Genomic DNA, 57840 nt, shown 5'->3' on the forward strand with positions numbered 1-57840 from the left:
GAAAATGCATGAGTTTGTTAGTTGCAGCTTTTACCGTACTTACCTTATTTTATTGTCCTGGTCCCCACTTTTTAATTCTTCCTGCCTAGTCATATTTAGTTAATCATTTACACGGTCTAGCGAGTTATTGTTTCTTTCGGTGTTGATGTCTGATTTTAGAAGTATTCTGTTTCTTAGGTCTAGCATTTAAATTCCGTGCCTAGGTCTAGTGGTAGTTGTTATAAACCTCAACCCTTTGCGTGGCAGCAGCCGCTTGTTTCCAGAGTCTCTAAACACTAATCACGAATCCATCTTCGTGGGATCGACCCCACTTCCCTATACTAATTTAATAGTAATTTGGGTTGAGGGATTAATTTTTGAAGGAGAGTCGAGCGTGTCCAACGACAACAACACTCTGTGTTCCTTGGGTTCCTGGACCTAGTGATCCAGTGGATTTAAGAAGCGCGGTGTCTTGACCGAGCACTTGTATTAGTGTTCCCTGTAAGCACACGAAACACACACGATCCAACTCAGCTCCTCTCTTCAGCGGCAGCCCAACACTTATCCTTGAAGCAGTCGCCGACTACCGCCTATGGATTTGACATGCATATTTTGGTATTGCCGGATCCAACAACGACTTGAACGTGCTCTATTCTTCACCACTCTTCAATGATGTTTTGAATAGTGTAGCACCGGCGATCGACTTCACCGTCAACGGAAATGCATACCACATGGGTTACTATCTCGCCGATGGTATCTACCCAAGGTGGTCGACTTTTGTGAAGACGCTCAGCAACCCGCAAGACCTGAGACGAGTTCTTTTTGCGCAGCGTCAAGAGTCCCTCGGAAAGACGTCGAAAGAGCTTTTGGGGTCCTTCAAGCCCGATTCAACATTGTGAAGGCCCCCGTCTCGGCTGTGGTACGCGAAAAATATCGCTGACATCATGTACACATATATTATCTTGCACAACATGATTATAGCTGATGAAGGACCGATGGCGGCTAGCTTTTACGACGAGGATGAAGCCGGAAGCTCTACCGCGAGGTCTCCCCCACGCCGAGGTGTGCATACGACGATGGGCGAGAGGATCGAAACAAGGAACACAATGCGCGATACCCGAGCCCACATTGAGCTACAAGAAGACCTAATCAAACACATTTGGGTGAAATTCGGCCACGAGTAGTGGGTTTTTTTTATTTTATGAATTTAATTATGTAATTTTTAATTTTTAGGATTTTAATTATGTACTTTTTAATTTTTAGGATTTTAATTATGTATTTTTTAATTTTTTTGTAATTTGTAATAGTATTCCGGATATTTTTAATGCATTTTAATTTTGTGAAAATGTTTTTATTTAAATTGAATAATAGAATGGTGGGACCTTTGAGCTTGTCCTTGCGGAAGAGCACGGATGTGGGTGTTGTGATCTTGCCTAAGGACATAGAGTAAAAGTGGGTCCGGGCCCACATCCGTGCTCGTTGGCAAGAGCACGTATGGGGATGCTCTAAACCCTGAAATTAATCATGGATAGAAACCTCATCTTTTCCTATACGCACAGTGAATTTTGGAGGGTCGCGTGGGCTGAATCCCAGGTCCTTCGGACTTTGTGTCATAACTGCAAAACATATGGAAATAATAGGATAAACTAACCAATCAATCCATAGCCCCCCTACAAAACGGACCATAAATGGTATATAGTTCTGATATTCCACTAACTCATTTTTACTTGCACGAGAAATGATATGCTCAGAGACAATTTGTGAGGAGAGTGAGAGCCACTTTTCAAATTAGCTTTTTTAAATTTTTTTTAATACAAAATTCGGTCTCCTCTCGTAAAAGCTCTTTAATTCTAAGATTTAACCGACATTCTCTCTGCTCTCCGCTCTCCCATCTCTCTCTGGAAAAATAAAAAAAATAACCTTTTATGATTGATGAAGAGGGTAATAGGCTAATAGCAAAGAAAAGAAAATTACCTTGAATTCCGCAAATTCTCCATAAACATTCTTTTTTTTTGTGGCAATCAAATTCCATACGTACAATTGTAATTTCACACAAAACTCATTTGCGTAGCTTTGGGAATTCGTTGATTAAAATATATTGTGATGTAGTTGGGTTGGATTTGGAGATGCCCAAAACCTCATTAGGATTCAAAGGACTTCAAAAATTGGATGGGTTGGATTTGGAGATTCCCAAACCTCATTAGGATTCAAAGGACTTCAAAGATTATAAAATTTAGCAGCAAACTCAATTCAAAATAGACAAAATAAATGAAAAAACTTAAATTAAGAATGCCCAAACATCATTAAGATTCAAGGACTTCAACATTTAAAAAAATGGGGCAGCGAACTTTGCTGATACCTAATAAAATCCACTATTCTGAATATCAAAAACTTGACTCTACTTTATTTTTCCTAAATAATACCCGTAAGTGTATGGGGTTATTATAGCAAATAGCAAATAAGAGTAGATCGTATCCTACAGAGATAATTAAGTGTAAACCTAAGTAACACGAACAAATTTCAACTATTATCCAGACGATCAAGAATTTTGGTTTTAAACTAACAACTACTAAAAGCATATAAAACCATAGATTAAAATAAAGCACTGAAACAAGAAAGCACTTGAGCAAGTTGTAGAAGATGATAGAGAAAAATGCAGAATTCAAGGATCTGATGCACAACTCATAGCCTAACCTAATTGAAACCGATTTACCATTTGAAGTCTCCAGAATTGTTGAATCAATCACAATCGTAGATTAAACCCTCTCCCGATGTGAGAAATCCGTAGATTATGTGTAATAATAGAAGCCCCCTTCTAATTCTTAGACTTAACTCCCACTAGTTTGATTAGATTAAAGATCTCACTCAGAATCTCAACTCTCCCGAGTTCTATTGAATTAAGGTGTGAATTATTCCTCTTTCAAGATTAAATATTTCATCTCCCGATTACTCTAAGAAACTCTAACACTCTCAATTGGTGATCAAGCAATTGATAGGAAAAAGCACAGGAATAATTCAAACAATTGCAAGAGGAAGATAAAACGAAGTCAATTGGATTAAAAATATGAATCAATGCATCTTCACCAAGGATTCTACATGAAAAGTTTAGCTACTCATGTTCATGGTAGAAAACAAATCAAAATTAGGAAAAACAGTGGAAATCATGATACGAATTACAATTGGCGGAGGAATTGAAGATTGGATCTTCAATCTTCTTCCAAGAGTTCTTGAGAAAGAGTGTGTGTGTTTGGCGGCTAGTATCGAATACCCAGAACTGACCTAATTCTTCCTTCTTATTTCCCTCTTCTAAAAATCGTGTTTGCACTTTAGAAAAACGCCAGAGCGACGGACCCGGCCGAATGGAATTAATCCACAGGAAAATCACCCGGTCGGGTGATAGTTTCTAGAATTTCGTATACTTTAGCGGACCACCCGACCGGGTACAATTATTGTACTGGAAATTCACCCGCCCGGGTACGACTTGTTCGCCACTTTCTAGAATTCTTCATGGCTTGTGATGCCACCCGGCCGGGTGGAATTATTCACAGAATATTCACCCGACCGGGTGGAGCTTCTTTTTACTCCGTTTTTCGCCTATTTCGCCTAAAACACTCAACAAACACTTGAACTCCAAAACATATAGTAATTGACTGGAAATAACCATTTTGAGCACAAAAAACTCAATAATTATGCACATCAACATACCAATCACAACACTAAAATATGAGTTGTCACGCCTACTATTGGAAGATTTAAGGATTTAAAAAAAAATGGCATATAGAACAGAAAATAAATGATGAGGTAAATATGAAGATAAACATGGTAGCTATATAATACTCCATCCGCCCCACACGAATATGCACTATTTCCTTTTTAGTCCGTCCCACAAGAATATGCACTTTCTAATTTTGGAAACTCTCTTCTCACTAATGAGGTGTGACTCATTCCCCACTAACAATACTTTAACTACTTTTCTTCCTACCCCTCTCTTACTTTACCAATCTTGCATTAAAACCCGTGTCGAACCTAAAGTGCATATTCTTTGGGGACGGATGGAGTAATAAAGATACGGTTAATCTTAAATTAACACGTGAGAAGAGAGAGAATTTTGTATAAATATAATAATTAAAGAATCATGCGCTCACTCTCCCTCACGAATTGTCCTTGTATTTCATTTAAAACTAATATATATAAGTATGACTCATATTTCACTAACTTTTTCATTCATTTTTCTTAACATTTCTTAAAATTCTTTATCCACTTTTCTTAACATTTCTTAAAATTTTGAGCCAAAACAAAATAAAATAGAACTCCTATTCAAGTAGAAAAGGTGTATATAGCAATATAGCACAATGGCACAAGTGCGTCTCATTATCAATTCTTTTAGACTAAAGATTAAAAGTGGTCCTAAATATATGACGATTTTACAATATTGGTCCAAAATACTATCTTTTGAATTATTCCGTCTCTCACAATTGAAAACGGGCCTGATTTAGTCCTTTCTGGACGGCACCGTTTAAAAAAGATGGTCAACGACAGTTTAAACTATTTTGACTGGATTATGTTACTAATTACATTGACAACTAAGTTATAACTTAATTTTTTGGGTTACAAATTACGTTTCTTCTCTTCTTCTCCCTTAGATTTCCTTAAAGCAAAAAACAAACACATAAAGCAATCCAATCAATAACTTTGGTGATTCCGACGCTATTCATCGATGTCGCCGCATTCCTAAATCCCTCATTCACCCCCCCCTCCAGTAAGAGCTGCCGCCTCCACTAGTGCAACCAGCTCTCCCCTCAAGTCAATCATCGCGCCTTCACCCCGACAAGGATGACACCATCATTTGCGCCCACCCTCGCTTCGTCAACAAATGGGCCACCATCGCCCGCTTCCTCGCATATTTTATCCATTTTGATATTTTGACGTGTTTTGTGCGAAATGTGCAAAATAGAGCTGAAAAAAAAACATAAAAACGTCAAATCTGGAAACTGGAACTGAAGTGCAACCCAGCGGCCCGCTGGACCCATGCCAGCTGTCGCTGCAACGAGTCCAGAGGGTTTTGGAGCTGTCCAGCGGCCCGCTGGGCCCGATCGCGCACGATAATCTGTGTTCAAACTCAATTTTCCGGTGATCTTGAAGTCCGATCAGGGAGTTCTATATGTCATTCTCTTCGTATTCGAAAGAGATTCGCGTTGATATCTTGATCATATCAATCGGACTTCTTTGGAGAAAGTTATGGCTGTTCTACCAAAGTCGCGCAAAGTTGTCAAGTGCAGAATTTTAGCCGAAAATTCAAAGAAGAAAAGAAGACATTACCTCGTGAAGCCAAATCTTTTCCTTAACCTATGAGGAACGAAAATTCCATATTTAGTATTGCTTGGAGGAAACTTTTTAGCAAAATTTAAATCCTTTTCAAGTCTATATATACCCCATAACTTAATTCATAATATTCACCCTTCCATAGCCCCCAAAAGGAGAGCCTTCATAACCCCTCCTCCAACCTTAATCCTTCATCTAGATCTTCTCTTTTCTAATTAATTCCATAGCATAAATTTGAGAGTTCTTCATAGTGCAAGGGTTGAAGAAGGAAGCAAGAGATCATCAAAGAGCTACAAGGATTCAACCTTTGGGTTTTATTTGCTTTAGCACTTATGTTCATTTTGTTTTCCCTACAATCTATGTTTTTAGCTTATTCATTTATGTGTAACTAAACTCATAGGATTCTAAGGATGTGTTAGTAACGACTTTGGTTATACAATTTCATTTTCTATTTAATATCTGTTTTGTTTTTACTTCGTTTCTTCCCTAAGTTGTTCTATAATACTTCACGTTTGAGTGACACATTCGGTGATGATTTAATATAACTTGCTATATAATCATGAGATGGGATTGGCGAGTTAGATCCACTTAGTGGATACTACAATTAGCTTCCCTTAAAACGGCACTGTTAATTGAGAGTGAGGACTTTTCAAGGATCTTAGGAACTTTTTGGAGTTACGAATTTAGGATTGACAACTCTAGTGTTAGTAATCTACGCTTGTGCCGCATGGGCAAAACTTATGTGACTCGTTCTATCGAAGTAATAACTGTGCTAGGATATTGCAGTATGAATTTGTATAATTATAACCGTGAACGCACATCCTTGGAATTCCCTTATCTCTCATACTTTATCTTTGTGATTTAATTGCAATTAGTTGTTTACTTGTTTTATTTATTTTAACCCTAAACTCTTGTTTCTCTAGATAGTATATGACGCTTAGTACATGATAGCCAGTTGCAATTATATTCCCCGAGTTCGATATCCCGATACTAACCTTTAGCTATACTAGATTTACTCTGTATACTTGCAGGTATTTATAGTGCTAATAAAAAGTGCATCAAGCAGCAGCGGCGAATTGAACACCAGGAGAAGCAGTAGCAAAAACTGATACGAACTTGGTGAGAAGATCGAACTCGACACCCTTCCGCTTCAGCTCCTCGACGCACTTGGCCAGCAGCGTCGAGTCCCCTTTCTCCCGGGCCAGCATCTTCTCGATTGGGATTCGGCGTCGGTCTTGTGCTGGATGGCCGAGATGAAGCTCAGGGAGAAGAGGAGGGAGCAGAGGGTGTGAGGATAGTGTCGCGATCAAGCCAGTGAGAATAACACTCACTGGGACAAATCAACAAACACCTTCAATGCAACAGTTAATCAAAACAAGAATGGAGACTCAAGGATTTTACGTGGTTCGTTCGAATGAACCTACATCCACGGGAGGAAGATGGTGCCTTTATTTGATCACGGATGCAGAATGAAAACAAGATACAACTCTATCTCATGAACTCTCGGCTAGCAGCATACACACACACAATCAAAACTACACTCTTGCCTTCTATTTTATGAAAACTCACTCAATCAAGAAAGGATGCACAACTAGCTATTGATTACAGGTGTTTCTCTCAACTCACACAGTGAAGAAACTCGGCTTCTCTAACTGAATCTTGAAAAACATATGAGAAGTTAATCCGTTGAGCTGCCCCTTTTATATCCCTCGGCTTACCAATCTGAATCAGCTTAACACAACTAATTCAAATAACTCCTCATGACACAATTCCCAACGGTTTGCCAACCAAAGAAAAATTTGAAGTGTTGCTGACTTTTGGTCATCAAAACCAGACTTAACCCAACAGAGGGAGGCAAGCCGGGAGTGGTGGCAAAGGTGGGGGCGGGCGGCGATGGAGGAGGGTGGTGGAGTGAGTGCAAGGCGAAGAAGAGGGTGTTGAGAGAAGGATAGTAGGGTAGTTGGGAGTGAGAGTGTGAATTTGTTTTTTAAAATTAGAATAAGATTAAATATTCAAATTTAAACCTCTAAATTAGTCAAAATTGTTTAAACTGTACTTGACCGTTAATTTTAAACGGTATCATCCAAAAAAGACTAAATTCGATCAATACAGCACAGTGGCCAAAGTGCTTCTCATTATCAATTCTTTTATATTATTAAGTACTACTAAGAATTTTTAATTGCTAGTATGATTATTAATTGCAAATAATTAACTTCAGTATGTGCTGTAAATTAGCTCAAACTCCCAATTCTAAAATGTTTTTTTTTTTTAACTTTTTACCAGAGACAAATTTGGATTTTTGACCATCCATCATCAAATGAACAACTATGGGGATTTTGAACCCATGCACCATCATATGAACGTACGCTTAAATCATGTTGTAATTTTGCCACATTCATTTTTATTTTCTAAGTTCATCACTAATCAATATGAAGATACCTCCATTTTAATACTGGAGAAGAATTGTATCTCCATTCTTATTTTCACAAGTCTATTTCCAATTTAAAATCTGTCGGCAAATTACAATTGAATTATTTGTAATCAATTTCATTAGATCATTCACAGTGGGAGTCCATTGCAGCGGCCGAGGCCTCTCAAGGAGAGAGAAAGCGCCGCACGGCGATGGGATGATGCTGCGGAAAGTGCTAACAGCCGAGCCCTCCCCATTTTTAAATATTTTAAAAAAAAATTAGTTATACTCTATTGTGGTGTTCGGTTTACAAGATAAAATAATACTCCCTCCGTCCCGGACTACTAGCACATTTCCTTTTCGGCACGGAGATTAAGGAATGAGTGTATAGCAAAGTCAACAATTGCGGCTGTAGATGATAATTTTTACTAAAAATGGAAAGAGTGCAAATAACTTGAGACGCCCAGAAAGGAAATAAGTGCAAGTAGTCCGGGACAAAGAGAGTATAAAAATATAATCTAAGATTGAATTGCAAAATTAGGACTTAGTTTGGAAGAGCTCTGTGAATGCTGTAGAGCTAACTCCAAATAATTTCATTCTTAATCATTATTAGAATAAATTTAACAAAATTTAAATACAAGTAATTATTACAAATTAAAAAAAAAATCAGAATTAATCAAGAATTTTAATTGAGAAGTTCAATTACCGAAGAAATTAATTTACTGAAAAAATAAACGTAAATTGAAGTTAGAGAATATGAAAAAGATCTGAGACATCCAAGGAAGGAGAAAAGCATCAGAAGCTCTCAAGCCCGGCGAAGGCGAAAGCTCTCAGCCGGCCACTGCGAATGTTTTGAGAAACATTATCATCACAGATCCAATTTCAATTTCACACTAAAATAAACGAAATCTCCATCCAATTATGGCCAGCATATTACGGATCGAAAATGCTGACAAAGTGAAGGATGTTTGAATTTGAGGGACGCATTCATCCCTCAATCCAAAATTAAATCTCAAACTAAAAATCGAATTTCTCAAAAGAAGCAGCAGAAATTCTGTAATTTCGGCGACGTTTCACGGAATTTCCCAAGTTGAGGAGAGCGATTGAATTGAACTGAATTGATTTGATTTGATTTGATTTGATTTGATTCTGTTCAGAGGAATAAGAGTAAAGGAAATGAGGAGATTGGGATTAGGGTTTATTGAGGCGAAGAAAAATCAAATCGGGCTTTTACTACATGGGCCGGTATTTTTGTTAAGAATAAAGTTTGTTTTTGTTTTCAAATATCAGAAACCAAAAAATTACATTTTCGCTATAAACTATAAGTAACCTAATAGTAAAATGCTCATTTATCACGGTATTGTCCCAATTTTAAATCCTCTCAATAGCAATTTTTGCTATTTTGCTATATTGTCTCAGGTGCAGGTTGATATAATCATTTAGTACTACTACGTATTAACGGTTCTAAATTGCTCATATTTAAGATTTAAATATTTTTTAAAACTTTTTATAAACTAAAATTAATTCTTTGTTGTATGAATATAGTCTCTTTTTTTAAATAGTGAAATTTTTCAAGTAATATCACTAAATACATTTATTTTTTTTATATATAATGAAGTGTCTAACTAGAAAAAAATAGTTGAGATAACTAAAGAAAAAAAAGAACAATTGAATTTTAAATCTTAAGTCTGTGCAATTATTTATCTCACCCCGATATGAAATTTCTAGATCTGCTACTATCGGACGGAGAAAGTATTTTACATTTTATAGCAGCTATCTATCTATCATCATGATACAGAAGCTGAGTTTTAAGCAATTATGCTATTTTCTTATATAAATTTGGATAAATTTTTAAATTTATACATATATAAAATGGGAGTTATGGAAAAAATAAAAAAAATGTTATTACAAATATGTTAATAAAGTTGGCGAAGTGAAAATGTTATGTATATTCATCTAAGTTAAATTGATGAGGACTTTTGAATCAATAATTTGTCTAAGCATTTGGTTGTACAATAAACACAAGAAACTTCTGAATCAGAGAATGTGTCGCGGTTTAAATATAACAGAACACGAGACACCAACAAGCAAACAATTAAAGGAGGATATATGAATTTTTTTATTATTTCAACTATGATTTCAGACAATTCTTTAATGTTAATTCAAATTAATAGTACTTATTAGTAACTAATAAACAATTATGTTAAATAGAGCATTAAAATGGACTAAATTCTTCATACAATTGGATAGTAAGGGCAGTAGCAATGGTGGCCTTAAATGCGGAGTCTGTCTCAAAGCACATTTCTATTTCTTCTTGCCATGCCAGCAGCCCATTCAAAGTCTATTTCCATGCAATGGGAGCCCATCACAGATCTCATTCTACAGTTCATCTCATTTCCACATCATCACTATTTTATATATTTCGTTTTTAATTGTCTGTGTGAAATAAAATGATACTCCATCTGTCCCACTTTAGAACATCCGCAATGGTTCGGCGATCGTCCAGATGATCGCGCGTTTTCATCCTCATCCGCGATCGTCTGCCCATTGTAGGACCACAGGCAAGTGGGACGGCCGAAAGTTCGGTCGCCCGAGCCCTCGTCCGTCCATTGCAAGACTACAGACGATGGACGGCGGACGATAAAAAAAATAATTATAAAAAATCAATTTTTAAATTTAAAAAAACTATAATTTCACAATGGTCCATACTAAAAGACGGATCCATGAATTAATGAAAGAATATATTTTGTAGAATATAATCTTTCACTTCAGTAAATCTTTTATAGATAGGTTTTCAACTCCAATTTTCATTGTGACTTTGACGTGGGATAAACGGTAGTTTTATATTTAGGTTTTCAACTCTAAGGTTCTTTGTGATTTCGATGTGGGACAATTAGTTTTACATTTAAAAGAGAGTTTTTGTTGCTTTATGTAAAACTTTGTTTGTTTTCAATACAAAATTTATGTAAATGTGTCTTGAAAAATTATAGAGGTTGTGGGTTCTGGCCCCAAACTCAACATTTTGTTTTTAATTTTGACTTTTATTATACTTTTCTCATTTTATTCGATTAATGTAAGTATATTATTTAAATTTATTTTGTTTTATAATATATTATATTTTGTTATTTTTTATTTGAAAACAAAAAAATTAAATTAAATATATAACTTGTAACTTCTTTTTACAAAACTAAGTAATGCATGCTTTTCATTTAATTTAGTATTTAATTTTGCTATTTATAATATGTTAAAACATAAAAAAATAATAATAATAACATTAAAATTAAAATGAAAATGAGTAATTGATAGGGCGGACACTAGGGTGGAACCACTGCAGAAGGAAAGGTCGGACTAAGAAATATCGATGTGGCAATCACTAGGGCGGATGATTGTCCGACCATTGTAGATGCTCTTTGGAGCACCAGTCACTTTTACACACTCGTTTATAAAAACCATAATAAATAGTTAAAGTGGAGAAATGATAAAGTAAGAGAGAGAAAAATATCGATGCGGAAGCGGTTAAAAATGGTGATCGACCCCCTCACCACAATGATGAGGTAGTGGAGAATGGTGAGCCGGAAGAAAATGGAGAGGAGGGAGAGGAAACTGACCTACAACTATCACTGCACGCAGTGTGGAGGTAAGATGTGCCTCAAGTAAAGAGAATCAAGTGAATATGTCAGAAGAGAGCTCTCAAAATACTGATACACACGGGCAGTACTCATAATTTCTTGAGTGCTAAAACAGCTGGGAAGATCAATTGTGACTTAACTCCAGTAATTCTAAGGCTGTAAAGGTAGCCAATGGGCAGATTTTGCAGTGTAAACAGAAGTGTGATAACTTAGAATGAGAGATGCGGGGCTCAATGTTCAAAGCCGAGGTTTACATTATTAATCTGGAGACATATGATTTGATATTGGGAGGAGAATGGTTGTCTACCTTGGGTGAAATCAAGTGGAACTTTAATAAGCTCAGTATGATCTTCGAAGTAGAAGGAGTGGAGGTGAAGTTACAAGGAGAGTTGTGGTCACCAAAAACTAAGCAACTTCATTGCTTACATATCCTGAACCAGCAAGAAGAGGATGAAAATGAGAGGAAACTCAGTCGGATAATGCCCTCGGTGGAAGGAAATTTTGGTAGTTGTTTGGAGATCAGTGTAGAAGAGTTATGGCCTGCTCTTAAGCAAGTCTTGGAGGCTTATGCAGAGCTGTTTGAGGAGCCCAAGAAGCTACCTCCACAAAGGCAGCAATATCACAAAATCGTTCTTAAGGAAGGGGCAGAAGCAGTCAACATAAGGCCTTATAAATATGCAGCTCGACAAAAGGATGTAATTGAATCCATGGTTGCTGAAATGCTTGAAGCTAGAGTGATAAGGCACAATGAGAGCCCATTTGCTAGCCCCATAGTATTAGTAAAGAAGGACTCTTCCTGGAGAATGTGTGTGGACTACAGGGCATTGAATGCTATCACAGTGAAGGACAAATACCTCATTCCAGTGATTGAAGAGTTGCTTGATGAGTTGTGAAATGCTGTTTGGTTTCCAAAGATAGACTTAAGGTCTGGATACTGGCATGTGAGAATGAAGCCCGAGGATGTATACAACATTGCCTTCAAAACACACTCTGGTCTCTATGAGTTCTTAGTGATGCCATTTGGCTTGACCAATGCCCCGGCTACATTTCAAAATCTGATGAATATTATTTTCAGAGAGCATCTGAAGAAATTTATACTGGTCTTTTTTGATGATGTTCTCATATATAGCAAGAGTAAATGAGAGCATCAACAACACTTAACTATAGTGATGAAGTTGATAAAGGAGCAATGCCTCCTGGGCAAGAGATCCAAATGCAATTTTGGGTGCAGGAAGGTTGAATATCTTGGGCATGTGATCTATGAAGATGTAGTAGCTACAGATGAAGGTAAAATAGAGGCTGTTAAAAATTGGCCTCAGCCTAGAACTCTCAAGCAGGTCAGAAGTTTTCTGGGATTAACTGGTTATTATAGGAGGTTTGTACACAATTATGGGGTGATAGCTAGACCTCTGGTAGAGGTAATTAAGGGTGCAGTGTTCAGCTGGCCACTTGCAGCTCAAGAAGCCTTTGATAAATCAAAGCTTGCCATGACAACAGCTTCGGTGCTTGCTTTGCCAGATTTTTCTAAAGACTTTGTGGTTGAAACAGATGCCTCTGGAGTAGGAATAGGAGCAATTCTGATGCAAGAGAAGCACCCAATAGCCTTTATCAGTAAGTCCTTATCTCCAAAATATCTCTCTGTCTGTATATGAGAAGGAGTTGTTGGCAATTCTTATGGAAGTTAAAAAATGGTATCATTATCTTCAGTGTAAGATGTTTATTATTTTAACTGGTCACCAAAGTCTAAAGTACTTGATAGAGCAGAAATTGACTACTCCTACTCAGCAAGATTGGATGTCTAAGCTTATGCATTTTAATTATGAGATCAGATACAAGAAGGGCAGAGAGAATGCAGTAGCAGATGCCTTATCTCGAGTACCTGAGGCTTTGACTTATGCTTTAACTTCCTTCATTATTCCCTTGGAGTTGATTGCAAAGATCAAAGCAACATGGGAGGCAGATTCACAAATTCAGATTCACACCCTCAGTATACTTGGTGCAATGGGAAACTGAGAAGAAAGGGTAAACTGGTAGTAGGGAATCACTTACAATTGAAGGCTCAAATTCTATCTATCTTCCATGAATCTGTCTTGGCTGGACATTCTGGAGTATTGGGCACATACATGCGAATTTCTGCCCTGTTGTACTGGGCTAAGATGAGGAATGAAGGAAGGGATTTTGTGAGGGTGCGTGTTACTTGTCAGAGATACAAACCAGGGAACTCCTCCCCAGCTGGTTTATTGCAGCCTCTGCCTATGCCTGCTGCAATATTTACAGACTTGACTATGGATTTCATTGAATCTCTTCCAAATTCACAAGGAAAAGATACAATTATGGTGGTGGTGGATAGATTGAGTAAGTATGCCCATTTCATGGCATTATCACATCCCTTTACAGCCAAAAAAGTAGTTGAAGTGTTTAGGGATTCGGTTTTTAAACTTCATGGAATGCCAACTAAGGTTGTGAGTGACCGAGGATCCATATTTACGGGAGTTTTTTAGCAAGAATTCTTAACACTCTTGGGAGTAGATTTGTTATACTCAACTGCTTATCACCCTGAAACTGATGGGCAATCAGAGGTGATAAATAGGTGTCTGCAATGCTATTTGAGATGTGCTATGGAAGAGAAACCGCATTCTTGGGTTCACTAGTTGGGATTGGCTGAGTATTGGTACAATACCGCGTATCATTCTAGCATTAAGATGACTCCTTTTGAAGCCTTGTATGGATTTGCTCCTCCCCTGCATGTTCCTTTCCTACCGGGAGATTCAAATGTGGAGGCTGTGGACATTGCACTCCGAGACAGAGAGGAGATGATAACAATACTCAAAAAGAGCGTGCAAAAGGCCGCTGATAGGATGAAGAAGCAGGCTGATCAGCATAGAAGTGATAAGGAGTACACGGTGGGAGATTGGGTTTGGTTGAAGCTGTAGAACTACAGGTAGAAGTCTATTCGAGGGCATCATCAAAAGTTTGAGCCGAAGTATTTTGGCCCTTATCAGGTGGTTGACAAGATTGGGAAGGTTGCTTGTAGACTCAACTAGCCCTCGACGGCCAACATTCATGATGTGTTCCATGTTTCTCTGTTGAAACCGGCTGCTCCACCTACTGGCCCAGTGGCTGATCTTCCTCCAATATCAAACATCAATGATGTTATACCACAGGCTATTCTGGAACGAAAAATGGGGAAGAGACACAATCAAGCGGTCACGAAATGGTTGATTTATTGGGCGAGTATGTCCCCGGCTGATGCATCATGGGAATTTGCAGAGGTTATTAAGGAAAGATTCCCTTGGTTCCTTGAGGACAAGGAACCTTAAGGAGGGGGTATTGTTGCATGCACAATTATCTCGAGCAATATTCGTATGTGCATGCAACATAGCTAGCTACGTGGTGCGTAGTTAATTACTAGATATGAATAAGCTTATGTGGATCAATAAGTAGCACATGGTTCAACCGAGCTGGCAGGCTGAGGTGGCGGAGTGAGGTGGCAAAGAAGGCGTGGGGTGTGTGATCGGATGCATATAAAAGGGACCACAACACCATCTTCATGTCATGTTATGCTGTGTGTTTGTTCATGAGCTTAGATCGTGGATCTGAAGCTATATCCTCTGTTTCCTTACGTTGCATTGTATTGTTGATCTTTTACGTTTGCATTAATATAATTCCTCTTCGATTGTTCCTTGCTGCGTTAATTTCATCGATTGTGGTTTGTTGATTTACGTTGCGATCTACAATTGGGAAATCACGGGGTAAGGTCGTAACAACTCATTTATCTACTCTTCTTTGAATCCCCCAATCATATGCACAACCTAAAATTATTGCCAACTTCCATTCTTGTTCTGGATTTTCTGAGTTAGGAGATAAAGATCAAATTTTGACCTTTTCTGGTAATAGTGATATTGTGTGTTTGGCTAATAACTGATTTTTGCACTGTTTTATTGCTGATTGAATTGAAATTTAAAAAAGAAAATACTGTGGCAAGCATCTATTTCATTCTTTCTTCTTTAAAAGCACTGTGTTATTATCTATTTATAGTCTAGACTTGAATCTTTGCTTCATGTATTAATGCTTGAATTCCTCAAAAAATTGTGATGGTTGAATGCTACATTGGCTCTCTCATGGTAGTGGGGAATTGAGGAATCCCTCCCCCCTCTCTCTTGGATTTGATGAGCAGGGTTACAATTTAGTGATTGTGTGAGTGTGTTTTCAAGAATTGATGTTTTACTATGGATTGAAACTGAAATTGTTTTGCTTGGACAGGTGCAGGGGTAAAGGAGCTGATGCTTTTTAGCTTCTTCTAGCAAATAGCTTATTTGTCTGAATTTGTAGAACATTATTGTGGCACGTATTAATCCCAAATTTCCTCCCTTAAATAAATGAAAAATGAAATTTTGTTTGATATATTGATGCTTGAATGCTATATCAATTAAGTGTCTGATGGTTATGAATTAGTAGCATCTGATAAAATCTCACAGAAATTGGCTTTGAAGACTTGAGTTGTAGAGATATTATGACTTCATATTGATATTGTAACTTCATTTATAACAAACCAATAACATTTGTTTGAGAGTTTCCTTTGTTTTCTGATTGAATCGTTTACACTGGTTTGCATTCATTAGAATGATTTGTTTAGTCGGCCTAGATTGAAATGAACTCGATTTAGAAACATTACAGCAAATCCCCTCCTTCAATCTGATTTTATTGGAATTTTGTTCTTAAAACAGAAGAGAATGTCTCCAAAAAGCAAGGAGGAAAACAAGGTAGCTCTTGATTTGGCTGCTTGGTTGTGCAACATTGTCACCTCAGTTGGAATCATCATTGTTAATAAAAGTTTGATGGCTTCCTACGGTTTCACTTTCGGTATGTTAACTCTGTCTATCCCCCTAAACATATTCTCGAAAGAGAAAATGGCCCGTCTCAACATTAACATACTTGTCTTTTGATGGTCGAGTTCATCCAACTTGCTAAGATATGTAATGGGAGAGAAAGATTGCTTAAAATCTGCCTATTATTTTGTAGCTACAACTTTAACTGGCCTGCATTTTGCTGCCACGACCGTGATGACTTTAATCCTCAAACGGCATGGCATGGATACATCCAGAGCTCGACTCTCCCAGTGTCGGATCTTGTGAAGTTCGTCTTGTTTGCGAATTTCTCTATCGTTGGGATGAATGTGAGCTTGATGTGGAACTCAGTTGGATTCTATCAGGTCACTCTCTGAGCCATTTGATGGCATTGATATATATTTGTGTGTTTCTTAATCTCGTGCTTTGGCTTCTGTCAGATCGCGAAGCTGAGCATGATTCCTGTCTCGTGCCTCCTCGAAGTCAAGCTGGACAGAGTGAGGTACTCGAGGGACACCAAGCTGAGCATCGTGGTCGTTCTGTTGGGCGTGGCGATCCGTACAGTCAACGATGTGAGTGTTAATGCTAAGGGGTTCGTTGCTGCGGTCATAGCGCCATTGGAGCACTTCTCTGCAGCAGTATGTAAGTCATGTTTCCCCTTTCAACTTTTTAACAAATCTTTGAAATGAATCATGAAACTGTGTTTTATTCAATTGAATTGCAGTTTGTTCATCATCTTCAACGGAAGCACTCCATCGGTTCGTTCAACTTGTTAGGCCACACGGCACCACCCCGGGCTGCATCGTTGCTGCTGGTCGGCCCCTTCATGGATTACTGGCTGACGAGCAAGAGGGTAGACGCGTATAACTACACCTTCTCATCAACGGTGAGCATGTTAAAAAAGAACACGAGTCCTATAGCATGATTTCGTATTATTCACTCTTTTTTCGTGTACAGATGTTTGTTGGAATATCTTGTGCCATCGCAATAGGAACCAATCTAATCCAGTTCATCTGCATAGGAAGATTCACGGCCGTTTCATTCCAAGTGCTTCTCACCTGAAAACCATCCTCGTGCTAACGTTAGGCTTCCTTTTCTTCGGGCGAGAGGGGCTCAACCTACATGTGGTTGTCGGGATGGTGATTGCAGTTGTCGGGATGGTATGGTACGGTCATGCCTCGTCTCAGCCAGGTGGGAAGGAGCGGGTCTCGTCTAGCAACAAACTAGACGAAGAAGCAGTCGCGCTGGTGAAATCAAACGAGCCGGAGGGGAACGTCTAGCCGTGGCAGAATGAGCTTCTGTGAGGTGAATTTTGGCACTAAATGGAAGAGATACATAGAATTACACCCAATATAGTATATTGTTTGAAAACATATAGTAGGATTTGTCATTTGTTGATCTAGCTCACTTGAAATTGATATAGTGTTTCAGGATATAAGTGACTCTAGATTGTCATTGCCAAGAATTTGCATATCTACAACGGTTTCCAATTAAAAGAAATAGATAAACTCCTTAAGAAGTTAAATGCAGTCATGAAGGCTGGCCAAGACAATAGGGTTGGGTTAGGTCGGGTCGGGTACTTGATTCGGGAAAAAAATCGGATATTTGATCCCAAATTTCCCTCGTTTTTTTCAGTATCTAGGTCGCGTAATAGGGTTCCCCTAATACCTTTTATTAAAAGAAATAAAATATATAATAATATCTTATGTTTAATTTTTTTAGTTTTCTAATATAAACTTTTAATATTCCATAAACTAAAGGTTTAAATATAATACTCTACTAGTAAGAGGTGTTTGGTATAATCGATACTCGAATTGTGTGTCATTTTAATGCTCTGGTACTGTCGTACCGCATGTTTACAACATAAGTCGAAACATTTAGCCGGATACTGATTGTGTTTGACTCTGATTGGATACGAACACACTTAGACACCCCTATTTGAAGATTACTCTTTTGCTAGAATGTACATATGATTTTGGTGAGAGTATAATCTGATGATTAATAATCAACTAAAATTTGGTCTCCTAAATTACCATTCAACCAAATAATTATAGCACGAGCAGAATCATTAAATACACAAGAAATGTAGTACTACTAGATCATTATTCTTCCAAGCAATTTCGTTAAACATATATGTATATGTATATCCACTATTGAATTCATGACAACGAATTTAAAAAATGGTACTACTGTGAAATCCGTAAATGGGGGTTGGATTTAATTCCATGTTATTGAATGCAGATATCTACTGTAGTGGATTTATTTTTGTAGCAGGCAATTATTGTAAGAAAGACTTGCAAATATTTTGAATTAAAATAATTTTCCATAAATGTGGGGTGAGGAGTTAGCATAGAACAATGATTTTGTTGAAGAAATGACAAGATGCTGCTGCAAAGACAGCTGCATTTTGGAGCCCACTATTTGTTTCCATGCTCCAACGAAATTCCTCCTTCGGAAATTGGACTTTTTACCTCGTTTAGTCATTCGCAATTTTGTCTCTTATCCGTCTCTTAACCATTTCATCTCTTAATTATTTATGGGTCTCACTGTACTTTTCACTCTATCTCTTAACTAAGAGACAGAACCTGCAACCCTCCATCTCTTATTCGTCTCTTAACCATCTCTTAACTTACTATTCATTTAATTTCATTTTTTATTTTTAGTTCCAACAAATTCAATTAATAAAAACACATTTCATTAAATAAAATAAAATTACAACTTAAAATCTTAAAAAATTAAAAAAAAACATAATTAAAAATCCTTAAAAATGAAAAATACATAATTTAATTTCTTCCGCCAAATTTTGCCCAAATGTGCTCCATTAGATCATCTTGGAGTTGGGCAGGGGTGGTAGAATCACGTGTCCTTGCCCGAATAGACAACCGATCTTGCAAAGACGGATGCACTCCACTGCGAGGCGGACTACTTGCGGTAGAGCTTCCGGGGTTTCAGGGTCGAACCAATTTCCCGCCTCAGGTCCTTCGTCGGCGACAATCATGTTGTGCAAGATTATGCACGTATACATGATGTCGACCATACTCTCCATGAACCACGTACGAGCCGGGGATTTGATAATGTTGAAGAGCGCTTGGAGAACCCCGAACGCCCTCTCCACATCCTTGCGAGCAGCCTCCTGCTTCTGCGTAAATAGAGCATGATTTTCGTTCACCGGCATGTTGAACGTCTTCACGAAGGTTGGCCACTTCGGGTAGATGTCGTCGGCAAGATAGTACCCCATTTTATACCGCCGGTTGTTAGTGATGAAGTTGATGGCCGACGCTTTACCATCCAAAACTTCAGCGGAGAGGTCGGATTGGTTGAGCACATTGACGTCGTTGTTCGATCCGAGGACCCCGAAGTACGCATGCCAAATCCATAGCCGGTAGTCGGCAACGGCCTCGAGTATAACGGTGGGGTGGGTGCCTTTGTGGCCACTCGTGTATGACCCCCTCCATGCCACAGGGCAATTCTTCCATTGCCAATGCATGCAATCGATGCTGTCAAGCATCCCGGGGAATCTGTGCACTTCTTCGTGAAGGTGGAGTAGAAACTGACAATCTGTCGTGCTTGGCTTCCGGAGAAATTCGTTGGTGAAGGCTGCATGAACGCCTTTGCAGAATTGCATCAAGCACATTCTCCCAGTGCTTTCTACAATGTGGAGGTATTCGTCGAACACATCCGCCGTTTGTCCAGTCGCAATATGACGGATTGCTGCAGTACACTTCTGCAGCGTCGTGTGGCTGGGATGGCCAACGGCGTCGAACCCTTCTTGGAAGAACTCTTCCCGGGCTGCCAATGTATTTGCGATGAGGAGATATAGCGGTCGCCGCATGCGGAAACGGCGACGGAAGTAGGTATCTCCCCATACCGGGTTATCACAAAAGTAGTCGTGTACTAACCTTGCGGCGGCTTCCTCCCGGTTACGATGGATGTAAGTCCGGGATCGTCTTTGGGGCGGCGCGGCTTCCTCCGCCTCCCTACGTCGATCTTCTTCAAGTGATTCTTCCATTATTCGACGCATTTGCTCAAATGGATCCATGAATGTATTAACTTTGGTAGAAGAATAAAAGAGGTGATTTGAGATGAAAATTGGAGAGGAAATGGAGGTAATTTGAGAAGAATAGATGTGTGTTTGTGTGTGAGGAGGATGAAATAGGAGTATTTATAGAGTAAAAAAATTAAAAATTAAAATTAAAAAAAAGGAAAATGACCGTTGAACGGTCATATGACCGTTTTTAATTTTTAAATTTATTTTATTAAATTCAATTTTTTTAAAAAAATGATTTATTGCGTCAGCGTGACGAAGCCCACTCGCGGGTCGGCGAGTGGGCGTCATGCATGGCACCGGAGCGCGCCAAGTCGCGCAGGCGCGTGGCGAGACAGCTCGCGCGCCGTCTCGGCAGGCTGGGGACGAGACGGGACGCTGCAACGCATCTCGTGCCCGTCTTGTCTCGGAGGGACGAGATAAGGGACACCCGCGAGACGCGTTGTGGGTGCCCTTACCCATTCCCAGATATAGTTAAATATTTAAAACTCCAAACTTCTCAGTAGTATCAACATAATATCAACATAATGTAAAATTTTAAAATTTTGATGTCAGTTTCAACACAACATCAACCGTTGACACTATACTCATATTTTTTTCGTTGTTATTGTTATGTCATATGTTGATATTTTCTAACGGTCCAGATTATAGTTTGAAGTTTGTACAATATTTAGAGTGTATATTTGATTTCATTTATTCTCTATATATATGGCTCTTCAAATTAGGTTATGGACTTTGATATTGTCAAGAAAAAACGTCTCACCAACTGAGTTAAGTTTTATTTAATTACTGAGATATTTGTATTGTTAATGAAATGTTTAAGAATTCACATTTAAATTAGGGATATTGGTCCCTAAAATCATAAATTTTGGCCAAAATTTGGTATTTCCTTAAAGTTTTAAAATTGGTCTAGAATATCACAAACTTTACACTTTGTTTGATACTTCTCACGGTACGTCTATCACTATATTTGACTAACTTACGAGGTTTTTTTTATCATAATTGACACAGTTAAATCATTGTGGTTTTCTACGTGACTTTTTATCATACTTGTTATGAACTTAAAAAGTGGTTTAGAATATCATAAAACGTACGGTTGCACACGTAAAATAAGATTTTGATGAAAATATCTTATTTGGGTCGGTTTGGGATACCAATCAAAGTTCAAAGTTTGTGATATTTCAGACCAATTCTAAAATTTGTGAGAAATACCAAATTTTGACCAAAGTTCATGATTTTAGGGACCAGTCCCTTTAAATTACTGGTATTACGTTATGTGATTTTACTAATATTATTTTGTATTGTGACTGAAATAATTTAGTGGGTCATTGATTTTTATTCTTTGAATAGTTTTTTGTACTTTGGGCTTTAGGTTCAAAAGAGAGGGCCAGCATGAAATTTGTCCCACAAATACATGTACAAAATAAACAAGCACTTGTTTAATCACATGGCCTCCCTAATTATGATTAATGATTCTATAATCATCACCCACTTAATTACACTATCATTTAAAACAAAATGTATATTATATTGCCTCTCCATCTTTAAATAATCATTACCACTCCTTCACCTCATTGCCTACCACCCCCCAAACACTTTCCTTAATCTTAGGATCAATTTCAATATACAATATTCATGACATTAAAAACTAATTAATTGACTGGATTAGTTTTTTCTCTTTTTTTTGGGTTGGGATATGGAGATTATAATGGTCAACCAAGACACATTTTATCATCTTTTTTTCTAATCAAACACGTTTAAATCTAACCAATATGTACATAATCCTTATTTGCATATTCATATTATCTTTTATCATAAAAGCTATACGGGAGAATCCTTTAATGTTGAAATTTGAAAATATTATACTGATATTCACAACAGTGTCGAATACAAAGAGTAATAGTATTATTTATCAAATAAAATAATAGAATATAGTTAAATTTTGATTTCACATGCACTTTTCAAAAATGAAATTATAGTAAGTGGCATATTCCTAACATAGGCACTTTTCACCCATTCACCGGAATTAACATTCCTAACATAGGCACAATATTTTCATATGTTTATAATCGACTACCATGTCATAGCATTTTACACCGAAAAGGTGGCGGATAAAAATTACAAAGTTTGTGATTTATAATTCAATTTTCTGAAGTGTGCCACGAACCGGAAGTGACTATATAAAAGTCAGTTTGAAATATAATAGTTCTCCTATATATAATAGAATTATATGGTATCCAATCTTATATTTCTCACAATTATGTTTTTAACAATAAACTTAAACTGGTCAATTTATTTAATTAATAACTAAAATAAATAATTATAATTTTTTATAGTAGTATAATATATAGCATAATAATTTATAATTTTAGAATGGTATATTTTAATATATTTAGAAAAATACTGTTTTGTAAACACTACTATTAAAATGGCTTCTATGCTTTGTTACAAAAAGTTGTAACGTACTGTTTGTAAATGTAAATAAAACACTTTGTAGGCCTATATTTATTGCAAACAAAGTGGCATAACACGGCTAATTAATTATTACTCGTATTACCTACTTATTAGACTATATTTAGTCACAACGAAAGAAATAGGGTACAAAAAAAATGAAAAGTGTATATATTTTTAGGAGAGAAAAAGAGTAATACTCTCTTTATCCTATAAAAATATGTGTATTTAAAATGATATGGAAATTTATAGGACGGATGAAGTATAAAATTATTGCTATATGATACTTCATTTAAAATAGTATCTTATTAAAATGGGATGAGAGAGTACATTTCTCTTTTTGTTAATATTTATAATATTTTGAAATTGTTTATAATTTAATGAATACTTATTTTAATCTTTTGTTTGTATATCATATTCTATTTATATTTTTTCCCTCGTGTCCTTTCGTTATAGTGGATTGATAGATTGATAGAAGTAGAAGTATATTTTTTAAATCTTTATAATCTTATGAATACTGATGATTTAGCGAATTTTTGATGGGAATAAATGCAAGTAATAAATGAAGATCACAACACTGAAAATTACGTTGTTCGATTTACTGAGGTAAATCTACGTCCACGGGAAGAATAGAGGGCAAATTTGTATTGCTTGATCTAGCTTACAGATTACAATACTGATTTGCTATAAGAGATTCAGGATCTAGAGAACTTAACCCTGGTCTATCTGATCTAAGTTCTATTTATACATTCGAACTAAGATCGTGGTTTGCAGCCCTGGTAGGGGGGTTGATAACTGCTTAATACCACTAAATAGATCGTGGGTGTAATGGAGGTCGTGGAGATCCTGCATGGGTCCACTATCTCCTTGTTCGGTCGAATACTGAGACCGAACTGCTGAACTTTGCCGATCAGCTTTTGCCGATCTGAGAGTTGAGCTCGATAGATCGGCTTTTACCGAGCTATAGGCTGTGACCGAACTCTTTGGTTGTGCCGAACTGATACTCTTTCTTGGGTTTTGGGCTGATGGGCCGTCACTGCTATTGGGCTCGCAATTATTGTTTAGTTGTTTAGTTCGTATCCCATCACCACCCCCCCCGAAAAGCGAAGTGAATCACTTCGGCATTTTGGATAAGTGTAAGGGGGAGGTTGACGTCAGGGGACGTGCTCTGCACGTGTCTGCATTAAATGTGACAGCAAATCCGGCCAGAGAATCCAGAAAAAGTGAGATTTGAAACGGTGCGACGAATTTGAAAAATATTTCCTTTCTTCATCATTGGAACACTTTTGCGATTATTTCTTCTGCATTCTCTCTCTTTTTCGTAAAATTTTCTTCCGCTTCTTCAAGAATTTCTTCAGAGGCTTTCGACCATCAAAGAGTAAGAATCATGTCTTCTTCTTCTGAAACTGTTTCTGAATCAGGTAGTGGTAGGAAGGGGGGTAAGGGATCTTCTGGCCGGAAAAAGTCCGGGGAGAAGACGGTAGAATATTTTCACAGCATTTTGAGTAAGGATACTGTGATATCCTTACACAGAAAATATTTTCTTCCTGGGGGGTTAGTGGTGATTCCCGACGACACTCATAGGGCTAACTCGCCGCCGGAGGGTTATGCCACCGTTTACGAAGCCTGCTTAGAATGCGGGCTTCGTTTCCCTCTTCCCCCCGCCTTTGTAGAGCTTCTTGATTTTTTCCAACTTCCTTTAGGTCAGGTGACTCCAAATTCTTGGAGGCACTTATCGGCCTTTGCTGCCGAGCTGCGTAGACTAGAAAAGGATCTGTCTCTGAGGGCAATCCTTAATTTCTTTCAGTTTAAGAGAAAGGGATCCTGGTTTTACTTGATCCCTTTACAGCCCTTTAGAGCCTTCTGTAAAACCAAATGGCCGATGTGGAAAAAATCGCTTCTTTTTTTACAATAGGACAGCGGCTCCGGACTTTTCCTGGAGAGGGCCGAAGTCCGTAATTCCTCATCCTCGGGTAGAACCGTTGGACGAGCTCGAGGGCGGGCTCAATAAGATTCCCATGATTAGGAAACAGTATTTGGAATCTGAGCTCGTCAAGGGTGACTTCGTGTTCGACTCCTCGTCTTCGGACGAAGAGACTGAGGGTGAGGATTTATTTTTTATGCTTTACTGCTTTAGCGGCGAAAACTAACTTTGTTTTCTTGCTTTTTGGCAGTGAACATGCTAAGCAAGCTTGGTCGCAAATCCTCCGAATCAAAGGAGCCGGAGAAACAGAAAACCACCAGCTCGGCGTCTGATGCCGAGAAGAATCCGAAGAGGCAGAAGACCTCTTCGAGTCAATCTTCGGATCCAAAAAAGCCGGGATTGACCTCGGCAAGGGGGAAGGCGAAGACTCAGAAACCCCCAAAAGCGCCAGAGAGAGACATTGTCCAGGGGGGTTATGGATCAGGAGTGGTTACGGCCACTTCGGAACATATCTCTGAGCCCTTTTTATGGCCAAAGGACTTTGTAGAGGTGAATTTCCTTCTTGATTTTCTGGCTTTGCTTATTTCCTATATTTTTTTGTGGCCCCTCTGTTGACTTTTTCCTTTTTCCATTTTCAGAGGAACAATATGCTCTGCAAACTCGTCACAGTTGAACTCTCTAAAGCGTCCAGCGATTATGATGAGATGCAGAGGAATTTGAATGCTGCTCGTCACCAGGCCGAACAGGCTCGGGCAGACTTTGAGAGGGCAAGGGCCGCTATGATCTCGGCTCAGGATGAAGCCCAGCGTGCCAAAGACCAGCTCATCATCCAGAGAGAGCGGTCGAAACAGAGGGAGGCGGCTGCCGTGGTTGCTCAGGGGGAGGCTCTCCGTGTTTACACGGAGAAACTCTTTTTGAGCAATCAATTTTCGGCCTTTATCGGTGATCTGCTGAAATTGATGACCGATAATGTTGAGCAGGAACCCGAAGTCGTCTTGCCGCTGTATGGCCGAGAGATTGCAGCGCGTCTCCAGAGTCTGCCGCTCCTTGAGGAGCTTGCGTCTTCATCGGTCCTGCTTTCTGCTGAACGAGTCCGTAATTGCCGTGCTGACCGTGATGAGAACATGGAGGCCATCTTTGCCTCCTTGGGGCCTGTTTCACCCGCTTCAATTTTCAAAGAAGAGGGTGAGCAGGAAAATGAGGCCGGCAAGGAGACCGAGCAGAAGGATCAGCAGACCGGCGACGGGCACGCCGAGCAAGAGGTGCAGCAGATCGGCGATGGGGGCGCCGAGCAGGAGGGAGGGAGGAGGGAGGCCGAGGCTGAGACCGAGGTCGACAAGGAGAAAGAAGCTGAAACCCACAGGTAAGCCGGAGACGAAACTGGCGGAGTATGATTTCGTCTCCCTTCTCTTAGTTTAGTTTCTTTCTTTCTATTTGTAAAATGGCCTTGAAGCCCTCCTTGTGTAAATTTTTTCTTGTGAATGAAAAAAATTCTTCTTTCTACACTCGTGTCTTCCTTATAGCTTTTCTTAATCTCTTTTACTCCTATTGTGGTTTACTGCCTGCTCGGTAAACTGAAATGCCGAACTGACATAGCTGCTTCGTATTCTTAACTCTAAGGAGCTGGAGGTACTTCACTGGAAGCGGCTATACTCTTTGGCTTTAAATGAAGCTGAGAAAAAAGCTATAGATGACCAGATGAAGTATGATGAACTCTTGGCTCGTTTAGTGGAGCTGGAGTCCAACAATAAGGACTTAGAGTCCATAAAGAAAGATCTGGAGGCCGAGCTGAATACTGTCATCGCTGAGAGGACTGCATATGAAGATTTCATCTGCGGGCGCGGGGGAATGACTATATCTGAAGTTCAGAATCAAGTTGATGAACTGTGGGAGGAGCTTCATGTACTCCGGAAGAACAATGTGCTGGAGAGCTCGGCTTGCCAACAAGTTGTGAAATCATTGCGGCGCTTGGCTTCTCTGTACGACATCATTCTTTCCCGGCGTCCCTCAATCGAGAGATTCCTTAGCCGTTTCCCCCTAACAGATGCTCACACTCCAACTCAAACCTCTAATCCACTTACTCAAAATTCTACTCCAAATCAGCAACGGACTCAGGAGCAACCGGAAACGTCAAGACAAGAACGCCCTGAAGTTCGTAGAGGAGTTGTGAATATGAGTGAGCAAGATCAGCGAATGCTTCGTGAAGAGACTCTTCGCCGCCGAGGTGCTAGAACTTCCCGGACTCAGGGAAGAGGCGGTAGGTCGATCAGAGCATCTCGTCCACCTACTTATTCTTCAACTGCTCGGAACGCCCGAACTCAGCATCATGAGGATTTTTCGGATATGTGGCTCAACTTTAGCAATCGTAGACAGTAGAATAGTCCTTTGTAATGGTGTAACGCATTCTCGTAGGGCAGCGGAATTGTATGCCCCACAAGACTTAGTAAATGAAATTTTTTCATTTCGCTTCTATCACTGCGTATTTACAGTTCAGCGATTTTTTATTTCATTTATTGTACTCGTCCTCGGTCTTATGAAGTAAACTCTTCTTTGACCGGACTTAGTTAGTGTCCTTATTTGGCGAGTTTTATCGCTTGGATTGGACTTTCCCTAGTTAACCGGAGTGGTTTTCGGCTTATTGCAGTTCGTTTCAGACGAATTGCTTGTTTCTTAAGCTGAATTGTGGAATCTTGTATCTTCCTTAGAAGCTTGGACTCACAATTGTCTTAAAAAAAGGGGATCAGCCTTTAAGGAACAATATACCTCAGTAACATTTATAAGAGACAAAACGCACATAGAGAGAAAAATAAAAAGGACGAAAAAGATTTTAATCTTTTTAAAAAACGACAAGTATAAAGAACAATAAAAATATGAAAGCACATAACCCTAGGACCGAACTAGACACAAGACTGACCGGACCTTGTCTCTTACAAATAGAACTTCTTGAGGTTGGAAATATGCCATGTTCGGGGTACTTGTTCTCCTGACATGTGAGTTAATTTATAAGACCCTTTTCCCAGGACTTCTGACACCCGATACGGACCTTCCCATGTGGGTTCAAGTTTGCCCAGCTTTTCTGCTCGGCTTACTTCATTGTTTCTCAATACGAGATCTCCCACTTGAAACTGCAGCTTTTTCACCCTTTGGTTATAATACCGGGTTACTTGCTCCTTGTACTTGGCTTCTTTTATGAAGGCCAATTCTCTTCTTTCTTCGGCAAGATCTAGTTCGGCTCTCAGTCCGTCGTCATTCAGTTCTGTTGAGAAATTAAGGGTTCGGGGGCTGGGTATGCCGATCTCAACCGGAATTACGGCTTCAGTGCCGTACACTAGACTGTACGGAGTTTCACCGTTGGAGGTTTTTGGCGTAGTTCGGTAAGACCATAGGACTTGAGGAAGATTTTCTACCCATTGTCCTTTGGCTTGTTCTAACCGAGTTTTTAATCCTTTCACCAAAGTACGGTTTGTTACTTCCGTTTGTCCGTTTGCTTGTGGGTGAGAGACTGAAGTGAACCGCTGTTGAATATTCAACTCTTGGCACCAATTCTTGAATGTTTTGTCAGTAAACTGAGTCCCATTATCTGAAATGAGGATATGGGGTATGCCAAATCGGCAAACTATGTTCTTCCAGACAAAATCTAATGCCTTTGAGCTTGTTATCGTAGCTAATGGTTCAACCTCCACCCACTTTGTGAAGTAATCCACGGCAACGATCAAGAATTTCATTTGCCGGGGAGCTTGTGGTAGTGGTCCTACTATGTCTATGCCCCATTGCATAAAAGGCCAAGGGCTTTGCATAGCACATAGATCAGTCTGCGGCGTCCTTGGGATATTTGCATGGATTTGGCATTTCGTACATTTCTTAACTAGCTGTACTGCTTCTTGTACCAAAGTTGGCCAATAATATCCCCATCTCAGAACTTTTTTAGCTAATGCTCTAGCTCCGATGTGGCTACCGCAAGATCCTTCATGAACTTCTCTAAGGATGTAATCCGTCTCTTCTGGTCCTACACATCGCAATAACGGTTGAAGGTAGGACTTTCTATATAGGACTCCTTCATGAAGTTCATACCGACGTGCTCGGCATGTGATTTTCCTTGCTTCTCTCTTATCCTCGGGCAGTTGTCCTTGATCTAGATACTTTAATATTGGCGTCATCCAGTTTGGTGAACTGGTTACTGAGTGTACTTCAGCTTCATCAATGCTTCTGTGCGGTAATTCCTCCACCTTTGAGCTCGGATATGAGGCCAACTTACTTAAAGTATCTGCTCGGCTATTTCCCGCTCTGGGAATGCGGATTATCCGAAAATAAGAGAAATTTCGGCTAATACTTTGCGCTTTGTCCAAGTATTTTTTCATCCTTTCACCACGGGCTTCACTTGTATCCAGCATGTGATTCACAATGACTTGTGAATCACAATGAATTTTGAGAGATTTGACAAGTAGACGTTGCGCTAACTGAAGTCCGGCAAGAAGGGCTTCGTATTCGGCTTCGTTATTAGTGGTTGGGAATAAGAACCGAAGTGAATAAGTTACTTCGTGTCCGTCGGGAGCGATAAGTAGAATGCCAGCTCCACTTCCTGTCTTATTCGAAGCTCCATCTACGAATCCAATCCAACAGTCCGGCGGCTCTACTTCGGGTTTCTGGGGCTGTGTTAGTTCATCATTGGTAGGATTTTTCTGTTCGGCAATAATAGGGATTGCCTGATCGAACTTTGCCTCTACAAGAAAATCTGCCAAGGCTTGTCCCTTGATGGCTTTCCGAGGTAGATATTCTATTGAATGTTCTCCCAACTCTATGGCCCACTTGGCAATTCTGCCTGATGCTTCTGGCTTAGTCAAAACTTGCCGAAGTGGAAGATCGGTTAAGACGCATACTTTGTGAGCATAGAAATATGGCCGCAGTTTCCTTGCTGCATTTACTAATGCCAGAGCAATTTTTTCCAGAGGTTGATACCTTGTTTCGGGACCTCTTAATGCTCGGCTTATAAAGTAGATAGGACGCTGTTTTAGGCCTTCTTCTCGTACAAGCACCGCGCTAATGGTTTGATCTGATGCTGCTAAATATAAGAATATCACTTCGGCATCTGTTGGAGCAGAGAGAATAGGAAGTTCGGTTAAATAACTTTTGAGTTCGTCAAAAGCCTTTTTCTGTTCGGCTCCCCACTCAAACTTTGGTGCCTTCTTCAAAACATTGAAGAACGGCATTTGCTTTTCGGCTGCTTGGGAAAGGAATCTATTCAGTGCGGCTAGACATCCAGTTAGCCTTTGCACATCATGTATGGACTTCGGCATTGCCATGTTCTGAACAACTTGAACCTTTAGGGGATTTGCCTTGAGTCCTTCCTTTGAAACCCAACAACCCAGAAATTTTCCCGAATCTACCAAAAAGGTACATTTTTGGGGATTGAGTTTGAGGTTGGCTTTTTTGAGCACGTCGAGAGTGGATTTGAGATTGTTTTCGTACTCCGAAGTGCTTCTGCTTTTAACAACTATGTCGTCAACATATACTTCAACCTCTTTTCCGATCAGGTGCCGAAATAGCTTATCTACCATCCTTTGATATGTGGCTCCGGCATTCTTTAAACCAAATGGCATCTTTTTATAAGCAAAAATACCGAAGTCAGTAATGAAAGCCGTTTTTGAAGCATCATTCTCATCCATTAAAACTTGGTGGTATCCTTTATACAAATCAAGAAAACAGAAAATTTCGAAGCCTATCAGAGCTTCTACTTTTTTATCTATGTTGGGAAGGGGGTAGCAATCTTTAGGACAGTGCTTATTTAGATCCGTAAAATCTATGCACATCCGCCATCCTCCTTTTTTTTTCTTGATCATCACAGGATTGACCACCCAAGAAGGATATTTTACTTCAAATAATACATCCGCTTTCAGTAATTGGCGGACTTCGTCATGGATGACTTGATTTCTTTCTGCCGCAAAGAGTCTTTGCTTCTGTTTTATAGGCCGGACTGAAGGATCAATATTTAACCGATGTGTAATTACCTCGGGAGACACTCCAGTCATGTCCAACGGAGACCACGCAAAGACATCTTTGTACTCTTTGAGGAGCTGGATGGTCTTTTCCCGGAGTAGAGGTGTTCCCGCGAAACCGATCTTGACCGTTCTGGATGGATCATCTTCGTATAACTGAACTTTCATCGAGTTCGACTCCGGTGTGACTTCGTTCATTTCGCCTGCCTCTGACTCCGGCTGCTGTGATTGCTATGCTTGATGGTGCCGATCTGATTGTTCGGCACTTTTAAGCGCAATCTGCAAACATTCTTTTGCTCTCTTTTGATCACCTCGGATGACTGTTATCCCTCCTTTAGTGGGGATCTTGATTGTGAGGTGATAAGTAGAGCAAATGGCCCGAACTGTGTTGAGCCAGTCTCTTCCCAGTATAATGTTATACGGGGATCGAGCTTTTACCACAAAAAACTCGATCACCGTACTGGAGCTAGTAGGCGCTCTTCCTACCGTAATCGGAAGGCTGATAATACCTTCAGGGCGGGTGTCCTCCTGGGCGAAACTTTTCAGAGGAAGTGGGGCCGGACTGAGCCGAGCTGGATCCACTTCCAGTTTATCAAAACATTCTTTAAAAATAATGCTAACCGACGCTCCTGTATCCACAAACACTCTGTGGATCAGTTTGTTTGCCACTCCAGCTTGAATGACAATAGCGTCTTGATGAGGAGAAATGGCCGGGACGGGATCTGCATCTGAAAATGTAATTACTTCCTCCTTCTTCAGCCTTTTATGTGTTGGCTCCTCTCGATTGAAGCCTCTGCGCTCTGATTTTAGAGACGATTTAGTCTTCCCGGCTGGGAGAGCGTCAATAGTCTGGATCACTCCATCATATTGCGGCTCGTCATCGTCTTCGGGATCCTGTTGCCTTTTAGGATCCTGAGGAGCGCAGTTCGCACTTCTCTGTTTCTTATTCTTTTTCGGCGGCTTGCTTTTTGTATTTTTTTAACGTCCCTGCTTTCACAAGAACATCAACATCTGCTGCCAAATTTCGGCACTCCTCGGTATCGTGACCGTGGTCTTGATGGAAGGAGCAATATTTATCCTGACTTCGGCGCGTGGCCGATTTCGTCATCGGCTTTGGTTTTTCGAACATATCAGAATGCAGTTCGAAAATTTCCGCTCTCGACTTGTTCAATGGTACGAACTGAGCGGGTGGTTTCTCAGGATTGAGACGTGGTCCCAATCTGTCTTGTACCGGTGCCCTTTGAATTCTTTCAAAAGGAGTTCGGCGAGGATGTCCCTGATCGCTATGATCGGGCTTCCTCTTGTCTCCTCTGGAAGAGCTGTCTAAAGACCGTTTTCGACGGTCTGCCTCATCAGCACGAGAAAACTGGTCCGCAATGTCCCACATCTCTTGAGCTGTTTGCGGACTGCATTCAACGAGCTTTCTGTAGAGAGCTCCTGGCAGAATTCCATTTTGGAATGCCGAAATTTGAGATCATCTACTTGTAGGCATTCCTTGTGGAATCTTGTCATGAAGTCGCTAATCTTTTCATCGCGACCTTGACGTATAGAAAGCAGCTGAGCCGAAGTGATTCGGGTTTCAGCTTTCTGGAAGAACCTCCTATGAAAAGCATCCATTAGATCTCTGTAAGATCTAATGCTGCCTTGAGGGAGGCTATCAAACCACCTTCTTGCGTTCCCGATGAGCAGCTCGGGAAACAGCTTACACATATGAACCTCATTGAGACCTTGGTTCGCCATATTATACTGATAGCGTCCCAGGAAATCATGAGGATCCACTAACCCGTCATAAGTCACTGACGGAGTTCGGTAATTCTGTGGCAACGGAGTTCTGGTGATATCATCCGAAAATGGAGTCTTCAGCGCTCCATACATAGCGAATCCGACATCTCTACGGTATGGTGGAGATGGAGTTCTCCTGTGATTTCGGTAACAAGGAGGAGAAGGAACATATCGGTGGTGAGGATTCTTTCTCCTGGAAGATACGACACTACTGCGGTAGTGACTTTCATGTCTGGAGGGGGAGGGAGAATCCGTCGTTTTCTTCTCCGGCTTCTGGCTCTTTTGCAGGAATGTTAAGAACTCATCCTGCTTCTCAGCCAAGAACAACTTGACAGCCTCATTCAAATCGAGCTGCTGGGGAGGCTCGGTGCGATGACTTTTTGAGTGGTTTGTTCTTTCACCGTGAGAACTGGAGGCAGATTTCTCCCGAGGCTGTTTTCCAGACCTACGGGCTGGACTAGCTTCCTCACGTTCATCACGGACGGAAGTATGGGTATTATGTGATCTGGTACGCATTTTTTAGTGGAAGAGGATCAAAAACTCGCTTTTATCACAGTTTTGGTTTTCTGTGTTCCCACAGACGGCGCCAGTGATGATTTAGCGAATTTTTGATGGGAATAAATGCAAGTAATAAATGAAGATCACAACACTGAAAATTACGTGGTTCGATTTACTGAGGTAAATCTACGTCCACGGGAAGAATAGAGGGCAAATTTGTATTGCTTGATCTAGCTTACAGATTACAATACTGATTTGCTATAAGAGATTCAGGATCTAGAGAACTTAACCCTGGTCTATCTGATCTAAGTTCTATTTATACATTCGAACTAAGATCGTGGTTTGCAGCCCTGGTAGGGGGGTTGATAACTGCTTAATACCACTAAATAGATCGTGGGTGTAATGGAGGTCGTGGAGATCCTGCATGGGTCCACTATCTCCTTGTTCGGTCGAATACTGAGACCGAACTGCTGAACTTTGCCGATCAGCTTTTGCCGATCTGAGAGTTGAGCTCGATAGATCGGCTTTTACCGAGCTATAGGCTGTGACCGAACTCTTTGGTTGTGCCGAACTGATACTCTTTCTTGGGTTTTGGGCTGATGGGCCGTCACTGCTATTGGGCTCGCAATTATTGTTTAGTTGTTTAGTTCGTATCCCATCAAATACAAACTTTAAATAGTTTCTATTCTTGATTTTCAATAATTTTTACATTTTTTCTATATATTTTTTAATTTGATTTAATTCCTTTTAGTTATATTTTTTTTATTTTTTGAAAATTATTTTGACCCGTGCAGAGCACCTATGGTAAAACTAGTTATTCAAAAATGAATATGAGGAGGTCATAAAAGTTTGGGGAACTTTGAACGTTGATGTCTACTATGTGGGTCCTAAATAAATAATAAGAATTTATTTTAATGTTTGGTGGGGGATAGCCATATATCATGAAAAGTGTCAATTCTTGAAAAGTAGTACTTGAGTAAACTTTTATTAACTTCATTATTGAATTTTCAAGGAATTAGAAGGGACATTTTCAATGTTGTAAATTACTGAAATTATGGAAATAGTATTGCTTGCATGTATCTAAGACCATGTTTGGTTGACGGGAAAGTAAAGTTGACAAGGAAAATGATTCCTGGGAAAATGAATCCCGGGAATATGATTCCTAATAACTTTACTTTCATGTGTTTGGAAAGCATCAAAATTTAAAATTTTATACATTTAAACACAAAACTAAATATATTCTCCTACTTATATACAGAAACAATAATATAATTTTTTAATAAATCATTAATTAAAAATTATAATAATTATATTATTATATTTATTATTTGTTTAAATATGAATTATCCATCATAATATATAATAATATGATTATAATTATACTTGCATGGATTATTATAATCATAAATGAGTATAATCATAAATATGATCATTATAATTATGATTATATTATTTACGAATATTATAATTGAATAAATTTTATAATTTGAAACTTCACTATGACTTTATTTATTGATTATTAATTTATAAAATAATAATTATTATTTATTATTATATACATTATATTATATAATTATTAATTATTATTATTATGATAATAAAAAAATATAAATATTATAGTAATATAGTTATATTATGATAATTTTAATTATAATTGTTTATTATACCAAAATTAAGTATGACTTATAATTTTAAATTACTTTTAATAGATTGTAATTAATAATAATAATAATAAACTATAATATATTGCATTAAATATGTAAGAATCCTAAAACTGGGAAAAAGAATACCTAATAAAAGTTAGGATTCAGAATCCTGAAAAATTGTACTAACTTTCCTTGTTCTCGGGATTCTGATTACTTTCCCAGTTTAATTAAAAATCGAAACAAACAGAGTAATTTAAAATTGAATGAATCAGATTACTTTCTCAGAATCCTGACAACCAAACATGGCCTAGGTTCTATGAGAATCGATACAATTATGTGTGGTTGATTAATTTGATTATCTACGTAGGTTTTAATACTTGCAAGAAACTATAACTGAAACGTGGGGATTGTTAAAGTGCAACAAATTTCTAAAAATGATGTGATGTTAGGAAATATAACGTTGAAATGTCAAATTAGAATTTAACGTCAGCCAATTTTTTTTTATATTCACGCCATACACTTAATTCAGAAACCTTATTTATTATTCAATGAACAAATTTCAATGGACCAATTTTCTAAACACCTCTAAAATATACTACTCCCTCCGTCCCACTTTAAAGAGTCCTACTTGAGTTCGGCACGAGTTTTAAGAAATATAAAGGAAAGTTGGTGGAAAAAGATAGTGTGATGTGAGTCCTACTTTTTTATATTAATTTTATAATAAAATATGAGTGGAAAAAGGTTAGTGGAATGTGGGGCCTAATACCATTTATGAAATATTCCAACCGTGACTCCTAAAGTTGGACACCCAAAAATGATAAACTGGGACTCCTAAATTGGGACGGAGGGAGTATTAGACTGGACCCTCTAAACACACTATTTATTGCAATAACAATACTAGCACTACTTAGACATTAAGAGCATCCGCAGCGGCGTCTCGCTGCGGGCTCGGTCTCGTCCCAGCTAGACGAGCCCGCAGCGAGACGCCGTTGCAGTTGCTCCATCTCGTCGCTTAGCTCGTGGGGGAGGGGCGGGATGCGGGAAGCCCACCACGCACCAGCGCCACGAGCTCTGGCGCGCGAGTGGGCGTTGATTTTTTGCTATTTTTAATTATTATTTTTTTACAAAAATCAGAATTAAAAAAATTACCATTTTTTTCTGCCGGTTTTTTAACCTTTTTTTGAATTTTTTTTCTTTTTTTCCCACATTTATCTATAAATAACCCCCCACCATTTTTTCCACACACACTACACTCTCACAAACACCATCTCTCTTTCCTCACCAATTTCTGCAAAAATGTCCGGTGACGGAAACTCCGGCGGGTACGACTTGAACGTGTTCGACTGGGGAGCATGTACAATATTTTGGGTGTTGCTTCCGGTTCCGGTTCGTCGCCGTCCACCCAAGGCTCGGCGACGCCGGCGTAACAAACACCATCTTTTCCAGTTGATGCATACTATCATCCCGCCGGTCCGAGGAGCACGCCCACGCAACCGCAGGATTATCCCAAATTAGGGAGGATATTCCGGAGGAACACAATTCGGAGGCGATGGAGGGCGGTGAGGACGACGGCCGTCATCCATACACACTAGCAGACACGATGGTTCTCTTCGACGCTTGGATTAGCACGTCGAACGATCCCATCATCGGGAATCAACAAACCCGCAAGAGTTTTTGGGAAAAGATTACCCAAGTATACAAGGTAAAAAGGCCGAAGGGGGCCTTTAGCCGCAACAACAAGATGCTTCGCGCTCATTTTGAGTGAGCCGACAGAGATGTCAAAAGTTTTTGTGAGATCTACAAGAGAGAAGCGGAGCAATACCAAAGCGGAGCCAGTGGAGCCGACATTCTGAGAGCGGCTTTGCGAGTCTTTAAATCCGACACCGGCAAAGATTTCAAATTTCCCGATGTTTGGGAGGCGGTCAAACATCTTGATAGGTGGGCTGGCGGTGTCGATTCCTGCACGGGCTCAAGCTCGAAACGCACGAAGCATACAGCGGGTGGCCAATACTCATCTAGTGAGGGCAGGGAAGGCAACGCCTTACAAGAGGTTGAGTTCCCGACATCCGATGCAGGGGGCTCCTCTGGTACACGACGTCGGCCGCAAGGGAACAAGGCGGCGAAGGCGGCTAGAGGGAGGGGGAGGGGGAGGGGCCGAGGCGAATCAAGCCAGGCGGGCTCCCAAGGGCCACCGTCCTCCCTAATGTCCATGTACTTCACCGCCATGATGGCTGACACTTCCCACTTGACGCCACCCCAATATCAAGCCCATCTTGCCGCATTGAGTATCTGACAAATCAACTTGGTATTCCGCCTCCACCTAGCTTGAGGACACCGCCTCCGCCTTCAGACGAAGATTTGCCTGCGGAGTAGTTTTTATAATTTAAGGATGCAATTTTTAATTTCTAGTATTTTAAATTATATCTTTTTTATTTTTTTAGGATTTTAATTATGTGTTTTATTATTTTTTTAGGATTTTAAATTGCAATTTTCTTTTATTTAATGAAGTGTATTTTTATTAATTGAATTTGTTGGAAATAAAAATAAAAAATGAAATTGAATGAATAGTTAAGGGATGAGATGGTTAAGAGATGGATAGCTGCAGGTGATGTCTCTTAGTTAAGAGATGGGGTAAAAAGTGCAGTGGGGCCCATGAATAGTGAAGGGATGAGACGGTTAAGAGACGGTATTGAGACACGGATGCGGACGGCCTAATGATCACTCAATCTCCCATGATTATTGGGTAACGAAATATCCTCGCCATTTGATAAGTCAAAGTAGATTTCGACTAACATCGTATGCTCTATGTTAAATGAACAATGATTAAGAATTATAATTAGCGAGACCTCGTGCTTCCTTAAATAGCCAATAAAGACTTATTTCACTGTTACATTCATTCAGTGTTATATCACACGGATGTCGTTCATTCTCTCAGTTAAGATAATTTTCGAATTAATGTCGCAACCTTTCACGACGGGTAGCCAAAGTCTATCTAGGTTATAAAATTTTTTTCTTTTCTGCAAAAATTCTGGCTAAGTTACTTACTGTGAACACCACTCACGACTATTCTACCGTGCAGAAAACTTAAACATGTGTGCTTGGTATTTAAATGTAAATCAAAATATCTTATAAATATATAAGGTATTGTATTCAAAAGATATTTTACAATATATCAAACTAAAAAATATAATTCACATGAAGTTACTTATATAGTAGTAATATTTATGTATGTATTTAATCTTTCACTAAATATGTCTCCTTGAATTGTAAATTTTTGTCATGTATATTTTTGTATGCAAACATCTACTACAAGCAACGTCGCCGCAGCCCTTGCATCTCTGCACAATCGCACCCACAAATATATGTAAGCAGCACCGCAGTAGACTAAAACTCTATATAACAACACACACCAAAATGTCACTTCTTATTTAAATCATGACTAGATAGATTCGCCATAAAATTTGTAGTACAAAATAAAATTGAGCATTCTACTTATGAAGATTAAATTTTGTAGAAATATTAGATTTTAGCTAATATTAATGATATTATCCATCAATGCGATATAAAAATTTGGCAAATACACTCATTTAACAAACATAAACTAGGAGTAGTACTATGTCAAAAGACTAAAATGGGCTCGATATTGTGGAAAATGACAGCACTTCACACGGTCACACACAAGCGAGGATTGCCGAGTGGTTTCAAAGAGAGTGTGTGAAATGACAAGAATATCCTTTCGAACATTTTTCAAATAGGCCAAAAAAATGTCCCACTCGGACATCCACTAGGACATCCCAAAAACACATCCTGCCACGTCACTAGGACTTCCCATCCCACTGCCACGTCACTAGCACATCCCCTGCACAATCCGCCCTTCTCATCGCCCTTCCCACTAGAACTTCCTGCAATAAAAAAAATCACAATAATGTAATTACGTAAAAATGGAATTATAATTTTGACACGGAATACGGGAAAGCAAAATACGGGCAAAAATACATAGTCATAAAACATAAAAAAACATAGTTAGAAAAAAAAACAAAATACATAGTCATTCAAAAAAAGAAAAATACATAGTCCAATATCCCCGGCTCACTCCGCGCTGTCCTCGTCGCCCGTGCCAGCCCCGTGGCCCATGCCGGCCCCGTCGTCCCCGCCGCTAATCTCGGCGCCATCATCTCCAATGGGTGGCATCCCCAAATCGCGCCGACATCCATCGATGACATCCTTCAACATCCTCTTGTACACTGGATCGGTCGTGCTATGCCACCTATGCATGGTCCGGACCAAGCTAGTCGTTAACTGCGCGCGGGCGAGTCGGTCGATATCTTCTGGGGGAGCAGGGGCCTCCGATTGGACCTCGAACGACCCGCTGCTGCTTCCCCTAGCCCTCCGCTGCGCAGCCTTTTGCCCAACCGGGCGACGACGGCGGCGAGAGTCTGATTGAGGTAGCGGGGACACTCCGCTGCGCACTGCTGCTGTATTCACCAGAAGCGTTGATCTTCGTCCGCTTCGCCCAGCCCGATTCGACTCCCCCACAAAACTTTGGGGAATCCTTCACCACGAGAAAGGCCTCCCACTGATCGAATTGTTTGAACTTCAAGGCTCTGTCGGGGTACTGAGCAAAGGCACGGTTCCGGACATCCTCCTCGGACATACCGCTGCTTGCCTGGCAGAGATTATTTTGGTAGAGGCCCGCAAATCGACTAAGCTTAGGCCTCAACCGCTCCCACTGTTTCCGGCACTGTTCGGGAACGCGACGCTTCGCCCCAGCCGGTTTGTGTGTGTGGTAGGCTTCAGCGATGCGATACCACAGTCTGTCAATATGTTGGTTGGCACCGACATAGGGATCCTCGACTACTGAAACCCAAGCCTTCCCACGGGCTCCATACCGTCCTCTTTCCCGTCTCATCCTCATCCTCCTCCTCTGCCACCGTTCGCGAGGAAGAGCCCGGGGCTTTCCCCTTGCCCTTGCCACGTCCCTTCTCCCTGCCTGGAGTCTCCCTGACTAGAGATAGCCCCAACTCCTCTAAAGAGAAAGTTTCCAAGCTGGTGAACTGAGTCTCCGGAACATAAGTGGAGGGGGTATCAGTAGACAGCATATCGATAACTAGCCGATAGACATCGTCCGCTTGTGGGCCCCTGCCACCCCCTCCCCCCGGCATCATCCCCGCCATCATCCCCGGCATCATCCCACCCATCCCCATCATATTTGGGGTCATGCCCCCCATCCCCATCCTCATCCCCGGCATCATCATATTTGGGGTCATGCCCCCCATCCCCGCAGCCCTGGGCATCATACCACCCATCCCACTCATCCAATTGTACATATAAGGGGACATCATCCCACCCATTCCACCCATCCCCGACATTGTCGGAACTGTTGTCGCATTTCCACTAACGTTTCCCTCCAGGTCGATGGGAAACGACAGAGTCTGCGACTCGCTCGTGGCAGGAGAGTTCCTATCGTTCTCCATTAAGTAGAAATGAAATTTGTAGTAAAAGAAGAGAGAAACTTGTTAACATAAGTGGTGCGAATGAAATGAAGTTCAACGAGCCGTATATATAGAGTTTAAAAAAAAATTACTGGACGTCCGACCCGGACGTCCGACCCACTCCACAATGGCGGACGTCCGCCCGCCCGTCGCCCGCACGTCCGAGGACACCCGACGTCCTCACGGGAAGTCCGTATCCGACCTTCGACGCCACAATGGCGGACGTCCGACCGGACGTCCGCCATTGGAGATGCTCTTACCCCATTTTTGTTAACGTAACTGCCATATTTCCCTCTAGTTATTAATTTCAATATTTATATGTAATTATTAACTTACTAGTACATAAATTACTACTTATATTTCATGATTATTCAGGGAGTTGGGAAGGTGGGTAATAAGGTAAAATGGTGCAGAGACTAATCTCTAACCATTTAGATTAAACTTAAAAGTTACTTTTGAGTATATGTATTTATATTAAACTGAGACTCAAACTTAAACTATTCATATTAAACTTAAATTTTACGTTATTTTTAAGTATATGTCTTACAAAATTTTTATTGTAACTATAGTACACATCCTATTTGATATTACTCCCTCCGTTTCTTTATAGTTGAGCCATTTTTCCATTTCGGGAAGTTTCTTCGTAGTTGAGTCATTTCAATATATAGTAATTATTTTTTCTTTCTTACTTTATTATCTTTTACTTTTTCTCTCTACTTTATTCACTTTCTACTTTATTCTCTCCACTTTTTTTCTTTCTCTTACTTATTTTATATATTTATTCAACACACTCAACATCCCTGTCTTAAACTCCGTGCCGAAAAGTTTCGCCTCAACTATGGTGAAACGGAGGGAGTATTTCATATAAAATGTGAAAATGGGTTTAGGTTTATAGTATAAAACAGAAGAAGTTTTCTATGTATAAAATGTGATTTGGTATATGATTAGATATAGATCTAAATTGCTTTAAAGTAGATTCAGATATATATTGATTTACGTATTTAGATTTAGATATATACTCACTCTGTCCGCGAATAGGAGTCTTGTTTTTTCACTTTAGTCCGTCCGCAAATAGAAGTCCCGATTCACTTTTATTATAAATGGTAATTGGGTCTCACATTCCACTAACCTAATCCATTCATATTTCATTTAAAAACGTACTCCCTTCGTCCCACTCAAGATGGCCACATTCTTGAGGTGACACGGAATTTTAGGAAGAGTTGTTAGGTGGAATAAAGTAGAGAGTAAAAAGTAGTTAAATATTTTAATGATGAGAGATGAGAGATGATATTATTTCTAAAATTGGAAAGTGGTCATCTTGATTGAGACAAACAAAAAAGAAAAGGTGATCATCTTGATTCTTGAATGGGACGGAGGGAGTATATTAAAGTGAAACCAATATTCCACTCATTTTTCTTAATCCGGAGTATTTCTTAAAACTCTGTGTCGAAAAGAAATGAGATTCCTAATAGCAGACGGAGGCATAACTATTGATGTCTGAATAGACTGCCACTGTGGTGTGCTGCTTATGATCCTAATATATACAGACATAAAGCAATGTTTACTCTTAGTGAATTTTCAAATAGCAATGGTGAATAATATCCTTGTCAATTGTCATAATAATAAAAGGGATTAAACGTAATTAATATGGACAGACAAATTTAGTACCATGAAAGTATTTAATCTTTTGGTGTCAGAACATGTTATAAATATGTTCTTAAAAAATTAATACGCTTTATAACAGAGAGATACTACCACCCCCACTATATGATAAATAATTAGAGCATCCGCGACGCGTCTCCGCCCGTCTCGGTCTCGTCTCACAGAGACGAGACGGCAGCGAGACACCGATGCAGCCCTCCGTCTCGTCCCGGTCTCGTCCCCTGTCTCGTCCCTGAGGGTGGGTTCACGAGACAGCTCGCCACGCGCCAACGCCACGTGGCGCGCGCTGGCCCTAGGCGTGACGCCCACTCGCCGGCCTGCGAGTGGGCATCGTCATGCTAACGCAATAAATCATTTTTTTAAAATTCGATTTTAATAATAAAAAATAAAAAACGGTAATATTACAGTTGAACGGTATTTTTTTTTTCTTTTCTTTTTTTATTCTATAAATACTCCTCTTTCATTCTCATTATACAGACAAACACACATCTATTCTTCTCAAATCATCTCTCTTTACTCTCCAATTTTTATCTCACCTCTCCAATTTTCATCTCAAAATGTTCGGCGACGGAAACTCTGGCGGCTCCGGCGGCTATGACATGAACACGTTTAGTGACTGGGGGCATGTACAATGTCTTGGGTGCTTCCGGTTTCGGTTCGTCGACGTCGGGCACCCAAGGCTCGTCAACGCCGGCGGCGTACCAACCACCCTATTTTGACGTGGATGCATACTCTCATCCCCCACCTCGAGGTATGGTCAATGGCAGGGATTATCCCAAATTAGGGAGGATTTTCGGCTGAACCCACTCCGGAAGGAGGACGAGGCGGTGGAAGCTCCGGGGGTCGCGCATTCAACGCCGTGGAGGAAGAGGAGGAGGAGGATGTAGGCCGTCATCTATACAACCGCAAAGACACGATGACTCTGTTCAATGCTTGGGTCAGCGTCTCGTACGATCCCATCGTCGGGAATCAACAAACCCGCAAGTATTTTTAGGAAAAGGTCATCGACGCCTACAACGAGAACAAGCCAAATGGCGAATTACCAACGCGGAGCCAGTGGAGCCGACATTCTGATAGTGGCTTTGCGAGTCTTTTTTGACGACAACAGCAAAGAATTCAAACATGTCGATGTTTGGGAGGCGGTCAAAGACTTTGAAAGGTGGGCTGGCGGTGTCCAGTCCAGCACGGGCTCGAGCTCGAAACGCACGAAGCACACGGCGAGTGGCCAATACTCGTCTAGTGAGGGCTGGTCAGGCAACGCCTCACAGGAGGTTGAGAGCACGGCCACCGATGCAGGGGGCTCCTCCAGTGGGCGCCGTCGGCCGCAAGGGACCAAGGCGGAGAAGGCGGCTAGAGGGAGGAGGGGCAGAGGCGAATCAAGCCAGGCGGGCTCGGTCTCGGGCTCGAACACCCTATTGTCCATGTACTTTACCGCCATGATGGCTGACACTTTTCGCATGACGCCTCCCCAATATTAAGCCCATCTTGCCGGAATTGAGTATATGATTGGTATTCCGCCTACAGGTGGCTTGAGTGCACCGCCAATGCCTTCGAGGGATGATTCGCCGGCGGAGTAGTTTTTATAATTTATATAAAATTATTTTTAAATTATGTATTTTAATTTTTTTTCCACTTTTTATTTTTTTAGGATTTTAAATTGTAATTTTATTTTATTTAATGAAGTGTGTTTTTATTAATTGAATTTGTTGGAAATAAAATTAAAAAATGAAATTGAATGAATAGTTAAGGGATGAGATGGTTAAGAGATGGTTAAGAGGAGGGTTGCAGGTGTTGTCTCTTAGTTAAGAGATGGGATGAAAAGTACAGTGGGGCCCATGAATAGTGAAGAGATGAGACAGTTAAGAGACGGATAAGAGACAGCGTTGCGGATGACCTTACTACCTTAAGTACTCCCTCCATCCGCAAATAAGAGTCTAATTTCTTCCCAACACGGATTTTAAGAAATGTTAAGAAAATTTGAAGAAAAAAAAAGGTCAGTGTAATATGGGTCATCTTTATAATTTATAAAATTAAACTAAACATATAAAATAAAATACGTAACAGCTAAAAAATAGACTATACGAAAGTGTGATTCACAAATATTAATAACGTGAAGTACGTAACACTATTCTAATATAACAGCAACGAGGAGAATTCCGATTGATGTTGCTTTCACTAAATAGTGAATACAGTATTCATAATACACAAAGCATGTAGTCAATATATGTTATCTTTAAATTATGTAATCAACTTTTCTATTTTTACACATATTAATTAAGAATATACATACGGTACGTTAGGGTGGCAACTAATTTTAAAATGACAATATACTTATATTCCAATAACTTTTTCAACTCAGTTTCCATTATATCTATTAAAATCTCTGCCCGATCAATGTGTGATAAAATTTATGGTCTTGAAGAATAATATTTTAATTTAATATTCTTATATGTGATTCACTATTAAGATAACTAGTAATGCATGGACTTGGTTATGGATGATGGAATGTTAATAAATACTATACGTAGTAATATTGAAAAATGAAATGTAATAACTACTACTCCATCCGTCCACGAAAAATTGAGCACATTTGCCATTTTTTGTTGTCCATGAAAAATAGAGCACATTTAAAAAATGAAAAATTTTCAATAACTTATCTCTTACTTTTTTCCCCTTCTTTCTTATTAATAATATGGACCTCACGTTCCACTAACATTACTTCTTTCTTAGTATACTTTTTTTCCTTCTCTCTTAGTACTAATAATATGGACCCTATATTCTACTAACACTACTTGTCTCTTACTTTTTTTCCCTTATCTCCTACTTTATCAATTTTACATTAAAATACATGTCATTCACAATATGTCATATTTTTCGTGGACGGGGTGGTAGGATATTTCATTTTCAAAATGTTAGAAGTGGTATTTTAGTAATTTGAGATTGGTGTTGCTAGATTTACTGCAATGTAGTGCTGGCCCGGGTACAATTCAAATGCATATTTTTTGCTATTTTTGTCCTTGAAAAGTAGATAGTGAAATAACTGTTCAATCTTTTTTGTCTTAACGTAATCGACGGTGAAGATTGTGTGCTCGTGGGCCCATGAATGAATGCTGCCATAGATTGCGACGTACTACTAAATAATTGACCACAGCGCGTGTATTATTATTCCATTCCTTAATTTTGGATTGTGATTCCAAATTTCAAATATACTACTAGTATAAATAATTATGTTTATTATCATTTTTTATTAATTCTAGAGATTGATGATTTGATTCGACCATAATAGTCATACAAATTTTGCTTACTAGGTTAATTGAATAATTTTTAGGTAATTAATTAACAAAGTATATTAATTTTTATTTATAGAAATTACTCTCTCCGTCCATGCCTAAGTATGACGTTTCAATTTTGACACAAAGATTTAGGTATCGATGTTTAGTAAATTAAATAGTAGTACTAGTAATTAATAAAGTAATGTATGAAAAAGAATGATAGATCAAAGAAGGGAAGATAATAAAAGAGGATAAAGTAGGAAAGTGAAGAGAGTTAATTATTGACAAAAAAAAAAGAATGTCTTCCTTAGTTTGAGATATTCCAAAAAGAAATACGTCTCACTTTGAGTTAGGTTGAGACAGAAAAATATGATAACCATATTATGGCTGAATACTGAATAGCATAATCCGGGTAATTTGTTTACACTGTCAATGGTTTATTAGGAGTAGTTTATAATAGTAGTAACAAGAACTCTGATTAAAAAATCAGATCATGCATAATCATTTAATTTGGTGTTTTAAGAAATGGAATTTCGGTGGCAGATATTTGCTATCATAAAAAGTGTTCGGATAAGCTTGTACAGATTTGTTTTTGGATCACTCCTAAAATGCATCAAACTGATTGGGGTTAGACAAAAATTATATACACCTTACAACTTTCTTCAGACTCCCAATGTGGGATTAGTTTGTACTCAACAAACCTCCCCCTCAAACTAGATCACATCTATTTATATATTTCAATTTTTGTATAACCATTTTCTAAAATAACTTAATATATTACTAACTTATATATTATCGTTGAGTTCGTCATTCAAACAATATGTTTGCACATATTCTAGCTCGTAACTCCTTTATGCATCTTCCTTTTATGTTTAGGTATTTTATTTCGGATTGTATCGTTTAATATTTTTAATCAATCTACTGTTTTTCTTAAAAAATAAATATATATTACTAACTTAAAAATGGAAAATATATGATTCAAATCGAACATATCGAATTATCGATGTTCCCATTTGAAATTGAAGCATGTCTATTACACTTTTTCTCATTATTCTTTTTTTTTATATCTTAATATCCTTAAATATATCATATTCCCATATGGATTATGGACAAATAAGTAGGTTTGGTAGTGTTAGACTATGTAGCAAGACGTAGGTTACCTTTCGTATGATGTCGATTAATAAATTTTAGATTCTAAATAAATGCTCACAAATCACAATCTTCATAGTAAAACAATTTAATTTATATTGGTATAGGTGGCAGCTATATATTTGACACTTAGATGTAGGCTATCAAATTCGGTAGATTATTTCTCCAAGTTTGGTATATTACATGAATGCACATGTTTGGTGTGTGTATTTATGTTTATTCTTTGCCACTATTTAATAACTCGACTGCGTAAATGTAATAAGCATAGTTCGATTAAATTTGGTCCATACTGTAACTCTAAAAATAAGTTGAATTTTTTTTCTAAATTCTGCAATCATCTTATGATGAAAAAACTAATCGTCTTTGTGTATTATATTGTTTATCAACCAAATGATATCATTTTTACAAATAGACAACATCATTAAATATTTATAGGTAGTTACATTCATATACGATTTTCGCTATTAGAATTAGACCATCCCATCCGCACTCTTGCCAAATAGCACGGATGTGGTCCTGAACCCACTTTTACTCCATGTCCTTAGGTAAGAGCACAACACACACATCCGTACTCTTCCGCAAGGACAAGCTCAATGGTCCCACCATTCTATTATTCAATTTAAATAAAAACATTTCCACAATATTAAAATGCATTAAAATTACCCGGATTACTATTACAAATTATAAAAAAAATAAAATTTACATAATTAAACTTCTAAAAATTAAAAATTACATAATTAAACTCCTAAAAATTAAAAATTACATAATTAAACTCCTAAAAAATAAAAATTACATAATTAAACTCCTAAAAAATAAAAATTACATAATTACAGGCTAAAAATACCCCGTGGAAGACTATCCATCCGACTCTACCCCCAATGTTCTTTGGAGACCACGTATCATTGCCACATGCGATCGAAGTTGCTCGGGGGTCATAGTTGACCTATCGGCCAAATTGAGTTGGGCCAAAACCCCCCACAACGAGTTGTGGGGGGTTGAGGTTGCACAAAGGGAGCGGGATCGGGGGCGGATGGAGTCGTGGCGCGATGGCGGTTGGCCGTCGACTTCTTCCTTCCTTGCGGCCGGGGTTGGGAACTACTCGGGCTGGCGTCGGGACTACCCATGTTAGCTTCGGCAAGCTGGGTGGACACCTCATCGGAGCCGGCGTCGGATAGGGATACCGACCTCGACCGTTTGCTGAAGGAGCTAGAGGAGGATTATACGCCTCCCCTATACTTCAGATGCACACGCACCTCCTGCCAAACATTGAGGTATTTGAATGGTTTGTAGTGTTGGGATTAGTAGGTCTCCAACGCGGCACTGATGATGTCGACCTCGCTTATGCCGCTCCCCGCCGACCGCTCTTCCTGGAGATAATACCCCTGGAACTTTTGGATTTCTTCGTTGGCTCTGTATATGGCATTGCACACCATACTCTCGTTGTGCTGGATTGTTCCAGCCGACCGGTTTTGATTGTATCGGCGACAGACGCACCACCAAAAATGGTCCCCGGATTGGTTCGTGCCAATCTCCGGATCTTCGTAGATAGACAAAAACGCTTTGAATAATTGATCCATCTCCCCCGGAGTGTACGGGGTGCGGACACCACGAGTAGGAAGATGAGGAGTTTGAGAGCTGCCGCTCCCTCCCGCTCTAGGTACGGGTGGTTCAGGTGCCTACCCGTATTACCCATCGGGGGCATCTTGGTCGTCCACCGGGTAAGGCCGATAGCCACCCGGAGCTTGCGAACTTTGGGTTTGAGGAGGGACCGAAAATTCTGTTTTCGGACTAGGAAATGGTTGCGAGCCGAACCATTCGTGGTTCCAACCGCGGGAGTCGGAGGGGTGATCGCCGGAGCCGGATATTTTTTTGTTGTAAGAATGGAAATGAGAGAATTTAGATGAGAATTGTGTAGTGTGGTGTGAAATTTTTGTATGGAAGTGGGGATATTTATAGATGAAAATGTGTATTTTGGGGAAAAAAATTGAAAAAAATTAAAAGTGGGGAGAAAACGGATATAATTTTTTGGGAAGTGGGAAAATATTTTTCTACTCGGATTTTTAATTAAAATCCATTTTTTTTAAATGAAAATTGCCAACGGCATTGCCGTTGGCCAATCAGAGGAGGACACATCATCTGCTCGCTGGCACGGACGTGCTCGAAGCATCGAGCAGCGTCGTGCCAACGGCGAGAGCGCAGCGGCGGACAGCGGGTGTCGTGCCGCTGGCACGGACAGACGGACGTCATCCTTCAACCGCTGCGGATGCTCTTATATCAGTTACAATTTCACAAAATTTCGATGTAACAATTGCGATTCAATCTAAACTTAATGTTCATTTCAATTGATTTTCAAAATTGCGAAACATAATCATAATTTGAACAAATTTTCATGATTTTTTTGACAATTGCTATAAAATTATTGTCATAAGTTCAAATAATAATAATTGAAGTCGGTTATACATTCGAAGCATATATTCATGAATGGCTATTGTAAGCAATAATTGAAGTCGGTTATACATTCGAAGCATATATTCATAAATGGCTATAGTAAGGTTATCTTTACTGATTGAATTATTGACGAGTAACTTTTAATTATCACACTTTGAATTAAAGGGGATTAAGATTAATATCATAATTCATACATGCACGGATCATATTATGTTTAACTAACTTAGAGTATGTTACAAAATATAGTAATTTTAATTTGGTCGAATGCCCAATAAAAGTTATCTTGCTATCGATGCACCAATTGTAGTATTCTTATCAGTAAAAAGGTTTATCAAAAGAGTATTCGACCAATAAAAGTTATCTTGCTATCGATGCACCAATTGTAGTATTCTTATCAGTAAAAAGGTTTATCAAAAGAGTAACGCTACGTGGCCACGATATGATATTTCGGTAAATAATTGCAAAAGATAATATAATAAAATAATAGTTTTAGATACTGCTTAAGTAGTTTTACACAATCATCCTTTCCTTTACACAATCATCCTTTCCTTCCGATTTTGGAGAGAGAATACACATTAATTTCAAATTAAATGTCGAAACTAATTTCTGTCTTCACTAATTACAAACTCTATTTCCCAAAATAATTATTATCGGATCCTAATGAAGTATGTACGTTTATTTCACAATTATTCTTGAACTAATGAAGTATGTACGTTTATTGCATATCAAAAAAATTTCATTATAATTAAATAATTTTTTCATTTAAGAAAGTTCCATTATAGTCGAGATAATTAATATATTTTTCACTCTTAATTTATTTGCTTTGTTACTTTACTCTTTATTTTATTCAGTTTTCTATTTTTTTTCTCGTTTACTTTATTATCTATATCTTAACACATTAAACATCTACTCCCTCTGTCCCACGAGAATATGCCATTTTTTAGTTCGTCTCACAAGAATATACACTTTCTAATTTTGAAAACTTTTTACTCTTTAATGACGTGAGATTCATTCTCTGCTAACAATATTTTTATTTACTTTTTCTCTCTACCTCTCTCTTATTTTGCCAATGTTACATTAAAATTGAGACGAACCCAAAGTGCATATTTTTTTTAGACGGAGAGAGTATATTTTTGTTGGGTCGTGATACCGCCGATCTCACACACGCACGAACGAGGAAATAAAGCACGCAAACGATATAACGTGGTTCGGTGATAATCCACCTACGTCCACGGAGAAGATGACCGGAATCTTATTGACGAACTCTTTACAATTACAACGAACTCACACTCACACGCTACCGCTCACAACTGCTTGCTATCTTGAGATTTAATCTCTCTGAGTGTGTGTATATGGTGTAATTCTGCTCTCTCACTACTGAGCTCTATCGAGCTATTTATACAAGATGCAATCAAGAAATAAAATCCAACTAACTCTATTTCCCAAAGTTAGTTATAACCGCTGCTCGGCTAAAACCGAACTGCCATTCTTGGTTAGCAACCGAACTGCATTTCTCGGCTATCAACCGAACTGCCTTTCTCGGCTATCAACCGAACTGCCTTTCTCGGCTAGCTCAAAGCCGAGCTTTATTTCTTGATCTCTTCTCGGAGCTGCCGAGGCTCCACCACTCGATCACAACCGGACTCAAAGCCGAGCTTCATTTCCGAGCTCAGAAGCCGAGCTCCAGTAGTTTGCATGGACACACTTTCACAAATCTCCACCTTGTCCTTGCAAAACTCCATCAATATCTGGATTCCCTTCTCAATCCTTGTTACAAGCTTCAACACTCCACAATCTCAACCAACTTCAAACAATGTTTGAATTTCGAAGTTGGCAGAGATTTTGTCAACATGTCTGATGCATTTTCTTCGGTAGGAACTTTCACCACATTGATCTTTCCACTTTGAATCTCATCTCTGATGAAGTGTCTCCTCACATCTATATGCTTCGACCTCTCATGGAACATTTGATGTTTTGCTAAACATATAGCCGAGTTGCTGTCACAGTTAATCTTCACTGCTCCCAGCTTCATTCCTAGATCTTGTAGTATCCCTTGCAGCCATTTTCCTTCCTTTGCAGCCTCTGTTAGCGCAATATACTCAGCCTCGGTCGTAGACAATGCAACCACAGACTGTAGATTTGATTTCCAACTCACTGCTGTGCCAAATAACGTGAATATGTAGCCACTTTGGGATTTTCTGTTGTCCAAGTTGGCAGCATAATCCGAATCACAAAATCCCTCAAGAACTTCATCCTTTTCAGACCAGGCTCCACCACCAAACTTCAAACCAATCATTACAGATCCCTTTAGATACTTCAAGATCCATTTCAGCGCAGCCCAGTGCTCTCTGCCCGGGTCAGCCATGTACCTACTGGCCACGCTTATAGCATGAGCAACATCCGGCCTTGTACAAATCATCAAGTACATCACACTGCCCACTATATTCGCATAGGGTATCAGACTCATTTCCCTTCTAGCTTCATCTGTCTTTGGCTCTTGTTCTTTGCTAAGTTTGAAATGGCCTGCCAATGGAGTGGAGACTAACCTTGCATCCTTCACTTGATACTTTTCTATCACCTTCCTGATGTAATCAGCTTGAACCAACCTCAGCTCCCTTTTTCCTCTGTCTCTGATGATATCCATCCCTAGGATCCGCTTTGCCTCCCCAAGGTCTTTCATTTCAAACTTCTGCTTCAGTTCCTTCTTGACAATCTGCAGCTCATTCTTGCTAGATCCAGCCAACAGGATGTCATCTACATACAGCAATAAGTAGGCAACTATCAGATCTCCCTTTCTCTTGATATACACACAGCTATCAAAGTTTGATCTCTCAAAATCCATCAGCTCCATCTGCTCATGGAATTTCTTGTTCCACTGCCTACTACTTTGCTTGAGGCCATATAGGCTCTTTTTCAGCAAGCAAACTTTCTTCTCCTCTCCAGGTTTCTCAAAGCCTTTAGGCTGCATCATGTAGATTGTTTCCTCTAGATCTCCATGTAAAAAAGCTGTCTTCACATCGAGTTGATGCAGCTCCCAGTTAAAATGAGCAGTCATGGCCAACAAGATCCGAATGGAAGTATGTTTCACCACTGGAGAGAACACCTCTGTGTAATCAATTCCCTCCACTTGTGTGAACCCCCTAGCAACCAGCCTTGCCTTAAAACGTATGCTTTCAACCTCCCCCACCTCTACCTTCTTTTTGAACAACCATTTGCAACTGATCAGTTTCTGTATCCCTGGATCAATCACCAAAACCCAAGTTCCATTTTTCAATAGGGACTCAATTTCTTCTTCCATGGCCTTGATCCATTTCTGACTTTCCTTGCAACTCATGGCTTCTTCATAGGTCGAGGGCTCTGAAAACATGAGTACTTCTGCTACACATAGAGCAAAGAAGCTCATATCATAATCTGAAAACCTACTAGGCAAGCCTGCATTCCTCCTCGGATTCCTTCTAATTTCCTGACTTGCAGCAGCTTGCTCCATTGGTGGATCATGATCACTCGCATCCTGAGCTGGTTGAGGATTAAGTACTCCACCTTCTTCTTGATTTTCTGTAATATCAGCATCCTCATCTGTATCTGTCCCACCAGATCCTTCACCAAACTCAAAGTTCTGCATACTAGAGCTGCTGCCACCATCAGAGGCTCTTCCATTTTTCTTGAATGGCATTTCTTCTTCATTGAATATTACATCTCTGCTCACTATAACATTCTGACCTTCTCCATCCAAGTTCCACAATCTGTATCCCTTCACACCATCTTGGTATCCTAACATTGCACATTTCTTGGCTCTTGGTTCTAATTTATTCTGCCTTATATGTGCATAAGCTGCACATCCAAAAGTCTTCAATGCAGAATAATCTCCCAAGCTCCCATACCATCTCTGATCTGGGGTCTCATCAGAGATTGCTGAAGAAGGACACTTATTGATGAGAGCAGCTGCAGTAGAAACGGCCTCTGCCCAAAACTTCTTTGGCATTCCAGAATAAAATAGCATACATCTCACTTTCTCTAGCAATGTCCTATTCATTCTCTCTGCCAACCCGTTTTGTTGGGGGTTTCTTGGCACTGTCCTATGTCTCCTTATTCCCTTCTCCTTACAGAAGCTATCAAATTCAGTAGACAGAAACTCCATGCCATTATCAGTCCTAAGATATTTCAGCACTGACCCTTTCTCATTCTCATATCTAGCATGCCATTCTCTAAACTTCTCAAATGCTTGGGACTTCTCTTTCAGGATATATATCCATACTTTTCTTGAATAATCATCTATGATGGAGATGAAATACTTACCTCCACCTATGGATTCAGTTGGAGATGGCCCCCAAAGGTCACTGTGGGCATACACAAAGGGTGCGGTTGAAGTGTGCTTCCCACCAGTGAATGGCAGCTTCTTCGCCTTTCCAAGAATGCAAGATTCACACTTACTCAGTTTCTCTGATGTACCTAACTTCATCACACCACGTTTGGCCAGCTGCCTGATGCCCTTTTCACCCACATGTCCCAGCCTAGCATGCCAAATATTAAGATTCTCTGACTGAGCAACATTCACTGCATCAACCACTGTCTCTCCCAGCAAGTAGTACAAGCTATTCTTTCTTTGGGCCTCCATAATGATTCTGGAACCCTTTGTTACTCTGAGAATCCCATTACTGGAATCAAACTTGTACCCCTTTGATTCTAACAATCCAAGAGAGATCAAGTTTCTCTTGATCTGTGGTATAAACCTGACCTCTGTGAGAGTCTTGACACTTCCACCCTTCATTCTGAGCTTGATCTCCCCAATGCCCTTGACATCACACGTCTGATCATTCCCCAGCATCACTGATCCTCTCCATGCTGACAATTCTTGAAACCAGGATTTGTGAGAGCATATATGGAAGGAGCAGCCCGAGTCCATAATCCAGCACTCTTCAATCTTTGCTCCTGAGTGTATATTCAAGGCCTCGTTGGCCTCCACCTCTTGAGCTAGATCAGCAGTCTCCAGGTTGCCAGCCATCTCTTGCCCTTGCTTCCTTCTCCAAGCATTGCAAGATTTCTTTAAATGGCCCGGTTTCTTGCAATAATAGCAGCTCCTGGTCTCCTTCTCTCCCTCAGCCCTCTCCTTCTTTGGTTTCTTTTTCTTGAAGCCTTTCTTGTTCTGACTTTTCTTCAGATACAAACTTTCAGCTACTGGATCATTTTTCCTTGAAGAAGTTGGATGATCAATCCTCTGTGATTCTTTCAATTTTAGGGCAGAATGAATCTCCTCATAGGTAACCTTGGACTCTCTTCCAAGTAGCACCGCATCCTTGAAATGTTCGAAACTTTTAGGAAGGGAATTCAGCAACATCAAGGCTTTGTCCTCATCCTTGATTACCTCATCGATGTTTTCAAGATCATCAATACATTTTCCGAACTCCTCAAGCTGCTCAGCAATGCTTCTTCCATCCGAGAACTTGAAGGCAAGAAGTTTCTGCTTCAAATGCAATCGATTTGCAAGGGACTTGGTCATATATAATGACTCAAGTTTTGTCCACACCCCTGCGGCTGTCTCCTCCTTGGAAACCTCTCTAAGCACCCTATCTGTCAAGTTTAAGATCAGGGTGCTATAGGCCTTGTATTGCATGTCTTGAAGCCTCCCTTTCTCCTTCTCGTCGGCCTCCGGATTCTCTTTAGGATCACTATTTCCCTTCAAGACATCCCATAGGCCTTGCTGCATCAAGATGGCCTTCATCTTCAGCCTCCACAGCCCAAAATCGTTTCTGCCGGTGAACTTCTCCACCTCAAACCTGGCCGTGGACATTTCTCGAACAAACGGTGGGCAATCGCCAAGATCGGCTCAGACAACAGAGCTCCCGGACTTCAACTCGCCCAGAAAACCAATCAAGAAAACGTTTCAACGTTTCCCACAGACGGCGCCACTTGTTGGGTCGTGATACCGCCGATCTCACACACGCACGAACGAGGAAATAAAGCACGCAAACGATATAACGTGGTTCGGTGATAATCCACCTACGTCCACGGAGAAGATGACCGGAATCTTATTGACGAACTCTTTACAATTACAACGAACTCACACTCACACGCTACCGCTCACAACTGCTTGCTATCTTGAGATTTAATCTCTCTGAGTGTGTGTATATGGTGTAATTCTGCTCTCTCACTACTGAGCTCTATCGAGCTATTTATACAAGATGCAATCAAGAAATAAAATCCAACTAACTCTATTTCCCAAAGTTAGTTATAACCGCTGCTCGGCTAAAACCGAACTGCCATTCTTGGTTAGCAACCGAACTGCATTTCTCGGCTATCAACCGAACTGCCTTTCTCGGCTATCAACCGAACTGCCTTTCTCGGCTAGCTCAAAGCCGAGCTTTATTTCTTGATCTCTTCTCGGAGCTGCCGAGGCTCCACCACTCGATCACAACCGGACTCAAAGCCGAGCTTCATTTCCGAGCTCAGAAGCCGAGCTCCAGTAGTTTGCATGGACACACTTTCACAATTTTAACGGAGAGAATAACATTTAGTGTAACACTGCAAAATGGATAAGTCTAATCATATGATTACAATTATATTCTCCTATACTAGTAACTACAATTCCAAAAAATAATAAGAAGAATAAGTACTACTGTAGTAAATAAATAAGTATACTAAATTAAATGAGTAACAGAAATGGCTATAGTTTGATATCGTGTACCATAATGTTATTACTTAATATATTTAATAATAAATATATATACTCCTATGTAGTTTATTATACACATAAATATTAAGTACCATTATGGTGTATAAAGTTATTGTTATGAATTCTTATTAATCAAAATATTATAATATGGGTAGTATCTTAAACTAATATTAATAATAACGTTATTATTAAGGACTAATAGTATTATGAATTATAAATGTTGTATATCCTAGTATAAAGTCTCTTTATTCACAAATCCACTCTGAAAGACCGAACCACCGAACCATACCAAATTAGGGTTTTTAGATCTAGTTTTTTATGGATACGAGACACAAATTTATCAATTATTTTCGCCTTCATCACGAGCCTATTTTAATTCATCCGAAGGTAAATAAGTCATACTAACATGTTACGAAGATTTAACTTCATTCCAGTAGGTTTTTACTTCATTCCAGTAGGTTTTTACTTCATTCCAGTAGGATTATTACTTCATTCCAGTACGTAAATGCAGTTTCGCCGTTGCGTGCCGTTCTTTCTCTCTACAATATCTATCACCACCGCCACAACGCTGATATGGTGTAATAAACACATGGAATGATGTAATAAATTATTGGAATGAAATATGTGTAGAAGCATTTGAAGTCCTACTGGAATGAAATAAAAACCTTATCCAATGAAGTAATAACGTTTCTGAATGAAGTAATAAATGCACTTGAATAAATTGCATTTTTTAATGTAAATAAAGAAAAACTCAGGTCAATGAATTCAAATGAAACATATGTTGAATCATTTCAAAACCTACTGGAAGAAAATAAAAACATGTTGTAGTTTCAAGGTATTACGTACGGAATGAAGTAATAAACCTATACAATGAAGTAAAATGGGCTTGTAATGAAGACCGGAAAATTTACACAGCACCACATCTCATCAAAAAAACTAAATCTAATGGCCCAAATTTGATCTCTAGTTCGGTCTTTAAAATTGATTCGACATTGATCACAACTCTCCTAGTATATATATATATGTTATCATAATAAATACTATGAATTATCATAGTTTTATCATATTGCAGTACTTGTCTTTTACTAGGGTAGTACGAGAACTTCTAGGTTAGGCCATTAGTGGGGAAAAAAAGGTTGAAACCTCAATCAATTAATTGAATACATGGTTGATCTAAGCTTAGATTTATCAATTTACCTTAAATTGATAAATTAGTTACGAAACAAAATTGATTGATTCAGATTAATTAGTTGGGTTCATACCAAGAATTACTTAAGTAAAAAGGCGAGCAAAAACCAGAGAAAAGATGATGAAACGATTTATATCCAAGGAACTCCAATAATCAAGTCACAACACTCTTGATGATGTTGATTATGATAATGATGCTACTAGTAAGAATTGATGTCTCACAAACTAACTTTTATATTAAAAAATGAATACTTAAATAAACATATAATAGTACTGATAATTAGATAATTGAAGTCAAGATAAGATGTATGCAAATATATATATTAATAATCATTTAATAAAAAATAACTCGTTTGGTAATTAATCGCATGATTTATTTTTATAGTACTATATTGATTCTTGTTCATTTAGATACTTGAATTTGAGAATTTCAATTGATACCAATTTTATTTCTCAAATGAGGATCCCAATTGTCTTCACTTCCATGGATTTATGATCGAAGTATACAAATTAGAGTTTCAATTTAATTTTAAGTTTAAATGACCACCTATATATTTCAATTAATATTATATATAGTTACACTGTATTGATTTTAGATTTAATTTATATGTGCTAATTTGAGATTTAATTACTCATCGGTTCAACTAATAAATTGGAAATATCAGGTGAACAATTAAAGTATTCATTTTAAATAAGTTTTCATTTGGTGAAGCCGAAAGAAGGCAAGACAATTTATTATATCAAAATATGTGAGCATAATATGTCAGTTAACCATATATCGAGAGTTTTGTAGTAGTAGTACTCCCTCCGTCCCGGACTACTTGCACTTATTTCCTTTCTGGGCGTCCCAAGTTATTTGCACTCTTTCCATTTTTAGTAAAAATTATCACCTACAGCCGCAATTGTTGACTTTGCTATACACTCATTCATTAATCTCCGTGCCGAAAAGGAAATGTGCTAGTAGTCCGGGACGGAGGGAGTATTAAATAAGGGTAGAATCGTCCTAGACAATTATTGATTTTGAGGTGAATTGATTTTTAATAAAAAAATTCTATTATGACTGGCCATAATATGACCATTTAGCACCACTCTTATCAAAATGGGTTATGAAAGTAATTTGGAGATGCCTCTATCCATTTTCATTAATCCATAAATAGAAGGATTGGAGTTCGTAATAAAAACCTCATTACTAGCTAGCACACATTTAAATGAAGGAAAGGAGAATTGTTGACATCACTTATTATACCTGCATTTAGTGTGACAAAAAAACGTAATGGTCAAAGAAGATAGCCATAACTCCAAAGTCTATTTATGACAATACGTAACAAACTCCTTTAAGTATTAACGCAAGGGACGAAGTAGCACCACTCTTTGCGTAATATATATAAATATAAATTAAAGAGTGAGATATTTTATTATATAAATTAAAGAGG

At 39.2% G+C, this 57840-nt stretch overlaps 1 non-coding gene and 2 pseudogenes across 1 annotated transcript; 1 reads left to right on the forward strand and 2 right to left on the reverse strand.

Annotated features, from left to right (window-relative positions):
- Window positions 1–8475: 8475 nt before the first annotated feature.
- LOC121769610 lies at window positions 8476–8588 on the reverse strand (annotated as a pseudogene).
- A 28-nt stretch (window positions 8589–8616) lies between these two features.
- LOC121769586 lies at window positions 8617–8714 on the reverse strand. The gene has a single exon (XR_006043615.1). It is a non-coding gene; the product is annotated as a small nucleolar RNA snoR99 (small nucleolar RNA).
- Window positions 8715–15431: 6717 nt separating this feature from the next.
- LOC121767597 lies at window positions 15432–17604 on the forward strand (annotated as a pseudogene).
- The last annotated feature ends 40236 nt before the right edge of the window (window positions 17605–57840 follow it).

Source organism: Salvia splendens, chromosome 15, assembly GCF_004379255.2.
Source record: "Salvia splendens isolate huo1 chromosome 15, SspV2, whole genome shotgun sequence".
Taxonomy (NCBI): domain Eukaryota; kingdom Viridiplantae; phylum Streptophyta; class Magnoliopsida; order Lamiales; family Lamiaceae; genus Salvia; species Salvia splendens.